The following is a 72,089-nucleotide window of genomic DNA, read 5'->3' on the forward strand; positions in this document are numbered from 1 at the left end:
CATCTTAAACAAACAACCATATGTTCCCTCCACTACTCCTATAAATACCCTTGCACCCATTCAATTCATATCTCATATTTCCATTCACAACACTTCACACAACACAAATACCATTCCATTGCCGTGAGTCCCATTTCATTTTCTGCATATTTTCTCTTCATTCTTCCATCTCCAACCACTCCCTACTCCATTCCACATACACCTAAAGCCCTTAAGCTCACCTTAGACCTTGTGCTACAACAACGAGGAAGAAAAGAGTGCTTAAACGTTCATACAATTCAAGTTTGAGTTGTTGGAATGTTTAGGTGTTTCTTTGATTTCAAAGTTTAAATTTAATTCTCTTTGTTTTGTACGTATGAGAAGGGAAGAGAAGAGTGCCTAAACGTTCATACAATTCACGTTTGAGTTGTTGGAATGTTTAAGTGTTTCTTTGATTTCAAAGTTATGAGGAACTAAACCCCCCTTTAGCTAGGGGGTGATTCGAAACTATGTTTATATTTGCATTTTGAATTGATTACGTTTGGTTGGAATTTCATAAGTTGTGGATTCAATTCGTTTAACTGTTTGATTGATAACTTATTTATGTATGTTCATTGAGATTGCAAGCTTAATTTTCATGCATAAATATGATGCTAGAATATAAGTGAATTTCACCTAATCGTTATGAACTTATATTCACAAGTAGTAGAGGTTGCTTATAAACAATCTCGTTAAACGAATTCTTGGCATAAGTTTCATGTGTATTCCATAGTAACGAATGCCTCGTCGATGTTTATGATTTCCGTTGAACTTAACGATCTTGGTTAAATGTCTCTATCATGCGTATTCCATAGTTAGGGACTTTGATTAAGAATAATTTGGTTGTAATGCGTATTCCATTCAATCCAACGAATTTAGGGAAATCTGAAAGTTAATCTAAGCGGATCTAATTAACTTGGAGCATTGAGTTTCACAACTTATCGAAAGACCAACTGAGAGTCAATTTTGTTTGCAAGTGTAACATGTGTGGAGAAGAACCCCTTGGCTATTCCATCATCCATATTTTCATCACATTCATATTTACATTTTGCCTTTAATTATATTCTGTCTTTTTAATTTAATATCGTCCAAACACAATTCCCCCCCCCCTCTATTTTTGTTAAGTTTTAATCATTCGTATTTGTTTTATTTTTGTAACTTTAAGCTTTTGGAGTCATAAACATTTGCAAATTCGTCTAAATCAAGTTCTAGCTTCTATTTGAGTCAATTTGATTGTTTTAGAAAATTTGAGTTTTTCAAAGCCATTCTGAGTCATAGTAGTCTTGTTAAGAGTATTTTAATTTAGTTTTTATGTTTTTAAGTCAATTTAGAAGGTTTTAGCAAGCCCTCCTAATCCCCGGTCTAGAACGATCCCTCACTTATCCATTCTACTACAATTGTCAAATGAGGGTTTAATTTGAGTGTCAAGTAAATCTCGCATCAAATTTTGGCGCCGTTGCCGGGGATTAGGAGGGATTGTTAACCACTTGGATTTGACTCAAAAACGTAAAATAACAATATGAAACACTATACTAGACTCAAAGAATGCAAAGCTAAACTTTAAAACACTAAGACAAACCAAAAGACTCAAAACAACACAAACACACTCAAATCTGCCTAAAACCCACTTTCTGGGCAGATTTGAGCACAAACACAAATTTGGACGAAATTAAGTAATAACTTGACTCAAGAACGTAAAAACACAATATAAAACACTAAACTAACTCAAAGAATGTAAAACTAAACACTTAAAACATTAAAACAAACCAAAAGACTCAAACATCACCCAAAACACTCAAAACTGCCTTAAAATCACTTTCTGGGCAGTTTTGAGCACTTTGGTGAATCTGGACGAAATTGGGAAATAAAATGAATCAAAACACTTAAAAGCACAAACTAAATTGATTTCTAACTAAATTGGACATTAAAGTAAAGGGGGATTTAGATTTATACGAAAATTGAAATAACAAAACAAGTTAATAAACTAAACAGATTGTAAAACGAATTTGATGGAATGGAATGAATGGATGATAGAATGGCTAACGGGTTCATCTCCATACATGTTATACTTGCATAATAAAATGATTTCCAATTGCATTTCAATAAACTATGATACTCAACACCCCAAGTTAACCGTGATGCACTAATTAACCTTCAAATCTTCCTAACGTTATTGAATTGGATGATGCATGCGACAATTCAAAACATTTGTCTTATTATGAGCGCTTCAAGGGCCTTGTAGCTTCATGTCCTCAACATCAAATGAAGGAGGAACTTCTCCTTCAATATTTCTATGAGGGCCTCCTTCCTATCGAACGTCAAATGGTTGATGCGTCAGCGGGAGGAGCATTGGTGGACAAAACACCAAGGGATGCCAAGATTCTCATAGCCAACCGAGCGCTCAACGCTCAACAATATGAAGGAGTGGGCCAAAGGGAAGCCCCACGGCAACAAAGTGTAAATGAGGTGAGTGCTATTTCTGAAATTCAATCACAACTTGCTAATCTTACTTCTCTTGTTTCTCAGGTTGTGATTGGTCCAAAAGCACAAGAACACCAAGTTTGTGGCGTGTGCTCAATTCAAGGGCATCCATCCGACAAGTGCCCTCAACTAATCGAGAATGGTGGGTGAGAATCTGCCAATGCAATTGGTTTCCAAGGACAAAATCAAAACAACCCATACTCGAACACTTACAATGCCGGATGGAGGGACCATCCAAACTTCAAATGGAGGGAGCCACAACAAGCTGCCCAACAAGGAGGATTTAGGCCAAACCCCCCTGGTTTTTATTCCAAGCCGTATGCACCCCAACAATCCCAACAACCTTCGGCATCATCTCATTCAGGTACGTCTTTGGAAAGTAATCAAGCTATGCAATTACTAACCTCTATTTCGCAGGGGTTGCAAAATCAAAACAACCGAATAGAAAATAACGAGAAGGAGATGATGGATATGAAGAAACAAATAGGGCAGATTTCTGAGTTCCTTGGACAGATTAGAGAGCAAGGAAAGCTTCCTAGCTCAACCACAGTCAATCCAAAGGGAGGATTCGAATCCGCCAAGGCCATCACCCTAAGGGGTGGAAAAGAAGTTGGGACCGAGCCAAACAATCCCAAATCTGCCCAGAAAGTAGATGAAGAGACGACACAACCTGAGGCAGATCACCCTAACTCGGCCAAATCAGGTAATTTAAGTTCAAATTCATGTACTTCACGTCCTAATCTGCCCAATGTACCTTTTCCTCGCAGGTTCATGCAAGAAAAAAAGGAAGAAAGCGAGAAGGACATTCTTGAAACGTTCCGGAAGGTGCAAGTGAACATACCGCTTCTCGATGCAATCAAACAGGTTCCAAAGTATGCTAAATTCCTCAAGGACCTATGCAATACAAAGAGAAGAAGGGCAAACAAAGAGGTAGTGAAGGTAAGCGAGAATGTGTCCGCTGTTTTGCAACGTAAACTGCCTACCAAGTGCAAAGACCCCGGTAGTTTCACGATTCCTTGTGTAATTGGACATAATCGTTTTGAACATGCCATGCTTGATTTAGGTGCATCCATAAATGTCATGCCTTATTCTATTTATGCATCTATGAATTTGGGTGAATTAAAACAAGATGGTGTAATTATACAATTGGCTGATCGTTCTAACGCGTATCCAAAAGGAGTTTTGGAGGATGTGCTTGTGCAGGTGAACCATTTAATTTTTCCGGCTGATTTCTACGTCCTAAACATGGAGGATTCAGCCCATTCTACATCTTTGCCGATTCTCCTTGGTAGGCCATTCATGAAGACGGCCCGAACGAAGATTGATGTATACAAAGGCACCTTGACAATGGAATTCGATGGGGAAGTGATTGATTTTAATATTTCTGAAACTATGAGATATCCCGTTGATGACCATTCTTGTTTTTCCATTGATGTTATCGATTCTTTGGCGCAGGTATACCTTGAAGAATTGAACGAGGACGCCCTGGAAACAACCATCACTAAGGCCATAGAGCGCAAAAATGAAGGATTTGGGCCAATGCAAGGCCACGGCAAGGAGGAGGAATTCTTTGCAATGGGTTCTAGTGAAGAAATAATTGAGGTTGTGGCAGCCCTTGAGTCATTGCCACAACAATATGGTAAGGTTCCACTCTCACTTTCAAATTCAGTTTCCACTAAGATGCTACCTTCTGTTGTTCAGGCACCATCGCTTGAACTTAAGCCGTTGCCGGACCATTTGAAGTATGTGTTTTTGGGAGAAGGCGAAACATTGCCCGTCATCATTTCATCAAGTCTCACAGCAATGGAGGAGGAGAAGCTTGTGAGGGTGCTGCGAGAGCACAAAATGGCCATAGGGTGGACTTTGGCCGACATTAAAGGAATAAGCCCTACCACATGCATGCACCGTATACTTCTTGAGGAGGGGGCTAAACCAACTCGAGAGGCTCAACGCCGTCTCAACCCTCCAATGATGGAAGTGGTGAAGAAGGAAATAATCAAGCTTTTGGATTGCGGAGTGATCTACCCTATCTCCGATAGCCGTTGGGTCTCTCCAGTTCAAGTCGTTCCCAAGAAGTCCGGAGTAACTGTTATCAAGAATGATGAGAATGAGCTCGTGCCTACACGCATTCAGACTGGATGGCGAGTATGTATCGATTACCGGAAGCTAAATGCCATGACTAGGAAAGATCATTTTCCTTTGCCATTCATCGACCAGATGCTCGAAAGGTTAGCCGGTCATGCTTTTTACTGTTTTCTTGATGGATACTCTGGATATAACCAAATTGTGATAGCCCCGGATGATCAAGAGAAGACCACATTCACATGTCCCTTTGGAACATTTGCCTATCGTCGCATGCCATTTGGCTTATGCAACGCACCGGCCACTTTCCAAAGGTGTATGGTAAGTATATTTTCCGATTTTGTTGAAAAGATCATTGAGGTTTTCATGGATGATTTCAGTGTATTTGGGAGTTCATTTGATAATTGCTTGGATAATCTGACCTTAATTTTGAAACGATGTGTTGAAACTAACCTTGTCTTGAATTGGGAGAAATGTCACTTTATGGTGAAACAAGGTATAGTTTTAGGACATATTGTTTCAGAAAAAGGAATTAAAGTAGATAAATCGAAAATAGACCTTGTACGTCACTTACCCTCTCCTACTTCGGTTAGAGAGGTACGTTCGTTTCTTGGCCATGCAGGGTTCTATAGGCGTTTTATCAAGGACTTCTCCAAGATGTCCAACCCTCTTTGCCGATTGCTTCAAAAAGATGTGCCATTCAAGTTTGATGAAGAGTGTAATTCGGCATTTAACCAACTCAAGGAGAAGCTAGTCTCGGCCCCCATTATTGTACCTCCAGATTGGAGCCTCCCGTTCGAGCTCATGTGCGATGCATCCGACTATGCATTAGGAGCTGTTCTAGGACAAAGAAGAGACAAGCGGCCGCATGTCATATACTATGCCTCTCGGACTCTCAATGATGCCCAATTGAACTACTCCACGACGGAAAAAGAACTTCTAGCTGTGGTTTTTGCTTTAGATAAATTCCGTTCATATTTAATTGGTACTAAAGTAATCGTTTATTCTGATCATGCAGCTTTGAGGTACTTGCTCACGAAAAAGGAAGCAAAGCCGAGGCTTATCCGTTGGATTCTTCTTCTTCAAGAATTTGATATTGAAATCCGGGATAAGAAAGGAAGCGAGAATGTAGTGGCTGACCATTTAAGCCGAATGATCCACGAGGAGCATGAACATGCCGTACCTATCCCTGAAACTTTTCCCGATGAGCAGCTGCTATCCATTGAGGTAAGTGAACCATGGTATGCAGATTTAGTGAATTACTTGGTGACTAAACAAATTCCAAATGAACTAAACAGGCACCAACGTGATAAGCTTAAAAATGATGCACGTTTCTATGTTTGGGATGACCCTTATTTGTGGAAGTATTGCTCGGATCAAATTGTACGTAGATGTGTGCATGATTCTGAATTTCACTCAATTCTAAGCTTTTGTCACACATATGCATGTGGTGGTCATTTTGGCACACAACGCACTGCCCTCAAGGTTCTAGAGTGTGGTTTTTATTGGCCGACTATATTTAGGGATGCTAGAACCTTTTGTATGTCTTGTGATCGTTGCCAACGAATGGGTAACATAGGTACCAAGGACCAAATGCCGCAAACCCCTGTCTTTAATGTTGAAATTTTTGATGTTTGGGGCATTGATTTGATGGGCCCTTTTCCTCCATCTTATGGTTTCACTTATATCTTGCTAGCCGTTGATTATGTTTCTAAATGGGTGGAAGCAAAAGCCACCCGTACTAACGATTCTAAGGTGGTTGCAGATTTCGTGAAAACTAACATTTTTGCTAGGTTTGGAATGCCGAGAGTAATCATAAGTGATGGAGGGTCTCACTTTTGCAATCGGACCATTGAGGCGTTGCTAAGAAAGTACCATGTCAACCATAAGGTCTCCACACCTTACCATCCTCAAACAAATGGCCAAGCCGAGGTGTCTAACCGAGAAATCAAACAAATTTTGGAGAAGACCGTTGGACCAACAAGGAGGGATTGGAGCTTACGTTTAGATGATGCACTGTGGGCATATCGTACGGCATACAAAACACCCATTGGGATGTCACCTTTTCGGCTCGTCTATGGTAAGCCATGTCATTTGCCCGTAGAGTTAGAGCACAAGGCACATTGGGCCGTGAAGATTTTCAACATGGACATAGATGCAGCGGGAGTTCATAGGAAGCTCCAATTGAATGAACTTGAGGAGATTCGGAATGAAGCCTATGAGAATGCCCAGATGTACAAAGCCAAGACCAAAGCATTCCATGATAAAATGATTCGAACCAAGACCTTCACAGTTGGGCAGAAAGTGTTACTTTTCAACTCTCGCCTACGTTTGTTTCTTGGTAAGTTGCGTTCTAAATGGATTGGCCCGTTTGTTGTTACTAATGTTTTCCCTCATGGTGCAGTGCAAATCAAAAGTTTAAGGACGCAGCAAGAATTCAAAGTGAATGGGCATCGATTGAAGCCCTATTACGAGATGTTTGAGGAGCATGTCGTGGAGGAGGTACCCCTCCATGCCATGGAACCTAGTCAAGCTTAAACGGAGGTACCGTCCGGCTGCAAGACGTAAAAGAAAGCGCTTCGTGGGAGGCAACCCATGCATCCGAATAGAGAAGAACTTGGAAACCCCTTTAAGAGACTTATTTTTATTCCTTTCTTTTTCTTTACTGCCTTTACTTTGCTTTCTTTCTCGTATTTGTTTATTTGCTTGCTCTGTTGTGACTTTCTGCTTAAAACATTGAGGACAAAGTTTGATTTAAGTGTGGGGGGGTAAACAATTTGTATTTGCATGAATTTCGTGGGATTTATTCACCTATCACTTAGAATGTTGTTTCTTGCTGTTTTAAGCGTTTTTAGAGTGTTTTATAGTGTCTTGGTATAAAACTTCGAAAATTTGATTAAAATTAAAAAAAAAAAAAAAAAAAAAAAAAAAAAACTCTTCTCTTTGTTGCTATTTCGTTTCTGCCTTGTTAGGTTGTTTAGTTGTTATTGTTTGTTTGTTTATTAATTGTGTGAGTCTATGATTGTAACATTGAGAAAATGTTTGATTTATTGATAGGCACTGCTAAACAAAGAAAGATGGTGCTTCACAAAGGTTGTTTGCTTGAGGCCCCACTACGTGGCTTTACTCTTGAAGCGGAAGGCGTAGGAACAGAAGGCATCGGAGCGGAAGGCGTAGGAGCAGAAGGCATCGGAGCAGGAGGCATTGAAGATAGAGCATTCCAGGCCTCAATACTTGGCCAAGCGCTGGATGAGCCAGGAAAAAGGTGCCTCTGGAGGAAAGACGAAAACCTTTGACGGTCACTGTGAATCCGACCTTCAGACTCTTGCAGCTCATCAAGCTTCCTCTTCATGCCCGACGAATAGTTATTTGCAAGCACATGCAAACTTCTATTCTCATACTTCAGCTGCTGGATCTCCTGCTTGAGACTTTCCACCTCTGCCATCAATGATTCCACCTGACGGGAGCGGGCAAGCAGGCGTTGGCCCATGTTGGACACAGAACTCGCACACTGAACACTAAGTGCGAGGGACTCTTGAACGGCCAACTGATAGGAGCATATTCATGCGACTTAAATGGCTTGTTCTCGTGCATTTACGTTATGTTTCTCTCGTTATTTTAGTCCTTTATGCTTCTTTTGTGTGTTTTCAGGTTCTAAGGGCCTAGGGAGCAAGAAAGTGCATTTTGAGGCCATTTGGAGCATTTTTGGGCATGGATTGGATAGCTTATCCATGGAGCCAAGAGGATGGACGAATTTGAAGGCCTTGTATGCACTTGAAGACACAAAACAATGGCTCTAGCCCAATCAAACACATTATGCCATACAAACCAACCTATTTTAGGCCCATTCTATGTACTTAAACCCTAGCCCTTTAAACTAATTCATTTATCACTTATCAAACCATTCACTTATCACTCACCACATATCATTCACTTATCACTTAACATATCATTCATTTATTTCACTTCCATACTCCTCTTAATTCCACATGCATTCTCACACATGCACATCATTCACTCACATTTCCACCATTCATTCTTTATTCCTTTCCAAACATCTCACATGCATTCATCATAATTCACAACACAAAACAACTTCATTGCCGTAGGTTCCCCATTTCCTTTCTAAACATCTCACATGCATTTCTTCATTATTTCCTAACCCTACATGCATTATTTATTGCATCTTCACATGCATTCACACACACTTTACACATTCAAACCGTGAGCTCCCATTCCTATATGCCATTTTCAGATTTCCACCCACTAACCTAGTCATCAACACATGCACTTCCACCTTTCATCCACAATGATTCATGATTCATTCACTTTGCATCCTTTAAATCACATACTTTTCCATCATTAATTAGCCACTTGCATCTTAAACAAACAACCATATGTTCCCTCCACTACTCCTATAAATACCCTTGCATTCATTCATTCAATTCATATCTCATTTCATACACAACACACCACAAACACTTCCATCTTCTCCCTAGCCGTGAGTCACTTCATTTTCTGCATATTTTCTCTTCACTCTTCCATCTCCAACCACTCCCTACTCCATTCCACATACACCTAAAGCCCTTAAGCTCACCTTAGACCTTGTGCTACAACAACGAGGAAGAAAAGAGTGCTTAAACGTTCATACAATTCAAGTTTGAGTTGTTGGAATGTTTAGGTGTTTCTTTGATTTCAAAGTTTAAATTTAATTCTCTTTGTTTTGTACGTATGAGAAGGGAAGAGAAGAGTGCCTAAACGTTCATACAATTCACATTTGAGTTGTTGGAATGTTTAGGTGTTTCTTTGATTTCAAAGTTATGAGGAACTAAACCCGCCCTTTAGCTAGGGGGTGATTCGAAACTATGTTTATATTTGCATTTTGAATTGATTACGTTTGGTTGGAATTTCATAAGTTGTGGATTCAATTCGTTTAACTGTTTGATTGATAACTTATTTATGTATGTTCATTGAGATTGCAAGCTTAATTTTCATGCATAAATATGACGCTAGAATATAAGTGAATTTCACCTAATCGTTATGAACTTATATTCACAAGTAGTAGAGGTTGCTTATAAACAATCGCGTTAAACGAATTCTTGGCATAAGTTTCATGCGTATTCCATAGTAACGAATGCCTCGTCGATGTTTATGATTTCCGTTGAACTTAATGATCTTGGTTAAATGTCTCTATCATGCGTATTCCATAGTTAGGGACTTTGATTAAGAATGATTTGGTTGTAATGCGTATTCCATTCAATCCAACGAATTTAGGGAAATCTGAAAGTTAATCTAAGCGGATCTAATTAACTTGGAGCATTGAGTTTCACAACTTATCGAAAGACCAACTGAGAGTCAATTTTGTTTGCAAGTGTAACATGTGTGGAGAAAAACCCCTTGGCTATTCCATCATCCATATTTTTATCACATTCATATTTACATTTTGCCTTTAATTATATTCTGTCTTTTTAATTTAATATCGTCCAACCACAATTCCCCCCCCCCTATTTTGTTAAGTCTTAATCATTCGTATTTGTTTTATTTTTGTATCTTTAAGCTTTTGGAGTCATAAACAATTGCAAATTCGTTTAAATCAAGTTCTAGCTTCTATTTGAGTCAATTTGATTGTTTTAGACAATTTGAGTTTTTCAAAGCCATTCTGAGTCATAGTAGTCTTGTTAAGAGTATTTTAATTTAGTTTTTATGTTTTTAAGTCAATTTAGAAGGTTTTAGCAAGCCCTCCTAATCCCCGGTCTAGAACGATCCCTCACTTATCCATTCTACTACAATTGTCAAACGAGGGTTTAATTTGAGTGTCAAGTAAATCTTGCATCACCAACTCATCGGACCGTCCTGACAGCAGCCTACTATCTTTTGGTGTGAGGAGGTTCCTAGCTACTATTGTAGCTGTTGTGGCGTCCTGCATCACAGAGTCTTCACCTGAAAGAGGACCGTTAGAAGAAAAGAAAGAAGGACGCCATACGTTACCTTGACGCGGCGCGCCAGTATCACTGCTAAGGCTCAATTCCAAGCTAAGGTTCGATGAGTTTGCCATTTTTCAAAAGTGTTCAAAGAGAAGGGATGGAGTTAAATTTCAAAGGGCCGGAGTCGATTTTCTTCAGAGTGTGTTTGTTGTGGTGATCGATAGCTCAATAAAAAAGCCAAGGCGACGCGTCCACCAATTCAAAAAGCCGGAATTTCCGGCGTAAGTTTGGCGACGCTTTCTCGGCTTTTCAGAAGGCGCGTTCAACTTTGTCAAAAGATTTCTTCTTTTCAGACAACACGTGGAGGCCATCACCGCAACTACACATCTTTAGCCGACAAGCGCAAAGTTCGGCGACGCTTTCTCTGCTTTTCAGAAGACGCGTGCAGCTTTGTCAAAAGGAGCCGCATCTGCACTACCACGTGTCGTTCAGAAAGCGAAGGGGCGCCTGCTCAGAAATCGAAGAGGTGTGTTCAGAAATCGAAGAGGCGTGTTCAGAGATCGAAGAGGCGCCACTATTTCAAAAAGCCAGATTTGCGGGATCAAAACGTTTGTTGACAAAGGTAAAAAGTACCACCACTTGATATTATCTCTATATATGTCGACCTTCGTCTTTTATGGCAGGGCAAACCTGAAGAAAAATGCCCAACTCTCCCTCACCTCTGAGGGCGTACTCCCAGCAAAGCCTTTCGAAAGACTCAATTCTTTCTTCTTCCCCAAAGATGATACCAGATGCCTGGAGTACATATGACCCAGGAGGAAACAGCACAACAAATACATGTGCTGATTCATTCACCGCTTCTTCAAAAGCAAAGGTATCTCATATCATCAAGGTCAAAAGCAAAAGTATCTCATATCATGCTCTTTCCCTGTCTTTTTCTTTGTCTTTGTTCTTACTCGCATGGCAAAGTAAAACAAGCAATCAGCCGGCACTTGGAGTCAGTCTTCCGATCTGGAGCCAACTGCCTGGAATCTATTCCTGATTGCTTACCTAGCGTTGCTCTCGAGTAGTCATCTTCAACGGTTGATACACTTCCGGAGAAGGGACCACTTCTGCAAAGGGGAGCGAGTAAGGCAAGTGAAAATGATACATTGAAGCATGTGGAGACAAACATAGGCTGAGTTATCCTCCAACCCTTTTCAATACGAATTGGAAAGATTGAACAAAGAAACAGACCAAAGGGGTAAGCTCAGACCTTCGGGGGAGACCAAATGAACCATCATGCTGCCCAGTTCAAGAAGTAGCACAAAGGAAAATCAACGATGGGCGGAAACCAGTTCGAGAGTAAGCCTGTGGAATCATCAAGATCAAGCCTCAATGCAATCAACAAAGAGAAGATGGAATTTACACTCTATAACCAGATTTGCGTCTCTAAACTCTTCTCTTTGTTAATTACATTATGCCATGTTTAGTATGTTTAAGTGCTTTTTGTGTATTTACTTATGCTTTGTGTGAATCTATGCTTAAAACATTGAGGACAATGTTTGATTTAAGTGTGGGGGGGTAACTAAGTATATTTGATGCAAATTCGTTGGATTTTATCACCTATCACTTCACATGTTGTTTCTCACTGTTTTAAAACTGTTTTAGTGTGTTTTGTCTTAAAAATTCGAAAATCCCATAAAAATTTGAAAAATTGTTTTGAAAAACCCAAAAAGAGTTGTTTTAAAGTTGTTTTTGTGTGTGTGTTTGTGTCTTAGGATACCTTCCAACACAATGATAAGGATTTGGTTTGTAATTGCATGACTGTTAAAAAGAGTTATTAACATAGAGAAAAGTTTGATTTACTCTTGGTATATGCTTGGTTATGGTTATAATGTATAACTTCACATGCAATCATAAAAGAAAATTTAGTTTTTGTAACATGCCTGAAGGAAGGAACTCAAACAAATGCTACAACCCTGAGAGACTTGAGCCTATAACGTTCTTTGGAGAGTATAATCTGTGATTTCTTGTTTTCTAAAATCGTTGCATGATCTCATTATTCTTTGCTTGGTTACTACTTAGAAGGCGTTTCATCATATAGTTCCAAATGCTAGAACTCATGCCCATTTCATTCAAAGCATGTTATTGATTTGCATAACATATATCAAGATGAAGTTGTGTAGTTGCCACCATAGCCAAATAGCCTCGCTTCCCATATTTCGTATATGTTGTAAGTTTTACCCCCGTTGAGCCATGTTAACCCATGTTCTTTGTTTACCCACTTTATCTTCACCTAACCTAGAATATGACCGTCCTTACCCTTGTTCTTAAAAGATAGTGAGCATGACTTAATTGAATTCCTTTTGAGTTACATTATGAAAGAAAATAAGTGTGGGGGAGAGAATGTTTAAGTGTTTTTGTTTTGAGATTCAAAAGAAAAAAAAAAAAAAAAAAAAAAAAAAAAAAAAAAAAGAGAAAAGAATAAGTGATTGAAGAAAGGTTCCAAAACACCAATTCTGGGCGTAAATTGTCTAAATTCTCCCTTTTTGTTCAAAAGTTGAGTTTTCATTCAAAAGTGAATTCTAAGTTGATTAAAATGCTTTGCTCACTATTTCTTTAAGAACCTTTGTTTTCCATATCCCTTCTTTATCCACATACCCCAAGCCCCGTTACAACCCTTGACTTCTATCTTGAGTGTTGTGTATTTCAATTTGTGGAGTTTGAACTTGGTATGAGCTTATGGTGTCACTGGTTCTCGCGTCTAAGTAGTAGCATTCCATTCATGAGATCATATCTAAACTTGATTATTAACTCCAGAATTTGCGTTCTTTGTGATACATATATGTGAGTGTCGTTTTCATGTTTACATCAATCTTCTCACATATGACTAGATTAGGGTGTGTAGTTAGAAAATCTGAGTAAAAATTGAGTGCATATCTTGAACGGAATTGAGCAAATTCTCTAAGGCATGTTACTACATTCAAAACATGGTTTTAAATGCTTAATTGTGAACTAGTATATGGTGACTATGATTAAGAATGTACTTAAATGTGAAGATGACTAAAATCTGTGAGAATGATGATTTTTAACTTGTCATGTGCATTGGAAATCCCTAAGACGGTTGTTGGAAGGTTTAGGTTGTGTTTTACGTGTTTAGTGTCGTTTTGTTTATTTGTTTTTATTCTGTTTTGCTCGAGGACTAGCAAAAGCTAAGTGTGGGGGTATTTGATAGGAGCATATTCATGCGACTTAAATGGCTTGTTCTCGTGCATTTACGTTATGTTTCTCTCGTTATTTTAGTCCTTTATGCTTCTTTTGTGTGTTTTCAGGTTCTAAGGGCCTAGGGAGCAAGAAAGTGCATTTTGAGGCCATTTGGAGCATTTTTGGGCATGGATTGGATAGCTTATCCATGGAGCCAAGAGGATGGACGAATTTGAAGGCCTTGTATGCACTTGAAGACACAAAACAATGGCTCTAGCCCAATCAAACACATTATGCCATACAAACCAACCTATTTTAGGCCCATTCTATGTACTTAAACCCTAGCCCTTTTAAACTAATTCATTGATCACTTATCAAACCATTCACTTATCACTCACCACATATCATTCACTTATCACTTAACATATCATTCATTTATTTCACTTCCATACTCCTCTTAATTCCACATGCATTCTCACACATGCACATCATTCACTCACATTTCCACCATTCATTCTTTATTCCTTTCCAAACATCTCACATGCATTTCCACCTTCCTACTTCATCATTTCACCACATTCTCCATCTTTAACTCACATGCATTCATCATAATTCACAACACAAAACAACTTCATTGCCGTGGGTTCCCATTTCCTTTCCAAACATCTCACATGCATTTCTTCATTATTTCCTAACCCTACATGCATTATTTATTGCATCTTCACATGCATTCACACACACTTTACACATTCAAACCGTGAGCTCCCATTCCTATATGCCATTTTCATATTTCCACCCACTAACCTAGTCATCAACACATGCACTTCCACCTTTCATCCACAATGATTCATGATTCATTCACTTTGCATCCTTTAAATCACATACTTTTCCATCATTAATTAGCCACTTGCATCTTAAACAAACAACCATATGTTCCCTCCACTACTCCTATAAATACCCTTGCACCCATTCAATTCATATCTCATATTTCCATTCACAACACTTCACACAACACAAATACCATTCCATTGCCGTGAGTCCCATTTCATTTTCTGCATATTTTCTCTTCATTCTTCCATCTCCAACCACTCCCTACTCCATTCCACATACACCTAAAGCCCTTAAGCTCACCTTAGACCTTGTGCTACAACAACGAGGAAGAAAAGAGTGCTTAAACGTTCATACAATTCAAGTTTGAGTTGTTGGAATGTTTAGGTGTTTCTTTGATTTCAAAGTTTAAATTTAATTCTCTTTGTTTTGTACGTATGAGAAGGGAAGAGAAGAGTGCCTAAACGTTCATACAATTCACGTTTGAGTTGTTGGAATGTTTAAGTGTTTCTTTGATTTCAAAGTTATGAGGAACTAAACCCCCCTTTAGCTAGGGGGTGATTCGAAACTATGTTTATATTTGCATTTTGAATTGATTACGTTTGGTTGGAATTTCATAAGTTGTGGATTCAATTCGTTTAACTGTTTGATTGATAACTTATTTATGTATGTTCATTGAGATTGCAAGCTTAATTTTCATGCATAAATATGACGCTAGAATATAAGTGAATTTCACCTAATCGTTATGAACTTATATTCACAAGTAGTAGATGTTGCTTATAAACAATCTCGTTAAACGAATTCTTGGCATAAGTTTCATGCGTATTCCATAGTAACGAATGCCTCGTCGATGTTTATGATTTCCGTTGAACTTAATGATCTTGGTTAAATGTCTCTATCATGCGTATTCCATAGTTAGGGACTTTGATTAAGAATAATTTGGTTGTAATGCGTATTCCATTCAATCCAACGAATTTAGGGAAATCTGAAAGTTAATCTAAGCGGATCTAATTAACTTGGAGCATTGAGTTTCACAACTTATCGAAAGACCAACTGAGAGTCAATTTTGTTTGCAAGTGTAACATGTGTGGAGAAGAACCCCTTGGCTATTCCATCATCCATATTTTCATCACATTCATATTTACATTTTGCCTTTAATTATATTCTGTCTTTTTAATTTAATATCGTCCAAACACAATTCCCCCCCCCCCTCTATTTTTGTTAAGTTTTAATCATTCGTATTTGTTTTATTTTTGTAACTTTAAGCTTTTGGAGTCATAAACATTTGCAAATTCGTCTAAATCAAGTTCTAGCTTCTATTTGAGTCAATTTGATTGTTTTAGAAAATTTGAGTTTTTCAAAGCCATTCTGAGTCATAGTAGTCTTGTTAAGAGTATTTTAATTTAGTTTTTATGTTTTTAAGTCAATTTAGAAGGTTTTAGCAAGCCCTCCTAATCCCCGGTCTAGAACGATCCCTCACTTATCCATTCTAGTACAATTGTCAAACGAGGGTTTAATTTGAGTGTCAAGTAAATCTCGCATCAGAGTCCATTAGAGGTTAAATGAGGCAAAATGATGCTAAAAGTGGAGAATTGAATAAGAATTCTGATGTAGAGAAAGAGTCAAAGTGTACAATTGAATATGGTGATGAATATTGGCCCTTTAAGTGACCAATAATAGCAAAAAACGTCTGAAATAAGTGCTCCATTACTGGGATGTCTTTGCATTCTATAAGAGCCTTTTTAACATTATAAAACCTAGTTTTCAGCCAGTTTTACGCAAGCTCCCTCTTAGGGAAGCCCAGAGATCTTCATTCTTTCTTTCTATTGCTTTTACATCAGAAACAAAACCTTATTTCCCTTCACCATCTGCTGCCACCAAAGAAACTACACAACCACACTATTCTTGAAAGAGTTCCACATCAGAATTACTTCAGGGGGTTTCTTCTATGTTATTAAATTAAAGTATTTAATTTACCAATCTGTTTTCTTGTTTCATTCACTTTATTTATTGCTTAGTTTGTTTGTTTATCTTAATGTTTGATCACCATTAGGTTGAAGGTTATAGTACACATTATGCTTAATCTTGGTGGACATGTCAATGAATGAAGAAACTGTTGTGTAAACATCCTGCCATGTGATTTCTTAGGTTCATTGAAGTTTTCTTGTTCTTAATGAATTATTATTTGGTAATCTAAGTTGAACATCACAACTAGATGGCAGATTAGGAGGACTTGATCACAACCACAAATCAAATGGAAGATCATAAATAAGTAAAATGAACCTTAGTTGTAGATTGGAGAGTTGAATACGTTTTGACTTAATTTTGGTACCCAATATGCTTTTGATCTTTTCAGTACTCATTCATATGGTCCTAGTAGTTCATTATAGGTGTTTATTTGCTTAACTTCCAATGGACGTTAAACACACGCTCATTTGTTTTTATTAAAGCCGAAAGCAGTTCCAATGCACACCAAATAGAAAAACTGTGCAATTTTGACACCCAATAAGCTTTTGATCTTTTGAGTACTCATCCTTATAGTCCTAGTAGCACATTATACATGTTTATTTGCTTAAGTTCTAATGGGTGTCATGGACAGCTCGTTTGGTTTTATTAATGCCGAAAGCAGTGGAAACGTACTCCAAATAGAAAAACTGTGTAATTTTGAAACCCAATATGCTTTTCATCTCTTGAGTACTCATCCTTATGATCCTAGTACCGCATTGTTTGTGTTTATTTTCTTAAGTTCTAATGGGTGTCAAACGCATGCTCGTTTGTTTATTTAATGTTAAAAATATAGAAAAACTGTGTAATTTTGATGCCTAATATGCTTTTGATCTTTTGAGTACTTATCCTTATGATCCAAGTAGCACATTGTACGTGTTTACTTGCTTAAGTTCTATTGGGTGACAAGTAAACGCTCGTTTGTTTTATTAATGCCGAAGCAATAGAAATGCACTTCGAATAGAAAAACTGTGTAATTTTGATACACAATATGCTTTTGATCTTATGATTACTCGTTCTTGTGGTCTTAGTAGCGCACTCTACTAGTTTATTTGCTTTGGTTCTAATAGGTGTCAAACGCACTCTCGTTTTTTTTATTAATGCCAAAAGCAGTCCAAATTCGCTCCAAATAGAAAAAACTATGTAAGTTTGGCACCCAATATGGTTTTGATCTTTTGAGTACTCATCCTTGTGGTCCTAGTAGTGCATTATATGTATTTATTTGCTTAAGACCAAATGCACTCCAAATGGAAAAACTGTGTAATTTTGACGCCTAATATGCTTTTGATCTTTTCAGTACTCATTCATATTGTCCTAGTAATGAATCATACGTGTTTATTTGCTTAAGTCCCAATGGATGTGAAATGCACGCTCGTTTTGTTTTTATTAATGCCAAAAGCAGTTCAAATGCACTTCAAATTGAAAAAATGGGCAATTTTGAAACCAAATATGGTTTTGATCTTATGAGTACTCATCCTTATGGTCCCAGTAGCGCAGCTTAAGTCCAAATGCGCTCCAAATAGAAAAACTGTGTAATTTTTACACCCAATATTCTTTTGATCGTCTCAATACTCATTCATTTGTCCTAGGAGCACATTATATGCGTTTATTCGCTTAAGTTCCAATGGATGGAAAAAGCACACTCGTTTGTTTTTATTAATGCCAAAAGCAGTCCAAATGCACTCTAAATAGAAAAATTGTGTAATTCTGACACAAAATATGTTTTTGATCTTTTGAGTACTCATCTTACAGTCCCAGCAGCACATTATATGTCTTTATTTGCTTATGTTCTAATAGGTGCTAAGCGTACGCTCATTTTCTTTTATTAATGCCGAAAGCAATCGAAATGCACTCCAAATAGAAAAACTGTGTAATTTTGACACCCAATATGGTTTTGATCTTTTGTGTACTCATCCTTATGGTCCTAGTAGCGCATTACACATTTATTTGCTTAAGGTCTAATGGATGTCAAGCACACTTTCATTTGTTTTTATTAATGCTGAAAGCAGTCCAAATGCACTCAAAATAGAAAAACTTTATTATTTAGACACCCAATATGCTTTTGATCTTTTAAGTACTCATCCTTATGGTCCTAGTAGCATGTTATATGTATTTATTTGCTTAAGTTCTAATGAGTGTCAAACGCATGCTCGTTTGATTTTATTAATGCCGAAAATATGTCCAAATGCACTCCAAATAGAAAAACAGTGTCATTTTGACGTGCAATATGCTACTAATGTTTTTAGTACTCATCTTTATGGTTCTAGTAGTGCATTATATGTGTTTATTTGCTTAAATTCCATGGATGTCAAACGCACGCTCGTTTGTTTTTATTAATGCCGAAATTAGTCCAAATGCACTCCAAACAGAAAAACTATCTAATTTTGACACGCAATGTGCTTTTCATCTTTTGAGTACTCATTCATAAGGTCTTTCTAGCGCATTAGATGTGTTTATTTGTTTAAGTTCCAATGGATGTCAAGTGCACGCACTTTTGTTTTTATTAATGTCGAAAGCTGTCCAAATGCACTCTAAATAGGGAAACTGCATAATTTTGACTCAAAATATGCTTTTGACCTTTGAGTACTCCTCCTTATGGTCCTAAAGGCGCATTATACGTGTTTATTTGTTTATGTTCTAATGGTAGCCAAGAGCACCTTCGTTTGTTTTTATTTATGCTGAAATATGTCCAAATGTAGTCCAATTAGAAAAACTGTGTAATTTTGACACCCAATATGCTTTTGATCTATTGAGTGCTTATCCTTATGGTCCTTGTGGAGCATTACACCTGTTTGTTTTTATTAATGCTAAAAACAGTCAGACTACACTCCAAATAGAAAAACAATGTAATTTTGACACCCAATATGCTTTTGATCTTATAAGTACTCATTCATATGGTCCTATAGCGTGTTATATGAGTTTATTTGTTTAAGTTCCAATGGATGTCAAACGCACACTCGTTTGTTTTTATTAATGCCGTAAGCCATCCAAAAGATCTCCAAATAGAAAAACTATGTAATTTTGACACCTAATATGCTTTTGATCTTTTGAGTACTCATCCTTATGGTCCTAGTAGCACATAATATGTGTTTGTTTGATAAAGTTCTGAATGATGTGAAACGCATACTCGTTTGTTTTTATTAACGCCAAAAATATGTCCAAATGCAGTCCAAATAGAAAAACTACGTAATTTTAACTCCCAATATGCCTTTGATCTACTGAGTACTCATCCTTATGGTCATAGTAGCGCATTATACGTGTTTATTTGCTTAATTTCTAATATGTGTCAAGCACATGCACATTCGTCTTTATTAATGCCCAAAATATGTCCAAATGCAGTCCAAACAGAAAAACTGCGTAATTTTGACTGCCAATATGCTTTGATATATTGAGTAATCATCCTTATGATCCTAGTTGAGCATTGTACTAGTTTATTTGCTTAAGTTCATACGGGTGCGAAACACTCGCTCGTTTGTTTTTATCAATGCTAAAACGATCCAAATGCACTCCAAATAGAAAAATTGTGTAATTTTGACACCCAATATGCATTTAATCATTTGGGTACTCATCGTTGTGCTCCTAATACTGCGTTATATGTATTTATTTGCTTAAGTTCCAATGGCTGTCAAACGCATGCTCGTTTGTTTTTACTAATGCCAAAAGCAGTCCAAATCGAAAAACTATGTAATTTTGACACCCAATATGCTTTTGATTCTTTCAGTCTCGTCCTCACTGTAGTGCATTATATGTGTTTATTTTCTGCAGTTCCAATGGATGTCAAACGCACATCCTTTTGTTTTTATTAATGTTGAAAGTAGTCCAAATGCATTCCAAATTGAAAAACTGTGTTATTTTGACACCCAACATGCTTTTGATCTTTGATTACTCATCGTTATGGTCCTAGTACTGCATTATATGTGTTTATTTGCTTAAGATCCAATGCATATCAAACGCACGATTTTTCTTTATTAATGTCGAAAGCAGTCCAAATGCACTCCAAACAGAAAATCTATGTAATTTTGAAACCAAATATGCATTTGATCTTTTGATTACTCATTCTTCTGGTACTAGTACTGCATAATATGTGGTTATTTGCTTAAGTTCCAATGGATGTCAAACGCATGCTCGTTTATTTTTATTATTGTCGAAAGCAGTCCAAATGCACTCTAAACAGAAAAATTGTGTAATTTTGACACCCAATAAGCTTTTGATTCTTTGAGTCCTCATCCTTACGGCCCAACTAGTGCATTACATGTGTTTATTTGGTTAAGTTCCAATAGAAAAGCATGCTTGTTTGTTTTTATTAATGCTGAAAGCAGTCCAAATGCATTCCAAATAGAAAACCTATGTAATGTGGCACAAAATATTCTTTTGATCTATTTGAGTAGTCATCCTTGTAGTCCTAGTAGTGCATTATACGTGGTTATTTTCTTAAGTTCTAGTGGATGTCAAGCGCATGCTTGTATGTTCTTATTAATGCCAAAAAGATGTCCAAATGCAGTCCAACTCCAAAAACTAGGCAACTTTGACACAAAATATGCTTTTGAACTTTTCTGTACTCACCCATATGATCCTAGTAGTGCATTATATGTTGTTATTTTCTTAAGTTCCAATGGATGTCAAATGCACGCACATTTGTTTGCTTTATACCTAATAAGCTTTTAATTTTAGGAGTACTCATTCTTATGGTCCTAGTACCACATTATACATGTTTAATTGCTTATGTTCCAATGGGTATCAAACACATACTCGTTTGCTTTTATTAATGCCGAAAATATGTCCATATGCACTCCAAATAGGAAAACTTTATAATTTTAACACCCAATTTGCTTTTGATCTTTTGAGTACTCATCTTTATGGTCCTAGACTACTAGTAGAGCCCATTATATGTGTTTATTTGCTTAAGTTCCATTGGCTGTCAAACGCATGCACATTTGTTTTTATTGATGTCGAAAGTAGTCCAAATGCACTCCGGATAGAAAAACTGTGTAATTTTGACACCCAATATGCATTTGATCTTTTGAGTGCTACTGCATTATATGTGTTTATTTGCTTTAGTTCCAATGCATTTGATCTTTTGAGTGCACTCCAAATAGAAAAACTATGCAATACTAACACCCAATATGGTTTTGATATTTTGATTACTCATCCTTACGGTCCCTATATACATGTTTATTTGCTTGAGTTCTAATCGGTGTCAAGCACGCTCATTTGGTTTTATTAATGCCAAAAACAATCCAAATGCACTCCAAATAGAAAAATTGCATAATTTTGGCATCCTAAATTCTTTTGATCTTTTGAGTACTCATCCTTATTGTCATAATAGCGCATTATATGTGTTTATTTACTTCAGTTCCAATGGATGTCAAACGCACACAAGTTTGTTTTTATTAATGCCAAAAGCAGTCCACATGCAATCCAAACAGAAAAATTGTGTAATTTTGATACCCAATATGCTTTTTATCTTTTGATTACTCATCCTTAGGGTCTTAGTAGCACATTATACGTGTTTATTTGCTTATGTTCTAATCGGTGTCAAGCGCGCGCTCATTTGTTTTTATTAATGCCCAAAACAGTCCAAATGCACTCCAAATAGAAAATTTGATCAATTTTGGCACCCAATATGCTTTTGATCTTCTGAGTACTCATCCTTATTGTCATAGTAGTGCATTATACATGTTTATTTGCTTAAGTTCTAATTGGTGTCAAGCGCACGCTCGTTTGTTTTTATTAATGCCGAAAGCACTCCACATGCACTCCAAATAGAAAAATTGTGTAATTTTGATACGCAATATGCTTTTTATTGATTACTCATCCTCAGGGTCTTAGTAGCACATTATACATGTTTATTTGCTTAAGTTCTAATTGGTGTCAAGCGCACGCTCGTTTGTTTTTATTAATGCCAAAAAATAGTCCAAATGTACTCCAAATAGAAAAATTGCGTAATTTTGGCACCCAATATGCTTTTGATCTTTTGAGTACTCATCCTTATTGTCATAGTAGCGCATTATACATGTTCATATGCTTAAGTTCCGATGGATGTCAAACGCATGCCCGTTTACTTTTATTAATGCCAAAAGCAGTCCACATGCACTCCAAATAGAAAAATAGTGTAATTTTGATACCCAATATGCTTTTTATCGTTTAATTACTCATCCTTAGGGTCTTAGTAGCACATTATACATGTTTATTTTCTTAAGTTCTAATTGGTGCCAAGCGCACGCTCATTTGGTTTTATTAATGCCAAAAAAAGTCCAAATGCACTCCAAATAGAGAAAATGCGTAATTTTGGCATCCAATATGCTTTTGATCTTTTGAGTACTCATCCTTATTGTCATAGTAGTGCATTATATGTATCATTTGCTTAAGTTCCAATGGATGTCAAACGCACGCCCGTTTGTTTTTATTAATGCCGAAAGCAGTCCACATGCCCTCCAAATAGAAAAATTATGTAATTTTGATACCCAATATGCTTTTTATCTTTTGATTACTCATCCTTAGGGTCTTAGTAGCACATTATACATGTTTATTTGCTTAACTTCTAATCAGTGTCAAGCGCACGCTCGTTTGTTTTTATTAATGCCAAAAACACTCCAAATAGAAAAACTGTGTAATTTAGGCACCAATAGCTTTTGACATGTTGAGTACTCTTCATTATGGTCCTTGTAGAGCATTATATGTGTTTATTAGTTTACGTTCCAATGGATGTCGAACGCACGAACATTTGTTTTTATTAGTGCAAAAAAGAATCCAAAGGCACTCCGAATAGAAAAAATGTGTACTTTTGACACCGAATAAGCTTTTATTCATTCGAGTACTCATTCCTATGGTCCTAGTAGTGCATTATACGCTTTATTTGCTTAAGATCCAATGGGTGTCAAACGCACCCTCGTTTGTTTTTATTCATGCCAAAACTGTCCAAATGCACTTCAAATAGTAATTGTGTACTTTTGACACCCAATAAGCTTTTAATCTTTTGAGTATTAATTCTTCTGGTCCAAGTATCATGTTATTGTGTTTATTTACATAATTGCCAATGGGCGTCAAACATTCGCTCATTTGTTTTTATTAATGCCAAAAGTAGTTCAAATGCACTCAAATTGGTGTCAAACCCTCGCTCATTGGTTTATTTGCAGTATACCATTTATTTGCTTAAGTTCCAATATTTTTCAAATGCATACTCGTTTGTTTTTATTAATGCCAAAAACAAACCAAACACTGACAATAGAAAAACTTTATACTTTTGACACTCAATAAGCTTCTGATATTTTGAGTACTCTTTATGATCCTAGTAGCGCATTATAGATGTTTATTTGCTTAAGTTCTAGTTGTTATCAAACGCACACTCGTTTGTTTTTATTAATGTCGGAAACAATCTAAATGCACTCAGAATAGAAAAATTGTTAATATTGACACCCCATATGCTTTTGATCTTTTAAGTACTCATTCTTATGGTCCTAGTAGCGCATTATATGTGTTTATTTGCTTAAGTTCCAATGGGTGTCAAGCGCACACTCGTTTGTTATACCAATGCTGAAAAAATACAAATGCACTCCAAATAGAAAAGATGTGTACTTTTGACACCCAATAAGCTTTTGATTTTTTAGGTACTCATTCTTATGGTCCTCTTACCACATTATACGTGTTTATTTTCTTAGGTGCCAATGGGTGTCAAACGCACACTTGTTTGTTTTTATTAATGCCGAAAAAATTCCAAATGCTCTCTAAATAGAAAAACAATTTAAATTTTTTGATCTTTTTAGTACTCATTCTTGTGGTCCTAGTAGCGCATTATATGTGTTTAATTTCTTAAGTTCCAATGGGTGTCAAACACACTTGTTTGTTTTTATTAATGCCGAAAAAATTCCAAATGCACTCCAAATAGAAAAACTGTGTTCTTTTAACACCTTGTAACATTTTGACATTTTGAGTACACATTCTTATGGTCTTAATAGGACATTATATTTGTTTATTTTCATAATTGCCAATGGGTGTCTAATGCTCGCTCATTTGTATTTATTAATGCCGAAGGTAGTCTAATTGCACTCAATATAGAAAAACTGTGTAATTTTGACAACCAATAAATTTTTGAGTACTCATTCTTATGGTCCTAGTAGAAAACAGTACAAATGCACTCCAAATAGAAAAACTGCATACTTTTGACAATTAGCTTTTGATCATTCAAATACTCATTCTTATGTTCCTAGTAGTGCATTATACGTTATTATTTGCTTAATTGCCAATGGGTGTCAAACGCACGCTCGTTTATTTTTATTAATGCCAAAAAATAGTCTAAAGGCACTAAAAATTGAAAAACTATGTACTGTTGACACCCTAAGTAATTATTCTTACGGTCCTAGTAGCGTATCATGTGTTTTTATTTGCTTAAGTTCCAATGGGTTCAAACACTCGCTAGTTTGTTTTTATTAATGCCAAAAATTGTTCAAATGCACTCCAAATAGAAAAACTGTGTAGTTTGAACACCCGATAAGTTTTTGATCTTCTGAGTGCTCGTTCTTATGGTCCTAGTAGCATATTATGTGTATAGTGCTCGCTAGTTTGTTTTTATTAATGCGGAAAACATTCCAAATGCACTCCAAATAGAAAAACTATGAACTTTTTACAACCAATAAGCTTTTGTTCTTTTAAGTACACATTCTTATGATCCTAATAGGGCATTATATTTGTTTATTTACATAATTTTCAATGGGTGTCTAACGCTCGCTCGCTTGTTTTTATTGATCATGAAAGTAGTCCAAATTATATTATATATATGGAAAACTAACCAAAAACCCAAGAAAACTTTACATTTAATCATCAGGATAAAAAATTGCAAAAATGCCAATCCTGCCCTTCACACATATAGACAAGATTGCTCAAGTAATGCTCACAGCAAAGTTCACATGACTTCACCAAAGAATACATCCAAAAGAAGAGAAAAGAAGGCTGACACTTTTAGATTACATTGGAATACAAAAACCAAGGTGGCAAATATTGTAGTAACCAAGACAACATGGATTCACATGACCTTCATTAAAGCAAAGACAAGTCAGCTAGATTCCAAAAACAGTGCTGACAGCTTTCAGAAACAGTGTGCTGTCACTATTCAAATGTTGTAAATAGATGAAAAATTATTTTGTTGTTTTAGGAATTAGGTTTTGTATATAAGGGAGCTTTTTCTCCCATACAGAACACATCGCAAGCTCAACATTTGAAATACCTCTCAACTCTCAACATAAAACAACACCCTACTCTCACCATATACACACCTCATCTTCAAGCATCCATAGCCTTCATAGCATCCTTGTAAACACCTCCTTATAAACACTTTCTTGTAAACAGTTATCTTTGTAAACATTCTATATATCAATAAAAGTTCAAGTGTACATATTCAAACAATCTCCAAGTCTTCAGTAAACTTTCTTTTCTTTCTTTACTGTGTTTGTTTATTTAGACTTCTAGTCCAAAACAGGGAAACACTATTGTAGTTATATTATTAACCTGCTAAACTGACGATCAAACTTTGTTCGAGCACTCTGTTATAGTTGAATGCTTGTCATACAAATAATTGGACATTAACCAGGGTACCTCTGAGTTCTTCGTACCTCTAAATTCAGCCGTTAAGGCCTTATACTTGTACTGTGAGTGGCCGTCATGCTGAAACATGTTGAGTTCCATGTGCAAGGTTTTATGTCTAGTTGTTATAATGGCCATCCGACTATTTAACCGGGCCTGCTTTGCTAATCTGGTATCAGAGCCAAGTTTAGCATTTTAATAGTATAATTATAATAGTAAAGTACCTTAAGGACAGAATTCATTCATACAACTGATATCACACTTGTTTATTTTGTATGAATAACAGATATTATTGTCCTTTTAGACCTTGTCAACCACAATCACCAGGTATTTATTGTCCCAGACATCCAACTATAACTAGCATAAAGAGAAGATTAGCATACATATCCAAAAGAATTAGCAGGACTTTAAATAAGCAAAAGTTTTATCTTAGTTATCTTGAACATCCTTCATTTATTCATAAATATAATAACACAGAAGTGCAGCATAAAGTTTTAGAAGCAAAATGAGCAACAAATCAAACTTTAGAGACCTTGAGAGCAGAAAGAGAGTTCCTAAAAAACCAGTTAGCAGTAACTTTAGAGAAAGGTAGACTATAGTTTATGATAGATTAGCTTAGTTTAGAAATTAGTGAACTTCAAAAAAGAAAACTAACCTTTGACCAAAATAGTTTAGTTTGTTATTTTCCATCGAGAAAGCATAATCATATTTTGCATAGTGAAGAACGTCCACAAGCCAATAGTATTGTAGATCTTATTATTAGTCAAGTAGAAATATAAAATTAGAAAATAATAAGCATAATCATTTGTTAAACCAGTTGTTAGAGTATTTTCAGAAAAATTCCATAAAAACCATTAGACAAAATTTAGACTATATTACGGCCTGGTTTGGTACTAAGGTGATTCTGAAAAAAAAGCTAGTATAAAAAAAAGTTGGGAGCTGTTTTTGTGTTTGGTAAACATTCAGCTTCAGCTTTTTTTCACAGTTTTGAGTGAAAAAAAGCCAAAAACAAGAAGCTGCAAAACCCAGCTTTGAAAAACTGGCTTTTTTTCACATTTGTTTTACATAAAAGTTTACCAAATGATAGGAGCATATTTAGGCGACTTACTTAGCTTGTTTTCGTGCATTCATATTGTTAATTCATAGTTGTTTTAGTAGTTTAAGCCATTTTCGTGTGTTTTTAGGTTCATATGGCTAAGGAAGCAAAAAGATGTATTTTGGAGCATTTTGGAGCAAAATTGGACTTGGAATGGATAGCTTATGTTTGGAGCAAAAGGAATGGACGAAATTGAAGGATTCCTAATCCATTGCAGCCACATGCACCCATAATCATTCACACCTTGCAGCCACATGCATTCACTCTTCATAAATCAGCCACATGCACATTCAATCATTCACACCAAAACCAAATCACATGCACTCCCACCCTTTAAATCACATGCATTCCCTTCATAAATCAGCCACATGCACTCATAATCATTCAACCAACCTAGCTGTCATGTTTCCCCTTTCATCATTCCCTCACATTCTTTAATTCAGCCAACACATGCTTACACATGCATTTCCAACCCACATGCATCCTTTAATCATTCAAACATGCAGCCACATTCCCTCCTAGCTGTCATGTTCCCCCCATTTCACCTATAAATAAGCATGCATTACACCTCAATTCAAAAAATTGGTCCATATTCAGAAAATCATCCAAAACACCACCAGAAATCATCCCCTTGTGCCGTGAGTATCCCTACTAATCCAAACACCACTCCAACCACTCCCCATCCCTCCAAAACACTTCACACTATCCCAAAACACACCTTAGACCTTGTGATACAACAACGAGGAAGAGAAGAGTGCCTAAACGTTCATACAATTCAAGTTTGAGTTGTTGGAATGTTTAGGTGTTTCTTTGATCTCAATGTTTAAATTCAATTATCTTTGTTTTGTACGTATGAGGAATGGAAGAGAAGAGTGCCTAAACGTTCATACAATTCAAGTTTGAGTTGTTGGAATGTTTAGGTGTTTCTTTGATTCCAAAGTTATGAGGAACCAAACCCCCCCTTGGCTAGGGGGGATTCGAAATATATGTTTATGCTTGCATTTTGATTTGATTACTTCTAATTGCGTTTCATAAGTTGTGGATTCAATTTGTTTAACCGTTTGATTGATAACTTATTTATGTATGTTTATTGAGAATGCGCGCTTAATTTTCATGCATGAATATGACGCTAGAATATAAGTGAGTTTCACCTAATAGTTACGAACTTATATTCACAAGTAGTGGAGGTTGCTTATAAACAATCGCGTTAAATGAATTCTTGGCATAAGTTTCATGCGTATTCCATAGTAACGAATGCCTCGTCGATGTTTATGATTTCCGTTGAACTTAATGATCTTTGTTGAATGTCTCTATCATGCGTATTCCATAGTTAGGGACTTTGATTAGGAATAATTTGGTTGTAATGCGTATTCCATTCAATCCAATGAATCTAGGGAAATCTGAAAGTTAATTTAAGCGGACCTAATTAACTTGGAGCGTTGAGAAGTCATGGTTTATTGAAATGCAATTGGAAATCATTTTATTATGCAAGTGTAACATGTATGGAGATGAACCCCTTAGCTATTATATCATCCATTCATTCCATTTCATCAATTTCATATTTACAATCTGTTTTAATTAGAATCTGTGCATTTAGTTTAAATTCGTCCAAAACTCAATCCCCCTTTACTTTATTGTCCAATTTAGTTAGAAAGTGTCTTAGTTTACGTTTCTAAGTGTTTTCATTCAATTTATTACACAAATTCGTCCAAATTCACCAAAGTGCTCAAAACTGCCCAGAAAGTGTTTTTAAGGCAGTTTTGAGTGTTTTGGGGTGATGTTTGAGTCTTTTGGTTTGTTTTAGTGTTTTAAAGTTTAGTTTTGCATTCTTTGAGTCTAGTATAGTGTTTTATATTGTGTTCTTACGTTTTTGAGTCAAATCCAAGTGATTAACAATCCCTCCTAATCCCCGGTCCATAACGATCCCTACTTATACTTATACTACAATTGTCAAAAAGAGGGTTTAATTTGTGTGCGTATAAATCACGCATCACCAAACACTATAATACTGCTTCTTTTTTTCAAAAGCACTTTTACAAAAAAGTTTACCAAACACTCTGCTGCTTTATTTCACAACTGCTTATTCTCACAGCACAGCAGAAGCAGCTTTTTTTCAAAGCACAGCAATATCAAACCAGCCCTACATCTCAGTTAGAAGATAATAATAAAAATATTCAAAGGTTTCCTAGCAAAAGAGAGATAAAAGAGCTTGTTGACCTCATAAACAGTAAGCCTAAGCAAGTAGAACTCAAATCATTAGAAATAGTTGAGCAGTTGAAATTAGAAATTCAAAAAATTCAATTAGTGCAAAAAGAGTTGAGTGAACAAGTAGATAAGTTGCATAATAAAATAGAAAAATTATTATTTTAATGACCAATTCTAGAACTAGCAAAAAATATATCCAAGCTTTGAAAGAAATTAGTAAGCTAGACAAAGAACCGGTAGGTTTAACAGATTTTTCAACACAAGTAGCCAGTAGTAATATTCCCATTAGGCAAAATACTATAGTTATTCAATAAGTTTCAAGTTTGGCTGAAAAATTAGATCAAGTTGAAGAACAAATAGCAGAAATAAGCCAAGTTTTACATAATGCATCTCCATCATTTCCACCATCTTTGCTAGATAAATTAGAAAATTTAACTTTAAGTGCAAATAATAATAGAAGGCCTAAGCTAAATCCTTTTGATAAATGAAAATGGAACTCTTTAGGAAAAAAGGAAAAGAAGTAGTTAGAGCCGAAGATATTTATCCAAATGAAGACGAAGCACAAGAATTTATTAGAAGAGGTTTTGAAAGAACACAAAAAAATAAATATAATTTGTACCAATTAGGTTTATTTGAAAATAGAAGCAGAATTGTAAGTAGCATCAGTCAACATGAAGTTAGCTGTATTTATAAAGATGTTACACTTAATTTAATTAGTAAGGAACCAGTCACTCATTTGAGAAAATCACAATTTAGTCACAAAAACTTTAGTATACATATATGACGATACATGGGATAATCACCAACAAGCAGCAAAAACAACAACTGAAGTAGACTTAAGTTCAAATTTAGTAGTCATAGGTTGTATTCCAAATTATGTTACGACAATTAATGAATTTAGTAAATATATTAAAGTGAGCATAAGAACAAAAAATTATAATATGAAAGGTGAATATACAAAATTGTGTATTAGCTTAATGTATATTGGTAAAGTGTCTGATAGATATAATCATAAGTTTAATTTAGAATTTCAAAATTTAGTTCAAACATTTTGTAGTAAACATGTAAATATGATAGAAGCAAAACCCGTAGATAATAGCTTTTTAGAAGGAACTTAGTGGGCATTACCTAATTTACAAGTAACAAAAAATAGACAACCAAATAAAGTACAAATATATGAAACTAGTGTAGGTCAAGCAACAATTAGGTTTAGTAATTACAAGCAACTAGAAAAAATTGAATAGGATGAAAGCGAGATCGAAAATGAGAGTATTCATATGACTTTTGATAATTTAGATATTAATTTAGTTGAGAAATTTTTTGATCATATTGTAGATAAGCTCTTAGAAGATATTGATCATTTAGATGAAGAACAATACTTAGAAAAATATAAGACATATGATTTAGGACTACATAGAATTTTAGATGAAGAGATGAAAACTTTAATTTTAGAAATAGAAGTAGAACATATTTTAGAATTAAGAGCATAATTCAAAGTAGAATGTAATCCAGTAGAAGAAAGTAGTACATTAGGAGTAGAAAATCCAAATCCAGGACATGCAAGTAGAACTAATCAACAATTTTTTAGACCAATAAATGAACACTATAATGAAGGAGCACGAGTAGACCACATAGAAGAAAGCATGATAAAACCTAGAAAAAATAGGATTTCATATTTGAGAGGTTTAGAACAAATTAATATAGCAGGTAATATGTGACATCCCACATTGCCCAGGGGAGTGATCCTTATATGTATATTCTCATCCCTACCTAGCATGAGGCCTTTTGGGAGCTCACTAGCTTCGGGTTCTGTAGGAACTCCGAGTTAAGCGAGAAGTGGGCTAGAGCAATCCCATGATGGGTGACCCACTGGGAAGTTGCTCGTGAGTTCCCAAAAACAAAACTGTGAGAGAATGGTAAGCCCAAAGCGGACAATATTATGGTACGATGGTGGAGCAGGCCCGAGAAGTGATCCACCCCGGGCAGGGATGTGACAATTTGGTATCAGAGCCTAACCCTGGCCGTTTGTGTGCCGACGAGGACGTCGGGCCCCTAAGGGGGGTGGATTGTGACATCCTACATCGCCCAGGGGAGTGATCCTTATATGTATATTCCCATCCCTACCTAGCACAAGGCCTTTCGGGAGCTCACTGGCTTCGGGTTCCATCAAAACTTCGAAGTTAAGCGAGTAGCGCGCGAGAGCATAAATGTCACATCCCGGCTCGGGCAGGACCACTTCCCGGCCCCACTCCACCACCGTAGCACGATATTGTACCATTCCTTCACGGTTTTTTTATTTTTTGGGAACTCATGAGCAACTTCCTATTGGGTCACCCATCATGGGAGTGCTCTCGCGCGATACTTGCTAAACTTCGGAGTTCCAACGGAACCCGAAACTAGTGAGCTCCTAAAAAGCCTCATGCTAGGTAGAGATGGGAATATACATATAAGGATCACTCCCTTGGGCGATGTGGGATGTCATAATCCATCCCCCTTAGGGGCCCGACTTCCTCGTCGGCACACATGCGGTCAGGGTTAGGCTCTGATACCAAATGTCACATCCCGGCCCTGGCAAGACCACTTCCCGAGCCCGCTCCACCACCGTAGCACGATATTGTCCGCTTTGGGCTTACCATTCCCCGCTTTGGGCCCCGACCACACTTTCAGGGTTTTGTTTCTGGGAACTCACACGAGAATTTCCCGATGAGTCACCCGTCCTAGGAAAGCTCTCACATGCTACTCGCTTAACTTCAAAGTTTCCATAGAACCCGAAGCCAGTAAGCTCCCAAAATGCTTCGTGCTAGGTAGAGATGGGAATAGAAAATAATCTTGAATTTTCAACTAGAATAGGATAGAACAAGTTGAAAATGATCAAGGATAGCTAGTCGAAGAGAGTAGTGGATTTAAGCTCTAGATTCAGCCGTACAGGTCACGTTAGGTGACTCCGGCTGACAGATTACATGGCATTGATTATCACCCTGATTGTGCAAATGTGGTTGTTGATGCACTTAGCAAGAAGTCTCAGGGTCGTATCAATGCGTTGTACGCTAGTCGTGTTCCTCTTCTGGCAGACTTAAGATCCACCAAACATGGCTCTGATACCAAACTGACACACCCCGACCTGGAAAGTCCACTAGGATTCCGAATCGAGTTGTGCTGGCTTCGTCACCTTCAGGTGACTCAGTTGTGGAGTAGGCCCGGGAAGTGGTCCCCCTCGGGCGGGGATGTCACAATTTGGTATCATAACCAATCCCTGGCCGGAAGTGTGCCGACGAGGACTTCGGGCCCCTAATGGGGGTGGATTATGAGATCCCACATCGCCCAAGGGAGTGGATCCTGTAAGCCTTGTATGTATATTCCCATCTTTACCTAGCACGAGGCCCTTTGGGTGCTTACTGGCTTCGGGTTCCATGAGAACTCCGAAGTTAAGCGAGTAGCGCACGAGAGCACTTCCATGATGGGTGACCCACTAGGAAGTTCTCGTGTGAGTTCCCAGAAACAAAACCATGAGGGCGTGGTCAGGGCCCAAAGCGAACAATATCGTGCTACGGTGGAGTTGAGCCCGGGATGTGGTGGGGGCCCGGGCTGGGATATGACAATTATTGTGAGATCCCACATCGCCCAGGGATATGATGCCACCTCGTCGAATATGGAAAAATATGCTAATTTTTCTTAAATTTTGGACAGTTATGTTGTCTTCATGACATTTTGGATGATCATTTTGGCAATGCCCTTAGAATTAAAACGAAGATTTCTCTTGAGGGGGAAATGTGTAGATTTGAGGCAAGTTGATAGCCTAAGTTAATGTATTGATAATCGTGTATCACCAGAGATTTTACCAAATAATTCCATCATCATTATTCCATTGTTAGAATTGATCCTTTTGAGATTGGAAATCTCAGCTAGTTTTGATTTCTTGGTAGTATTGTTAGAATATCACTTAATAGAAATCTTGCGAAGTCCTCTTTTTGTTAGGACTCTGGAAATGTCTCATGTGGCAATGTGGTGCTACAGTGGTATCACTCGACGGAAGAACATGTTGGGAAATTTCTTTTGGTTCTTGGTAGTTTAATATTTTGTGACATTACTTTTCGATCATCAAGAAATCTTGTTAGATTATTCTTAAATTTTACCTCTCTATTTTTTGGCTTGGGATAACGTTGGAATTGTTCAGTTTTTTTTTTTTAACATAACTCATCACTTTTGGAATCGTTTGACTTTTTAATATTAATCTACATCAGCTTTGTTCGTACGCTTAACTTCACCTCCTGGTATTAAAGGCAATTGGGTTGATTTAGAGTCACCGACCTATTTCCCATATTAGTTGGATAGGGACAAACTGTTCAGGAGGACCACTTAGACATTGAAATTGTATATTTAATCCGGATATCTTGTACTTAATTGTCATATCCTGGCCTAGGCCCCCACCACATCCCGAGCTTTACTCCACCGTAGCACGATATTGTCCGCTTTGGGCTCTGACCACGCCCTCACAGTTTTGTTTCTGGGAACTCACATGAGAACTTCCCAGTGGGTCACCTATCATGGAAGTGCTCTCGTGCGCTACTCGCTTAACTTCGGAGTTTCCATGGAATCTGAAGCCAGTGAGCTCCCAAAAGGCCTCGTGCTAGGTAAATATGGGAATATACATATAAGGCTTATAGGATCCACTCCCCTGGGCGATGTGGGATCTCACAATCCACCTCTTTAGGGGCCCGATGTCCTTGTCGGCACACTTCTGGCCAGGGATTGGATCTGATACCAAATTGTGACATCCCGGCCCGGGGAAGACCACTTCCCGAGCCCGCTCCACCACCGTAGCACGATATTGTCCACTTTGGGCCCCAACTGCGCCCTCACGGTTTTGCTTCTGGGAACTCACACGAGAACTTCCTGATGGGTCACCCATCCTGGGAATGCTCTTGTGCGCTACTCGCATAACTTCGGAGTTCCGATGGAACCCGAAGCCAGTGAGCTCCCAAAAGGCCTCATGCTAGGTAGGGATGAGAATATACATTTAAGGATCACTCCCTTGGGCGATGTGGGATGTTACAATCCACCCCCTTCAAGGGCCCGACGTCCTCGTTGGCACACCATGACCAGGGTTAGGCTCCGATACCAAATTGACACACCCATTTTAAGTAAATAACTATTGCCAATACTTTAATTTTTTTAGGGCAAGAAGAATATTGTTTTCTACTTAAGTAAAACGTGACATCCGACATCGCCCAGAGGAGTGATCCTTGTATGTATATTCCCATCCCTACCTAGCACGAGGCCTTTTAGGAGCTCACTGGCTTCGGGTTCCGTAGGAACTTTGAAGTTAAGCAAGAAGGGGGCTAGAGCAATCCCATGATGGGTGACCCACTGGGAAGTTGCTTGTGAGTTCCCAAAAACAAAACCGTGAGGGAATGGTAAGCCCAAAGCGGACAATATCGTGCTACGGTGGTGGAGCGGGCCCGGGAAGTGATCCACCCTGGGCCACGATTGAGAGATGGGAAAAAGGTTGCGTATACGTAGCATTATTGTTAGATTTTAGTAATTCACAAAATATGTTAGATTATTTTGAGCATACTTTAGATGGTTTAGTTTTTGACTATTTCTAGTCATGGAAAGTCCAAAATCCATAACAGCATCAGGCAACCAAAAACACATTTTAATATTGATGGTTTTGTTACTTTGATTAAACAAGAATTTTTAGATCATAAAGGTTAGATGGCAGAAGTGAACAAGAACAAGAAAGAGCAATTAGAAATTTAGAACAATTACAAATTTGTGATTTACAATATATAGTTGAATATACCACAGATTTCTTTAAATATTTAGGAAGAATAGGTAGAATTAGTGATATTAATTTATTAGATACTTATATGACAAAAAGAAAAGGACCAATAGGTGAAAAGATTTGGAATGAATAGTAAAAGCATCCAAAGAAAATGAAATAGGACCTAGAATTCAACATGTATATGATATACTTAGACAAGAGGGTAGTCAAATAAAAGCTAAGAGACAAATTAGGAAATAATTTTACATGAGTTACAAAAATATAGATTTACCACAATAGTATGGTTGTCATAAGAAGAATAAGCATAAGAAAACATACAAAAAGAAATATAAATCATACAAACCATACAAACAACATAAGAATTTCAGCATAAGACCTTCAAGAACATATAGGAAGAGAAAATATATTCCAAAACAATTTAGGAAAAGGAGTGGTAGACCTTGGATTAGAAAATATAAAGCACCAAAGGATATGAGTAGCTGTAAATGTTATTCATGTAGAGAAGCTGGACACATTGGACCTAAATGTCCAAAATTAGGTAAACAACCGAGAGAAAAAATACATTTAATGAACTTGTTTAAGTTAGAAGAAGATCAAGACATACAATCAATATACAGTTTAGATGATTTAAGTGACAATGAAAGTATTTATAGTGTTGAGAGTATTAACATGATAGATTCAGATTCTGAAGATTCAAGTAGCACAAATAGTGATTTAGAAGAGTATATGTGTGCATTTATAGAAAAACAATATGAAGAAGAATATACATTAATTTAGGTTGACCAGAAAAATGTCATAAGTGTAGTAAATTGGTTGCAAATAAAAACCACAATACATATTCAATATTGTGCGAAAAATGTTATAAAAATAAATTATTAGAAATTAATTCAGCAGAATCACAAGAAAATACTGAAATATTAGGAAACATTGTTTATAGTATAGAAAAGCCAAGAAATAGTTCCTTAATTACCATAAATTGTGAAATAGAATTAGCAAAAGAACATAAGATATAAACGACAGATATGATAGATACAGGGAGTACAAAGAGTATCATAATAGAAGAATTAGTACCAGAAGAATATAGACAAAAATTAGCAAAACTAGTGAGAATAACACAATTTGATGAGAGACCAGTTTACTTAATACATTGCATTAATAATGAGTCTGTTAAAGTTGAAAAAACAACAATTTAATTTACCATTAACATTTGTTTCACTAGTAGGATCATACCCATTCATTTTATGTTTAAATTTTTTGAAAAGTTTACAAGGTTTTTTATTTATGAATCCTAGCATAACATTTTTCAAAAGAGGTATTACAATAACTGACCAAAATAATACTGTAGAAGCATATAAAAGCATAAGTATAGAAAAATCAAGTAGTCAATATGGTTATTATTTAGAAAACTCAAAAGAAGATGATGAGCATAATAATATAGAAGAGTTTGATGAAGAAATATTTGAACATGAATATCTGATTTTAGAAGAAAAAACCTATATAGAAATATTATAGTTAGATAGACCAAAGAGTTTAGAAGAATTATTACAATTAGCAGAACAAATTAGAATTATAGGAGAAAACCCCCAGTTACATTGGAATAAAAATAAAATATTAGCAAAATTAGATATAATCAATCCAGATTTAACCATTAAGACAACTGATATGCCTTGTAGCTTATTAGATAAACAAGAGTTTGACCAGCAAATAAAAGAGTTGTTAAATTTAAAAGTAATTAGAACTTCCAAGTCTAGACATAGATCAGCAGCTTTGATTGTGAGAAAACATTCAGAATTAAAGAGAGGTAAGGTTAGAATAGTTTATAATTACAAGAGATTAAATGATAATACATATGAAGCTAGCTATAAGTTACCGAACAAGGATGAGCTCATAAATAAAATTCAAGAGAGTAAATATTTTAGTAAATTTAATTGTAAATTAGGATTTTGGCAAATACGATTAGCAGAAAAATCAATTGAGTGGACAACTTTTACTTGTCCAGAAGGACATTTTGAGTGGCTTGTTATGCCATTTGGACTTTAAAATGCTCCATCAGTCTTTCAAAGAAAGATTGACCGAATTTTCAAGAAATATGATAAATTTTGTAGTGTTTATGTAGATGATATTTTACTACATAGTAAAAATAGAAATGAACATAGGAAGCACTTAGAGATAGTTTTACAAGAATTTATCGAAAATGGAATTGTAATTAGCAAAAATAAAATAGCATTAGAAAAGCAAGATATAGAGTTTTTAGGAATGTATATCAAGTCAGGTACAATATAATTACAAGACCATATAGCTAAAAAGGTCTTAGAATTTCCAGATAACTTTGAGGACAAAAAACAGTTACAAGCATTTTTAGGACTGTGAAATTATGTAAGAAATTTTAGCCCTGATTTAGGAAGAAAAATAGTAGTATTACACAGTAAAACTAACAAAACGGGACAAAAGTATTTTAATAGTGAAGATATTAAATTAGTTAAAAATATAAAGGAATAAATTACTAAACTTAAGCCATTAACATTACTATTAGAAGATAGTTACAAAATAGTTGAAACAAATGCTTCATCATTAGGATGAGCAGGTATACTATACCAGAAAAAGTATGAGGATTCATCAAAGTCTGACGAACAAGTTTGTAGATATTCATCAGGAAAATTTAGTGATATACAGTCAAGACTACCATCAACAGACTTAGAAATTTTAGAAATAATTAACTCACTTGAAACATTCTCTTTATTTTTACATAATGAAGTATTTATGATTAGAACAGATTGTCAAAATATAATTTCTCGTTATAACAAAATACATGCTAATAAATAAGCAGCCCGAAGATGGGTTAATTTTGTTGATTCAATTACAGGAAATGGTTGTAAACCAATTTTTGAACATATAAAAGGAAATGGCAATACATTAGTTGATATCTTATCAAGATTAATTTGTTGAACATGAATGGAATATTGTTGACCATCATCTTCAAATGGCACAAGACCACAAGGCAGAAGAGCACATTTCAATAGCATAATAATGCATCATGGACCTCCATCATACATTGGATTCCAAAATAACATAAGCATGCCAACATCACCACCAGTATCCACTTTCAATTTTAATGGCAATATTGTTGAAGGAATTAGAAATCCAACTCTGAGGTATAGGACAAGGGTACCAAAACTTTTTGATAAGCAACAAGTTCTCTTAGGTAATTTTTGTAACATCCAAATCAAACAGCCAAGTATGAGGTTAGGTCATGAAAAACTAATTAGAGCCTTAGAACAGGAGTTTGATAGTTTTAATTTCAATTTCCATCATAGCCAGCATCATATTCATTCCCTTGAGCACAACCTTCAAGTCATTTTTAGAGACCATGAGTCATTACTTAGTATGTTTACCAAAATGAACCAAGAACTCCAATCTCTTAGAATGCAGCAAAAGGCAAGTAACACCCTGAAAAGAGAATTGAAAATAGGTTTGGAAACAACTGATCAACATAAGAATAAAGAAAAAGAGGTTATTGAACCCATAAGACAAGAGGCTAATGAGACCATGGAAGAAATTAAGATTGAACTCTTAGAAGAAGACATTGAAATGGAGTAGCATCAAAATCTGAGTGACAAAGAAAAACAAGAAAAATATGAAAGTTTTCTTAAGAATTTACCTTCAGACTTAATATTAGATGATATTTTATTAGAAGAAATTTCAAAAGCAAAATTAAGAATAATGCCATTAGACATGCAAAATGAAATCTTGAGCAGAACATCACAGTCCATGAAAGAATTACAATTACAATTACAATGTGCTTTGTATTAGTGAATCCTTAATCCAAAACCAGGGATGAATATTATTACAAAGATGTATCCACCATGTCTTTGTGATAGTACAGAGAATTGTATTTGTAAACCATAGGTTAACATAGTTGTGGCTAGGATTAACATGAGAGATTTTAGACCATGACATTTTAGTTATGAGCATCAGAAAAGGCATAATGTGGTAGAAGTTACCCCAACCTTACTATTAGAGTTTGGCTATCTTGATAAAATATTCATTAACCATATTTCCCAACTAAAATCATTTCATGAAAAACTTATGAAAGTAGCAGAAGATTATCTGGAAAAGTGGAAAGAAATTTGCATAAGTTTTATTAGTAGCCCTCCAGATTGGTATGTACATATGCATAAGGAGAAAGCTAGGCATATAACTATGATTAATGAAGAGTCCTTTAGACAATACTCTATCACTCCACACATGTGGACTTCTTCATACAACAATATTCTAAAATTTCAAGGGATCCAAATGTTTGCCTTAGATGAGTTTGAAGATTTTAGATATTATATGATATTAGTAGCAGAAGAAGAAGAAATGCATATTTACAGCAAGTCAAAAGCCCACCATCAGTCATACTGGAAGCCTCAAAATTTCAAAGGAGAAACAGAAGATATGTATTACAAGGTGAAAGAGGATAGAGAAAGAGACGCAGAGCTAGTAGAAGGTGATGAACAGTACTGGAACAATTTGATAGAAGAAGAGTTGCATAACATCGACAACATGATAGAAGCATGAAAAGTTGGCATCAAATTAGCATAAGTTGAATAATATCATGTAAAATAATGTATTTCCAGACAGAAATGTCAACATCATTGTGGACTGCTTTTAATGACATAAGAGTAAAAAAAGAAAAGAGCTTGACCCATTATAGACTTTTCATACACAAAATGTCCTTTTGATTAAGAGTGAATAGTGCCAAGCCATTTTCATTAAAACTCCCTTATATATATACTAAAAGAGAAGGAGGCAGATTCTCTGCCCTTCGACTTCCCGTGCCTTCCCGTACCCTCCTGTTTTGTGTGCTCACGGTTAAGTCACGTTAACATTTTATATTGTTTTTTTTATAGAGATAATAAGACAAAAAGGAATAGTAATATAAAATGTTGACGTGGTTTAACCGTGACCACACAAATAGAAGGGTAGAGGAGGGCACGGAAAGTCGGAGAGCAGAGAATCAACCTTCAAAAAAGAAAATGTGGTACTGTTCATTCGACAGTGTTATTCCTTTTTTGCCTTTTAGTTGCTCTATAAGTTTAGCTTTTTGTGTGTATTATACAGTAAAATGTCACTTTTGTCCCTGTTGTGCAATAGAAATCTCTCGATTTCTTTAGGAACCCGAGAACAGCACTCAAGTTTGCCATCTCTCTTCCATCTTTGCTCTCTTCGATCTGTACTTTGCACTCTTCGATCTCTGCTTCCTCCATGATTTCTTCTTTTCTGGTCAACTTCTCTTCCCCAAATTTCACCAGCAACTTTGCTCCAGATCTTTCCAATTGAAAAAGCCCACATCATCATCATATATTCCTCATCACCACAGCCACCTTCTACACCTTTTTCATGTCAAAATCTGCTCCAAATTTGTGATTTGATATAATTGGCCTTTAGAAAAAACTTGATGATTTTGAGGGATCCAATTTAACGATTAGAAAATTTTTCACTAATTTTCTGGGTTTGTGGGTTGGGGGGAAGATTAGAAATTTTTTCATTATTTTTCTGGATTTGTGGTTGTTTATGTTATTTAGGGGGGTCTCAGGGAAGCAGATTACACTACAGTAGCAGCGCAGGACCCCGTGGGCCCGGATTTGGTATTGTTCTTACCTCTGTTTCTTCAAATTTTTAATTTCTTTTATATGTAATTTCTATGCTTGCTGTTGAAATGAATATTTTGGTGGAAACTGTTGTTTTATATGAATTGGGGTTTTCACTAAATTAATAAAGATCAAATCTTTGTGGTTCTTTGTTGTTTATCTCAACCTTCCTTCGCCCGCAGCCGGTTGAAGATGACGTGATCCTGATCGTCGGTCATTTCCGCGACAGTTCCGAACGACAGATTTGGTTCCCAAGCTCCAACGATTCTGTCTATGGCAAAGAGAATTCAGGAAGAGTGGAAGATCCTGGAGAAGGATTTGCCAGGCAAGTTCTTTCGTTTTTTATTTTGAATTTCCTTTCAAATAATTGTTTTGAATTAATTGTAGTGAAGTTTTCCCATACTTAGCCTATTCATTTTTATCAAATATTTTGCACTGACTATTCATGATGCTGACTGCTGTAATTAATTTGGTTTTGTACTGAAATTTGGAGTTGAGAATATATGGAATATAGTTGTTGGATTGGTGTTTGTACTATAGAAACTTAGATGTGCTTAAATGATTTCCTTCGTATATTGGCTTCTACAGGGTTGGAAAGGTTGCCTGATAGAGATTTTGGCATAGGTGTGTGCAAGAGGACGGAGTAGTTCATCCCCGAGGCAAGTCTTTTTACACAAATTCGTGTGGAATATATAGTTGTATACTAAGTTTTTTGTAAAAGCTAAAAGTACAAATTTCTTTGTGTACTATCATTTTGAAATGGAATTTTTTGACAATTTTTGGCTTTTGATTTTAAATTGGAATTTGGTTTTCATTGACAAATTCGGTTGCTAGCTTTTGGAAATGAGTCAAATTGCTGTAGAAATACTAATTTAATAACCTGATATTAGCCATTTCCTATCTTTGTGGTGGCTTTGGCATGTCTTTACAAGTGACAAAAAAATGGAAAGAAAAATAACTGACTTATTCAAAACCAAATATAATGGTCCTATGGTTTAGCACCTGCAAGGAAAAGATACCAAAGAGCTCAGATTCTTGCTCCCTCATTTCAGAAATATGACATTGAAGTGATATTTTTTAGGGGATCACTAGGTGGGATTGAAAGAGAGGAGCTTACATACATCCCCATTTTCGTGTTCTTTCTACTATTGTCATTTAGTTAGTTAAAACAATGTTTCTTGCCAGTTGTTTTTTGTTTTATTTTGTATTTCTTTATTGTTGTTTTTTAGTTGGGAAATTGATTAATATGGTCAGCTGAAGCCGTTTATTAAAAATCATTGTGAACATTTAGTTAAATTCAACACTAAAAACATTACCGTGTTGATTTATATATCCAAAGTTTATGTAAGGGTGGATATTTTCTGTTCCATTATCAGGTTTGAGTGCCATTTTAGGAAAACTGAAAAAATGACCTTCAGTTGCTATTTTTGGACCTTGCGCCGTTGGCCTTACTGTAAGTTTGAAAAAACTTTAATTTCGCTACATGCATGTACACTTTTATATGCTAACAGTATGTATATTTTACTTTCATATTTATAACACAATGAGTGTATATGCGATCCACAATTTGGAATTTTTCACTGGAACAAGAATTTTAGAGTCTTGAGTGCGAAAAATTTTGACACCCAAAGTTATTGGATTTCACGATTGATTGGGTGGTTTTCAGTGCATATTACTTACTAAAATGGTGAGGAAGTCCCTTCATTATACTATCTATATTCAATTATAGCACTTTCATTTGCTTACAATTGATTCCAACCCAAATAGAGTATTAGTTGACTTAGAAACAATTCCAATGATTCAACGCGCAAATACCTATCAATCCTACTTGTAATAATTATTGGATTTTTTTTTTGTTTTGCAGAAATATATAGTACAAGGTATAGGCGATAATTCTTCTTCATTGTGAACATTCAGGTAATTTCAACACTTAAAAACATTACAGTCTTCACTTATGTATCCGAAGTTGACATGATGCTGAATATTTTCTTTCCAAAATCAGGTTTGGGTGGCACTTTAAATGCAACAAAAATGAAAAAGGGATTTTCAATTGTTCTTTTTGGACTTGGCTCTGTTTCAATTGAAAAAGGGATTTTCAAGTGTGGACAAACTTTGTTGATACGAAATCCTTTATTATTTATACTTATGCATGCTTTGTTTGGGCTGCTGAAGATGTAAGTAGTTTAGTGGAAAAAAGTAGAATTTTTTTTTTTTGCTTACAACATTATTTCTCTGGTTTTAGCTAAGAAATTTGGAGTGAATGAGTTTGTCAATTTGAAGGACAATGACAAACATGTGCACAAGATGAAAAATCATGGTATTCTTGGTTAATGTTGCAGTTTACATCAACATAGATAGTCAACTTTTATACAACCTTCTAATTTATCAATTTGATCTTTGAAATCAACACATTATTACTGAGATGACCAATGGCAGAGTTGGCAAGACGATAGCAAATCTCAAATTTGTGTACATGTAATCCTCTAAATCAGGTTCAGTTGTGCCTCAAAAAACAAAATCCTCTTAAGAGTTACTATAGTACTTATAGACTGTATTGTATACATAGGCTCTTAATGTAATTCTATAGAAAATAGATGCAAATTTAAAGAATTATTTTATCATGTGGTTAAGGTTTCAAAACCTGTAGCGGAGCTAGTGCACTCAAAATAGAAAAACTGTGTAATTTTGACAACCAATATGCTTTTGATCTTTTGAGTACTCATTCTTATGGTCATAGAGTGGCGTGGTATATGCATTTATTTGCTTAAGTTCATATGGGTGTCAAATGCACACTCATTTGTTTTCATCAAAGACAAACTGTCCAATGCACTGAAAATATAAAAACTCTGTATTTTTGACACCCAGTAACCTTTGATCTTATAAGTACTTTTTCTTGTGGTCCTAGTAGCGTGTTGTATGTGATTATTTGCTTAAGTTCCAGTTGGTATCAAACACTCGCTAGTTTGTTTGTATTATGCTGAAAACAATCCAAAAGTACTCTAAATTGAAAAACTGTGTACTTTTGACACCCAATAAGCTTTTAATCTTTTGTGCACTCATTCTTATGGTACTAGAAGTGCATTATACGTGTCTATTTGCTTAAGTGCCAATGGGTGTCAATAGAATGCTTGTTTGTTTTTATTATTGCAAAAAACAATTCAAATGCTCTCCAAATAGGAAAACTGTTTAATTTTGACACACAAATATCCTTTTAATCTTTTGATTACTCATTCTTATGGCCTAGTAGTGCATTATACATGTTTATTTGCTTAAGTTTCAGTGGGTGTCAAACGTACACTTATTTGTTTTTACTAATGTTGAAAACAATCCAAATGAACTAAAAATAGAAAAACTGTGTAATTTATACACCCAATAAGCTTTCGATCTTTTGAGTACTCATTCTTATGGTCCTAGTATTGCATTATATGTGTTTAGTTTTCTAAATCGCCCATGGGTGTGAAATCGTCACTCCTTTGATTTTATTAATGCCGGAAACAATCTAAATGAACTCCAAATAGAAAGATAGTTGAAAATAAAGGGTTTAAGGTAAATTTAGAATTCTCTACGATCTCACAATTCTCGAATAACAACTTCCAATTCTTTATTCTTCTCCATGATGAGGTATTTATAAGATTACATAGAAGCAATGGTAGGAATAAATCAAAACAATCCCTTGTCAACAAGACAAGGAAACCTAGACTAATCAAATCATATCAAACCTAATTAAATCATATCCCTAAAATACTTTTCTTTTTATTTTCCAACACCCCTCCTCAAACTCTTGATGTGAAACCATGAGTTTGCCAAGAAGGATGTCTTCATTGATACGTTGAAACTAACGCCAATCTTTTCGAAAGCTCAGCAAATCACAATCCCTAAGCACTAACGCCTCTTTTTGAATGCCCAATTGGAATTAGCACCAATCTTTTCGAAAGCCCAAGTTGAACAAACAACTCTTCTCGAAAGCCCGATGAACAAATCATAATCCTCAAAACAAACGCCCCTTTTCGAAAGCCCCATCGGAACTAACCTCTTTTTTCGAAAGCCCGATAAATAAATCTTTTGATATGTTGGAACCAACACCTTTTTGAAAGTTCAGTTGAAACAAACGCTAATCTTTTCAAAAGTTCAAATGAAACTAATTCCTCTTCTCAAAAGCCCCAACCACCAAATGTCTTTTTTCATTCTTCTTGTCTTTTTTTTTTTTCTCTTCTTTTCTTTATTTTCTTCCTCAAACTCATAAATAAACTAACCTAAGAAGAAAGATAAATAAAGTACATAAGGCTCCATGATAAGAAACGGATCTTATCATGCCAAATTTTCATTTTTTTTTCTCTTTTTTCCCCAAGGCAGCAACAGCACAATTTTTTCTTCCTTTTTTTTCTTCCTCGTGGTAGCGAAAATTTATCTTCTTCTAACAACTGTAGATAATCTTCACCCTCAAGTTCATGGATTGTGGGTGCACAAAGAAAATTAGCTTCGTGCACCCATAGGGAACCATTCACAGCAAAGTTCACCAAGAATTGAACTCTGCTCTGATATCAAGTTGAAAATAAAGGATGTAAGGTAAATGTAGAATTCTCTACACTCTCACAATTCTCGAATAACAACTTCCAATTCTTTATTCTTCTCCATAAAGAGGTATTTATAAGATTACATAGGAGCAATACTGGGAATAAATCAAAACAATCATTTGTCAACAAGGCATGGAAACCTAGACCAAATCAAATCATATCAAACCTAATTAAATCATATTTTAAATTGCTAATTAAATCAATATCCCTAAAATACTTCTTTTTATTTTCCAACAAAAACTGTGCACTTTTGACACCCAATAAGCTTCTAATCATTCGAGTACTCATTCTTATAGTTCTAGTACCGCATTATATGTGTTTATTTGCTTAATTTCCAATGAGTGTCAAACGCACACTTGTTTATTTTTATTAATGCCGAAAACAATCTAAATGCACTCCAAATAGAAAAAAGCCATTCATTTTTTACTCCCAATATGCTTTTGAACTTTTGAGTACTCATTCTTATGGTCCTAGCAGTGGATTATACATGTTTATTTGCTTAAGTTCCAATGGGTGTCAAACGCACGCTCATTTGTTTTTATTAATGCAGAAAACTATCCAAATGCACTCCAAATAGAAAAAATGTGTACTTTTGCCACCCAATAAGTGTCCAACTTTGAAGTACTCATTCTTAGGGTCCTCGTAGCGCATTATATGTTTATTTGCTTAATTTCCAATGGGCGTCAAATGCACACTAGTTAGTTTTTATTAATGCTGAAAGTAGTCCAAATGTACTAAAAATAGAAAACATGTGTAAATTTGATACCCACTATATTTTTGATCTTTTGAATACTCATTCTTATGGTCTGATATATCATTATATATGTTTATTTGCTTACATTCCAATGGATGTCATGTGCACCCTCATTTGTTTTATTAATGCCTAAAATAGTCCAAATGCACTCCAAATAGAAAAACTGTATACTTTTGACATCCAATAAGCTTTTGATCTTTTGAGTACTCATCTTCATGGTTCTACTAGCAAAACAAAAGTGTTCACTAACTAAAGTTAGAATGCGTGTCAAACGCACACTCATCTGCTTTTATTAATCCCGGAAATAAGTCCAAATGCACTCCAAATAGAAAAACTGTGTACTTTTGACACCCAATATGCTTTTGATCTTTTGAGTTCTCGTTCTTATGGTCATGGCAACACATTATATGTGCTTATTTGCTTAAGTTTCAATGGATGTCAAACACACGCTAGTTTGTTTTAAATAATGCAGAAAACAGTCCAAATGCACTCCAAATAAAAAAACTAGGTTCTAGACTCAAGGATTCCGTAGCTGTTCTGATTTATCAAAACAAAAGGTTTTCAGATATTCGTTAAAGCTCGTTTGTTTTAATTAATGCCTAAAAGAGTCCAAATGCACACCAAATAGACAAATTGTGCACTTTGGCACCCAATAAGCTTTTTAACTTTTGCGTACTCATTCTTATGGTCCTAGTAGCACATTATACATGTTTATTTACTTAAGTTCCAATTGGTGTCAAATGCACGCTCATTTGTTTTTACAAATGCCGAAAACAATCCAAATGCGCTCCAAATTGAAAAACTGTGTACTTTTGACACCTAATAAGCTTGTGAACTTTTGAGTCCTCATTTTTATAGTCATAATAGTTTATTATATGTGTTTAGTTGCTTAAGTTCCAATGTGTGACAACTGCACACTCGTTTTTTTTATTAATGTCAAAAACTGTCTAAATGCATTCTGAAATTGGTACCAGGTGGAATAACTTGTATATAAAAATTGTAATTCGTGGGATTGACTAGTTATGCTCGCTAGTCGACTAAGATAGATTTGTTAGTCCATAATTCTAATATTCAAATAGCAGCTTCAGTTTCCAGAAACTATCGTAATCAGCAAGGTTATTGTTCATTGCAAGTTATCAATGTGTTAAGTAAGCATAACAATGAACACATACCATTTAGATGTGCAACAGATATATGTAATGTATGTGTGTGTCGGATGTGTGACACAATAAACATAACTTGAACTCAATAAACGTAACTTGAGCACACGATATTTTTGGTCGGAAAAACTCACCTCTAGGTTAAAAAATTGGGGACTATCCACTCAGTCCAATCCACTAGTGTAAACAAAGGTTCATACAAAATCACACAACTTCATCCCTAGATCCCTACCTACGGAGCAGCTTTATCTTTGTGCAACCTTGTCTTACACGAGATGGACTCCTTCGATCTTCACGAAGTGGCAGCTCCTCCTGAATTCATCACCTTATGGCACTGAGATCAACACAATCAATGATATGAAATGAATTTATCATGTGCGCATGAAATCTGGATTCAAATGACCAGTCAAACTATTGAAGGAAGAATCTAACTTGAATCCAAAAGCTTGGTCTAAAAACGAATTTAAAGCTTAAAATCTGACTAAGACATAAATGCAAGACCTTAAAAGCAATGCAACCCTAATAGACAATGATTGGGTGTTTAATGCATGAGAAAGGTTTGGCATTTAAGGTTCATAAATAGAGAAAATGCAAGCTTTAAGCCTTTAAGCAACTCTCTCTCAAACAAATAAAATCTGAACCCTAAAGAACAACCTGAAATCGTAGAAGTAAACATACCCAAGGAAATTAGATTTTCCACCAGCCAACTTGTCCCAAGGACACTTGTCCGCTGCAAAAGAGATCTAGGCAATCAATGGCTAAAAATTGACTACCATCATAAAGGTGTCAGTCAGCCCATGTTGGCTGTCTTAATCTATGTGCCTAGATAGCTAAAAGTCAACGTGCAAAACTTACTAGACAATCAAACTAGACAGAATGCAACACAAATAGGAAAATGAAATACACATGCATGAACAAACCTTTGAGATGAAATGTGTCACTTCTTGAACATTTACTCCAGCAAGAATGGTCCATAAATTGAGTATACTCTAAAGCTAGATTGAGCATGTCTGATGGTTTAATTACAATATTTGACAAGGAAAGGCAAACGCTTAAAGGTAGAATTTACACATTCTTAATAGGAAAACTATGTACTTTTAACACCAAATAAGCTTTTGATCTTTTGAGTACTCATTCTTAATGCGTATTATATGTGTCTATTTTCTTAAGTGCCAAAGCATGACAAATACATGCTCATTTTATCCTATGAATGCTTAAAATAGTGCAAATGCACTACAAATAGAAAAAATGTCTACTTTTGACACAAACTAAGAATTTGATCCTTTGAGTACTCATTCTTAATTTCTTAGTAGTGTATTATATGTGTTTATTTGCTTAAGTTCAAAAGGATGTCAAACACACACTCATTTTATCCCATGAATGCTTAAAACGGTGCAAATACACTCCAAATAAAAAAACTATGGAATTGACTCAAAATAAGCTTTTGAACGTCTGGCTACACATTCTTAATATCTTAGTAGCATATTATATGTGTTTATTTTCTTAAGTTTGAAATGGTGTCAAACACACGCTCATTTTATCCCACGAATGCTTACAGTGCAAATGCATTCAAAATTGAAAAACTGTGTGCTTTTGACACCAAATAAGATTTTGATCATTTGAGTACTCATTCTCAATGTCTTAGTACATATTATATGATTTAATTGCTTAATTTCAAAAGGGTGTCAAACGCGCACTCGTTTTATCCCATGAATACTTAAAACAGTGCAAATACACTCCAAAATGAAAAACTATGTACTATTGACCCCGAATAAGTTTTTGAACTTTTGAGTACTTTTTCTTGATCTCTTAGTAGCGTATTATATGTGTGTATTTTCTTATGTTTCAAAGGGTGTCAAACGAACGCTCGTTTTCTTCCGTGAATGATAAAACCAGTACAAATACACGTCAAATAGAAAAACTGCATACTTGTGACACAAATTAACCTTTTGATTTTTGAGTGTTAAATGTCTACCATATTATATGTGCTTATTTGCTTAATTTCCAAAGGGTGTCAAACGCACACTCGTTTTGTCTCACGAATGCCGAAAACAGTGCAAAAACACTCAAAATTGAAAATTTGTGTACTTTGGACACCAAATCAGCTTTTGATGTTTTGAGTACTCATTCTTAATGGCGTAGTAGCATGTTATATATATTTATTTGTTTAAGTTTGAAAGGGTGTCAAACGCACGCTCGTTTTATCCCACGAATGCTTAAAACAGTGCAAATACACTCCAAAAAGAAAAATTGTGTACTTTTGACCCCAAATAAGCTTTTGAATTTTTGAGTACTTTTTCTTATTGTCTTAGTAGCATATTATATGTATTTAGTTTCCTAAGTTCCAAAGGGTGTCAAACACACACTCGTTTTATCCCTTGAATACTTAAAACAGTACAAAGGCACTCCAAATAGAAAAAATGCGCAGTTTTGACACCAAATATGTCACGCCCCAGCCCCGAAATATTTATTTTCAGGAAATAGTTCCAATGATAGGCCCAACTCAATTCTCCTATTTGATTGATTAAATGTTCACAGAATTTATAACTAGAATTTATATATACAAAACATAAGATTTCCTTTTATAATAAAATTACCAAAATATCCCTAACTTTAAACGTTAATAACTTCTTCGTTATAACTCCGTTTCACGAATGGTTTGTGCCTACGCGTTCGTGAGTTCAAGCCCTTTTCAAAATATAAATTGTGACCTAAAAAGTTCTACGGATTTTAAATAGTTAATTTCCAAACTTTAAACCTCGTAAGCTGTTTAATTTAAAACTGAACTCAAGTAAATTAATATAATTTCCCGAAAAATAATATAAACTCTCAATACCACGAATACGTTGATAGGAGCATATTTATGCTACTTAGTTATGTTGTTTCATTACATTTAGTTAGTTAATTACTACTTATTATAGTCTTTTAAGCTATTTTCATATGTTTGTAGGTTCTAATGGCAAAAGGAGCAAGAAAGTGCATTTTGGAGCCATTTGGAGTAGTTTTGGGCATGGATTGGATAGCTTAACTATGGAGCAAAATGGATGGATGAAATTGAAGTCAAGAGAGGCTAGGAAATGCTACAAATTTGGAGAAACAAGTTCAAATACAAAGAAGATAAGGAAAGAGCAAGAAATAAGGAACATATCCAACTTTATCTTATCCTATCCTAACCAACCTTATCCTTTCCTAAATCTAGCATTATCCTATCTTATCTTATCCAAATCAGTTTGTGCCTTAATTCTAGCTATTTAGAAGGGATTAGTTATACATTTAAACACATAAATCAGATTCTAGAAGCCTAATCCCTTTGTGTGCCGCATATAGGCCATTCCTTGAGGTTTAGGAGTTGTAATCCTTTTTCTACACCTATGCCGTGAGTACTTGTCCATTTAGGTCCAAAAATCTGCCCTAAATACTCTTTCTAGAATGATAGGAGCATATTCATGCGACTTAAATGGCTTGTTCTCGTGCATTTACGTTATGTTTCTCTAGTTATTTTAGTCCTTTATGCTTCTTTTGTGTGTTTTCAGGATCTAAGGGCTTAGGGTGCAAGAAAGTGCATTTTGAGGCTATTTGGGGCACTTTTGGGCATGGATTGGATAGCTTAATCATGGAGCAAAGAGGATGGACGAAATTGAAGCCTTGTATGCTCTTTGGGGACATAAAACAAAGGGCCTAGCCCAATCAAACAAATCCTTTGAGCCATGGAAAACCTCTAGCCCAAATCAAACACTCTATGCCATGCAAACCAACCTATTTTAGGCCCATTCTATGTACTTAAACCCTAGCCCTTTAAACTAGCCATATTATGATTTATTCACTTCCATACTCTTCTTTATTCCACATGCATTCACATGCATTTCAGGCACCAAACATTCACCTTTGCCGTGCATTACTCCTTCACATTCCAACATTACACATGCATTTCAAACCTTTCAACACCCTTTAATCATCCCCCTTTTAGTTATGATTTTATTTCCTAACCCTACATGCATTATTTATTAGCATCTTCACATGCATTCACACACACTTTACACATTCAAACACTAGCCTATGCCGTGCTTCCCCCCTAACATTTCCAGCTTTTCTTCATCATTGCAGCCACCATTTCCTTCATCATTTCCACCCCCACATGTCCCTTTAATCATTCAAACATGCACCCTTGATTCTTTCATCAATTAAACCATTCATCCATAATCATTCAACAACAACACCTTGCCGTGCATAACCCACCTTTGTTCCAGCTTTCTCCCTTGCAATTCCACATGTATACCCTCACTCTTTAATCATTAATTCACATGCATTCATCATCATTCAAACATATCAACCCTACATGCATTCACTCTTCATAATTCATCATCAATCTCCCTTCATTGCCGTGGCTTTCCCATCCCATTTTCAGCACACTCCACATGCAATTCCAGCTTTCCAACCTAGCCACATTCACATGCATTCACTCATAATCATTCACCAAAATTGCAGCCACATTTCCACCTATTCCTAGCTGTCATGTTCCCTCTCATTTACCTATAAATAAGCATGCATTGCAGCCACAATGGGATTCATGGAATTCACAACACAACACATAACACAAATACACATCCATTGCCGTGCATATCCTTCCAATCTGTGCAATTTTTATCCTCCATTGCAGCCACTATCCAACCACTTCCCATCCCTCCAAAACACTTCACATAATCCCCAAAGCTCACCTTAGACCTTGTGCTACAACAACGAGGAAGAGAAGAGTGCCTAAACGTTCATACAATTCAAGTTTGAGTTGTTGGAATGTTTAGGTGTTTCTTTGATTTCAATGTTTAAATTCAATTTTCTTTGTTTTGTAATGGAAGAGAAGAGTGCCTAAACGTTCATACAATTCAAGTTTGAGTTGTTGGAATGTTTAGGTGTTTCTTTGATTTCAAAGTTATGAGGAACTAAACCCCCCTTTAGCTAGGGGGTGATTCGAAACTATGTTTATATTTGCAATATGAATTGATTAACTTTCGTTGGAATTTCATAAGTTGTGGATTCAATTTGTTTAACCGTTTGATTGATAACTTATTTATGAATGTTTATTAAGAATGCGCGCTTAATTTTCATGAATAAATATGACGCTAGAATATAAGTGAATTTCACCTAATCGTTATGAACTTATATTCACAAGTAGTGGAGGTTGCTTATAAACAATCGCGTTAAATGAATTCTTGGCACTAGTTTCATGCGTATTCCATAGTAACGAATGCCTTGTCAACACTTATAGTTTTCACAATGCTTAATGATCTTTGATTGTATCTTTATTGTGCTTTTCACGTAAAGGACTTTTGGAGAATGTGGTGAATTGCGTTGCGCTAACCCATCCAATTCATTAACTTAAGGAGAACTTGACGGTTAATTTAAGCGGACCTAATTAACCCGGGGTGTTGAGTTTCACAACTTATCGAAAGACCAACTGAGAATCAATATTGTATGCAAGTGTAACATGAGTGGAGAAGAACCCCTTGGCTATTCCATCATCCATATTTTCATCACATTCATATTTACGTTTTGCCTTTAATTACAATTTGTCCATTTAATTTAATCTCGTCCAAACACAATCCCCCCCCCCCCATCTTTTGTTAAGTCTTGATCATTCGTATTTGTTTTATTTTTGTGTTTTCAAGTATTTGAAGTCTTGTGTACTTGTTTTGAGTTCTTGTTAAGTAAGTTAAGTGTTTTTAAAAAAATTAGTTTTATTTATTTGAATCAAGTGTTTAGCACCCCTAGTTAATCCCCGGTTAGAACGATCCCTACTTACATCATTACTACAATTGTCACAAATAGGGTTTAATTTGTGTGCGTATAAGTCTCGCATCATAGAACACCTTATCTTCCTCCTAAAAAGGTGCCGCACGTATCCCTCTAGAAACCCCAAATCCTTGCCGTGTATTCCCTATCCCTTTCCCCCTTGGTTTCTACCAAACCTTAATCCTTTTCCCATTAGATTGTGCAATCCTTTTCCTTCAGAAATTGTGCAAAACCTAGCCTATAAATACAAGTGTTTGCCGCAACATTCAATCATCCATTCACTCATTCATTTATTCATACATTCAACCATCAAACACCATCATTCACACCACATCACCCTAGTGCCACAAGCAAGGAAGGAAGGAGAAGAGGACTTGTGCAATCTACCATCCAAGGGAGTGCCGTGCATGCCATTAGAGTGTGGAGCGTTTCTTGGTTCTTTCTATCCTTAGTTTTAGTTGAATGTTTATGTTAATTTGGATTTCAATTATGATGAACATGTGGAACTAATTTCTTTTTAGTTAGAGGTGAATTCGAAGCCATGATTATATGTTTTATATGAATTGATTACATCTAGTTATTGTTTCTTAAGCCTTGTGATAACTCTCATTTTGCACGCATTTATATATTCCTTATTTGGCGTCTTTGTGATGTTTTTAGATTGAACTAGTTGCATTTTACATTATTTGGTGTTAGTGTGCAGTCAAGTGTGTATTTGGATCAAAGGGAAGTAAAAACCATTCCTTTTGGTAGCTGAGCATTATTCCAAACATGGAGAGGATTCTAGGGATTTAAATTGAAGTCCAAATGAAGAACCTAGGAGACGTTTGAATGCTGGAATTTCAGGAAATGATGTGGAAGTGTTAAGTGGTGCAATTCGGCCATATTGAGTGATTCTAAAACATGCATTTTCAACACCAAAACATGCATTCACATGCATGTTCAAACACCTTGCCGAGCACTCTCATGCATTTCCAACTCCCTTATGCATTTCCACATCCGAAACAAATCACCTTTGCATTCCCAACTCCTTCATGTCCATCCCGTGCATTTCCATACCCAATTCCAGATTATTCTAACCAGTTTCAGATTGTCCACTCACTTGTGGCAGACATTGCACATGTATCTTGGATTAAATAAACCACATACCTGCAGATCATGTCCATGCTTTGCAGGTATCACGCCAGAAATCCACTCAAACAACCATTTCATGCGATTCCAGCTCCCTGATGCCCATACCGTGCACATTCATCCCCTTTTCAGCATTCCTTTCACATGGATCTTGTCAGCTTTCACATGCATTCTGATTGTTTCTCCATCATTAGACTCATTCAGAAATTCACCAAGACTGATTCATTGCTCTCTCGGATTCATTGAATCACACACACTCTATTTGCTCCATTTTCTGTCCCTCATCCTCACTCATTCTCCCTCTCCATTCCATTGCATTCGGCATTCTTTTCCTTTCACAGAAACTGTCCATTTTCTCTACCATTCACAGTTCTTATTCATTTATCAGTCCATTACACACTCAAAAACCTCTCCCATTTCACTTCATTTTCTCTCCATTTCTGTCCCAAGGGCAGAAACCATTCAACCATAACCAATATACCTTCATCTGCACCACATTTGGAACACCAACACCGAAGGCACTCTTCAAGGAATTCAACCTCAGTTTTTGCTTCAAGGGTTTCTTCTTATTAATTCTATGTTCATTCATGTTTTATATTTTTATGTTAAATCTTTTGTAAACATGAATTGTAACTAATCCTCCTCTAGGGATTCGATGTAACCTTGCAAAGTTTGCCATGTAATTAAGTTAGAATGCTCAGTTTGTCCATCTATTTCTTGTTTCATTCTCTGATTTAATGGTGATTTAGTGTGTTGATTTTAATGTTTGATATGTGAATGAATGAAGGGAATGTTTAGCAAACATCTATTTCTTGTTTCATGCATAATCTTGGTAGATATGTGAATGAATGAAGGGAATGTTTATCAAACATCCTGCCGAGTTATTGATAGGAGCATATTCATGCGACTTAAATGGCTTGTTCTCGTGCATTTACGTTATGTTTCTTTAGTTATTTTAGTCCTTTATGCTTCTTTTGTGTGTTTTCAGGTTCTAAGGGCAAAGTATGCAAAAGGATGCCTTTTGGAGCCTTTTGGAGCAAATTAGAGATTGGAATGGATATCATATGCTTGGAGCCAAGAGGATGGACGAAATTGAAGGATTCCTAATCCATTGCAGCCACATGCACATTCAATCATTCACACCAAAACCTTGCACATGCTTTCCCATTTCATTATTCATTCACTTTGCAGCCACCATTCACTCTTTAATCCACATGCATTCATAATCATTCACACCTTGCAGCCACTCCACATGCATTCCCCCTTTAATCCACATGCTCTCCCATTTCAGATTGCATTCCCACTCTTCATAAATCAGCCACATGCATTCAATCATTCACTCCACACTCATTGCACATGCATTCCCTTTCATTCCTGTCAAAGCACATGCATCCCCACCCTTTAATCACATGCATAAATCAGCCACATGCATCTCCCATCACCATTTCAGATTTCCACCAAGTTCCTAGCTGTCATGTTCCCCCCATTTCACCTATAAATAAACCTTCATTGCAGCCACAAAGGGGGGGATCCATTCACCACAGAAATAAGGCCTTTGTGCCAGAAATTCACCCATTCCATACACTTCTTCCATTTTCAGAATGTAGACATTCAAACCACCCTTGCCGTGCTCTCCCTTACAATCCAAACACCATCCTTCCATTCCTCCACCACTACCCAAACCATTCACACCATCAAACTATCCTTAGACCTTGTGCTACAACGAAGAGGAAGAGAAGAGTGCCTAAACGTTCATACAATTCAAGTTTGAGTTGTTGGAATGTTTAGGTGTTTCTTTGATTTCAATGTTTAATTTCAATACTCTTTGTTTTGTACGTATGAGGAATGGAAGAGAAGAGTGCCTAAACGTTCATACAATTCAAGTTTGAGTTGTTGGAATGTTTAGGTGTTTCTTTGATTTCAAAGTTATGAGGAAATTCGAAATATATGTTTATGCTTACATTTTGATTTGATTACTTCTACTTGCGTTTCATAAGTTGTGATTCAATTTGTTTAACCGTTTGATTGATAACTTATTTATGTATGTTTATTGAGAGTGCACGCTTAATTTTCATGCATGAATATGACGCTAGAATATAAGTGAGTTTCACCTAATAGTTACGAACTTATATTCACAAGTAGTGGAGGTTGCTTATAAACAATCGCGTTAAACGAATTCTTGGCATCAGTTTCATGCAATCATAGTAACGAATGCCTCGTCAACACTTATAATTTTCATAGAGCGTAATGATTCTTGCTTGTACCTCTTCTATGCATTCATGTTGAGGACTTGTGGGGAATGTTTTGAATTGTCGCATGCATCATCCAATTCAATAACGTTAGGAACATTTGAAGGTTAATTAGTGCATCACGGTTAACTTGGGGTGTTGAGAATTAATGGTTTATTGAAATGCAATTGGAAATCATTTTATTATGCAAGTGTAACATGTGTGGAGAAGAACCTTCTAGCTAGCATTCATCCATTCATTTTCTATCACATTCATCTTTACTATCTGTTTTTACTTACAATCTGTTCTTTTAGTTTAAATTCTTCAAAACCAATCCCCCATTTATTTTAAAGTGTTAGATTAGTTAGAAATCAATTTAGTTTGTGCTTTTAAGTGTTTTGATTCATTTTATTTCCCAATTTCGTCCAGATTCACCAAAATGCTCAAAACTGCCCAGAAAGTGATTTTAAGGCAGTTTTGAGTGTTTTGGGTGATGTTTGAGGCTTTTGGTTTGTTTTAATGTTTTAAGTGTTTAGTTTTACATTCTTTAAGTTAGTTTAGTGTTTTATATTGTGTTTTTACGTTCTTGAGTCAAGTTATTACTTAATTTCGTCTAAATTTGTGTTTGTGCTCAAATCTGCCCAGAAAGTGGTTTTTAGGCAGATTTGAGTGTGTTTGTGTTGTTTTGAGTCTTTTGGTTTGTTTGAGTGTTTTAAAGTTTAGTTTTGCATTCTTTGAGTCTAGTATAGTGTTTTATATTGTTATTTTACGTTTGAATCAAGCCATAATCTTAAATTCGTCCAACATTAGGTTTAAGGTCAGAAACTGCCTAGTTAGTGTTTTTAGGCAGTTTTGAGTCTTTTGAACTTGTTTTGAGTCCTTTGAGTCTTTGTGAACATTTTTAACTTTGTTTTTACGTTTTTGAGTCAAATCCAAGTGATTAACAATCCCTCCTAATCCCCGGTCCAGAACGATCCCTACTTACATACTTACTACAATTGATAAAAAGAGGGTTTAATTTGTGTGCGTATAAATCTCGCATCAAATTTTGGCGCCGTTGCCGGGGATTAGAAAATTTGCTAATCCCTTGGATTGTTTTATTTTTGTTTGTTTTTATTCCAGATTCTTAATCTTGTTTTGTTTCTTGTTTTAGGTACTAGTTCATGACTCGGAGTTCTCATCCGATTCGTGAACATATCCTGGAGTGTTTGGGTTCTTCGTCCGGCTGCAAGACGTAAAAGAAAGCGCTACTTGGGAGGCAACCCAATGCACTGAAAAAAAAAAAAAATTTATATATTAAATAAAATACTAAACATGGAGAAAGATGGTGCTTCACAAAGGTTGTTTGCTTGAGGCCCCACTACGTGGCTTTACTCTTGAAGCGGAAGGCATAGGAACAGAAGGCATCGGAGCAGAAGACATCGGAGCGGAAGGCATCGAAGCGGAAGGCATCGGAGCGGGAGGCATCGGAGCTAGTGCATTCCAGGCCTCAATACTTGGCCAAACGCTGGATGACCCAGGAAAAAGGTGCCTCTGGAGACAAGCCGCAAGCCTTTGACGGTCACTGTGAATTCGACCCTCAGATTCTTGCAGCTCATCAAGCTTCCTCTTCATGCCCGACGAATAGTTATTTGCAAGCACATGCAAACTTCTATTCTCGTACTTAAGCTGCTGGATCTCCTGCTTGAGACTTTCCACCTCTGCCATCAATGATTCCACCTGACGGGAGCGGGCAAGCAGGCGTTGGCCCATGTTGGACACAGAACTCGCACACTGAACACTAAGTGCGAGGGACTCTTGAACGGCCAACTCATCGGACCGTCCTGACAGCAGCCTACTATCTTTTGGAGTGAGGAGGTTCCTAGCTACTATTGTAGCTGTTGTGGCGTCCTGCATCACAGAGTCTTCACCTGAAAGAGGACCGTTAGAAGATAAGAAAGAAGGGCGCCATACGTTACCTTGACGCGGCGCGCCCGTATCACTGCTAAGGCTCAATTCCAAGCTAAGGTTCGATGGGTTTGCCATTTTTCAAAAGTGTTCAAAGAGAAGGGGTGGATGGAGTTAAATTTCAAAGGGCCGGAGACGATGTTCAAGAATGGGATTTCTTCAGAGTGTGTTTGTTGTGGTGATCGATAGCTCTATAAAAAAAAAAGCCAAGGCGACGCATCCACCGATTCAAAAGGTCGGAATTTCCGGCGTAATTTAGGTGACGCTTTCTCGGCTTTTCAGAAGACGCGTTTAACTTTGTCAAAAGTTCACGTGGAGGTCATCATCGCAGCTACACTTTTGCCGACAAGCGTAAATTTCGGCGACGCTTTCTCTGCTTTTCAGAAAACGCGTGCGACTTTGTCAAAAGAGCTCTGACAGAGCCGCATCCGCACTACCACGTGTCGTTCAGAAAGCGAAGGGGCGCTTGTGCAGAAATCGAAGGGGCGTCCGTTCAGAAATCGAAGAGCCGTTTGCTCAGAAATTGAAGAGACGTTTGTCGACAAGGGTAAAAGAACAGTACCACCACTTGATATTATCTCTATATATGTCGACCTTCGTCTTTTATGGCAAGGCAAACCTGAAGAAAATGTCCAACTCTTCCGCACCTCTGAGGGCGCTCTCCCAGCAACGCCTTTTGAAATACTCAATTTTTTCTCCCCCAAAGAAGATACCAAAAACCTGGAGTACAAATAAGGCAGAAGGAAACGGTCGATCGAAGCATGTGGAGACAACCACAACAAATACATGTGCTGCTTCATTCGCCGTTTCTTCAAAAGCAAAGGTATCTCATATCATCAAGGTCTAAAGCAAAAGTATCTCATATCATGCTCTTTCCCTGTCCTTTCCTTTGTCCTTGTTATTACTCGCATGGCAAAGTAAAATGAAAGCAATCAAAGGCACTTGGAGTCAGTCTTCTGTTCTGGAACCGACTGCCTGGAATCCATTCCTGATTGCTTACCTAGCGTTGCTCTCTGATGCGAGATTTATACGCGCATAAATTAAACCCTCTTTTCGTCAAATTGTAGTATATGTATAAGTAGGGATCGTTCTGGACCGGGGATTAGGAGGGATTGTTAATCACTTGGATTTGACTCAAAAACGTAAAAACAAAGTTAAAAACGTTCACAAAGACTCAAAGGACTCAAAACAAGTTCAAAAGACTCAAAACAAGTTCAAAAGACTCAAAACTGCCTAAAAACACTAACTAGGCAGTTTCTGACCTTAAACCCAATGTTGGACGAATTTAAGATGATGGTTTGATTCAAACGTAAAAACACAATATAAAACACTATACTAGACTCAAAGAATGTAAAACTAAACACTTAAAACATTAAAACAAACCAAAAGACTCAAACATCACCCAAAACACTCAAAACTGCCTTAAAATCACTTTCTGGGCAGTTTTGAGCACTTTGGTGAATTTGGACGAAATTGGGAAATAAAATGAATCAAAACACTCATAAACACAAACTAAATGTATTTCTAACTAAATTGGACATTAAAGTAAAGGGGGATTGGTTTTGGATGAAATTAAACTAAAATGTACAGATTCGAATTAAAACAGATAGTATATATGAATGTGATGAAATGAATGGATGAATGCTAGCTAGAAGGTTCTTCTCCACACATGTTACACTTGCATAATAAAATGATTTCCAATTGCATTTCAATAAACCATTAATTCTCAACACCCCAAGTTAACCGTGATGCACTAATTAACCTTCAAATCTTCCTAACGTTATTGAATTGGATGATGCATGCGACAATTCAAAATATTCCCCACAAGTCCTCAACATGAATGCATAGAAGAGGTACAAGCAAGAATCATTACGCTCTATGAAAATTATAAGTGTTGACGAGGCATTCGTTACTATGATTGCATGAAACTTATGCCAAGAATTCGTTTAACGCGATTGTTTATAAGCAACCTCCACTACTTGTGAATATAAGTTCGTAACTATTAGGTGAAACTCACTTATATTCTAGCGTCATATTCATGCATGAAAATTAAGCGTGCACTCTCAATAAACATACATAAATAAGTTATCAATCAAACGGTTAAACAAATTGAATCACAACTTATGAAACGCAATTAGAAGTAATCAAATAAAAATGTAAGCATAAACATATATTTCGAATTTCCTCATAACTTTGAAATCAAAGAAACACCTAAACATTCCAACAACTCAAACTTGAATTGTATGAACGTTTAGGCACTCTTCTCTTCCATTCCTCATACGTACAAAACAAAGAGAATTGAATTTAAACATTGAAATCAAAGAAACACCTAAACATTCCAACAACTCAAACTTGAATTGTATGAACGTTTAGGCACTCTTCTCTTCCTCGTTGTTGTAGCACAAGGTCTAAGGATAGTTTGATGGTGTGAATGGTTTGGGGAGTGGTGTTTGGATTAATAGGGAAGGCACGGCACAAGGGTGGTTTGATGTCTACATTTCTGCAATGGATGAGTTTATGGAAGAGTGTTTGGAATGGATGAATTTCTGGCACAAAGGCCTTATTTCTGTGGTGAATGGATTGTGTATGAATGAGTGTGAATGAATGAGTATTTATAGGTGAAATGGGGGGAACATGACAGCTAGGTTGCATGTGCACATGTTGGTTGAATGATTATGAGTGCATGTGGCTGAAATAGCATGTGGAATGGCTGGAAATGCAAGGAGAAGGCATGTGCACGGTTTTGGGAGAGAATGGGAGTGCAAGTGGCTGAAATGTTAGAGGAACAAGTGCATGTGGCTGCATTGTGGTGCAATGATGGAGGAACAATCTGAAAATGCAAGGTATGGGGCAATGATGATTTCTGGTGGTGTTTTGGGTGCATGTGGAATGAATGATTTCTTGGTGAGTGGATGCATGTGTTGATTAAAGGGGGAATGCAAAGGAAAAGCTAGAAATGCATGTGGAGTGGCTGCAAGGTGAATGAATAATGAAATGGGAAAGCATGTGCAAGGTTTTGGTGTGAATGATTGAATGTGCATGTGGCTGCAATGGAGGAGGAATCCTTCAATTTCGTCCATCCTCTTGGCTCCAAGCATATGATATCCATTCCAATCTCTAATTTGCTCCAAAAGGCTCCAAAAGGCATCCTTTTGCATACTTTGCCCTTAGAACCTGAAAACACACAAAAGAAGCATAAAGGACTAAAATAACTAAAGAAACATAACGAAAATGCACGAGAACAAGCCATTTAAGTCGCATGAATATGCTCCTATCAAATACCCCCACACTTATCTTTTGCTAGTCCTCGAGCAAAACAAAACAACAAAAGAACACGAAACTAGACAAAACGAACAAAACACAACCTACACCTTCCAACAATCGTCTCACGGATTTCCAATGCACATGACAAGTTAAAAATCATTAGTCCCATAGATTTTTGTCATCTTCACACTTAAGTGCATTCTTACTCATAGTCACCACATATTATTTCACAATTAAGCATTTAAAACTATGTTTTGAATGTAGTAACATGCCTTAGAGAATTTGCTCAAATCCTTACAAGATATGCACTCGTTTTTCACACAGATTTTCTGACTACACACCCTACACTAGGTATATGTGATAAGATTGATGTAAACATGTAGACGAACACTCACATATGTTATAACAAGGAAAGCATTTTCTGGAATTATTAACATGTATATATATGATCTCATGAATGGAATGCTACTACTTAGAACGAGAACCAGTGATTCCATAAGCTCATATCAATTCCAAACTCCACATTATTGAACACATAACGATCAAGATAGAAGCATAAGGGTTGAAACGGGGCTAAAGGTGTTTGGCTAACAAAGAAAGGATAGGGAAAACAAATGTTCTTTAAGCAATAGTGAGCAAAGTATTGAATTAGGCACTTAGAATTCCCTTTAGAACGCAGAAGTCAACTTTGAACACCCAAGGGGAAGTCACACAAAACTTAGGGCCATATTCAAACTTTTTGGGCCCTTTCTTCAACAATCACACTTGTGAGTCCATTCTCACTTATTTTCACTCTTTTTCTTTCTTTTCTTCTTCTTTTTCTCACATTTTTTTTTTCTTTTTCCCGTGCCTCCTTTAAGACTTAGGCACATACATACACACAAAAATCCCTTCCCCCACACTTATTTTCTGCAACATATTAATCAAAAGGAATTCTTTTAAGTCATGCTCACTATACTTCAAGAACAAGGGGTATAGGAAAGTCCTACTCTAGGTTAGGTAAGGGGTGATTTGGTTAGCAAAGAAAATAGGCTAAACGAGGCTCAACGGGGTTAAAACTAATATATACGAAATATGGGAAGTAAGGCTATTTGGCTATGGTGGCAACAACTTTATCTTGATATATATTATGCAATTCAATGTCATGCTTTGAATGAAACGGATATAAGTTCTAGCATTTAGTTCTATCATGATACAATTGCATTCTAAGTAGCAACCAAGCAAGGAATAATGAGATCATGCAACAACTTTAGAAAACAAAGAATCACAGAAAATAACTCTCCAAAGAAAGTAATGGCTCGAGTCTCACACGGATGTAGCGTTTGTTTGAGTTCCTTCCTTCAAGCATGTTACAAAAACGAATTTTTCTTTTATGAGTGCATGTGAAGTCATACATTATAACCATAACCAAGTATATACCAAGAGTAAATCAAACTTTTCTCTATGTTTATAACTCTTTTTAACCGTCATGCAATTACAAACCAAATCCTTATCATTGTGTTGGAAGGTACCCTAAGACACAAACACACAAAAACGACTCAAAACACTCTTTTTAGGCTTTTTAAAACATGTTTTTCAAATTTTTATGTGATTTTTGGAGTTATAAAAACAAAACATACTAAAACACTCTAAAACAACTTAAAAACACCTTAAAAAAGTAAGGAACAACATTTGAAGTTATGGGTGATAAAATCCAACGAGTTTGCATCAACATACTTAGTTACCCCCCCACACTTAAATCAAACATTGTCCTCAATGTTTTAAGCATAGATTCACACAAAACATAAGTAAACACACAAAAAGCACTTAAACATAGTAAACATGGCAGAATGTAATTAACAAAGAGAAGAGTTTAGGGACGCAAATCTGGTTATGGAGTGTAAATTCCCTCTTCTCCTTGGTGATTGCACTGAGGCTTGATTTTGTTGATTCCACAGGGGTTCCTCCCATCGTTGATTTTCCTTTGTGCTACTCTTGAAATGGGCAGCAGGATTCTTTTGGTCTCCCCCGAAGGTCTGAGCTTACTCCTTTGGTCTGTTTCTTTGTTCAATCTTTCCAATTCGTATTGAAAAGGGTTGGAGGATAACTCAGCCTATGTTTGTCTCCACATGCTTCAATGTATCATTTTCCTTTGCCTTGCTTGCTCCCCTTGCAGAAGTGGTCCCTTCTCTGGAAGTGTGTCAACCGTTGAAGATGACTACTCGAGAGCAACGCTAGGTAAGCAATCAGGAATCGATTCCAGGCAGTCGGTTCCAGAACAGAAGACTGACTCCAAGTGCCTCTGATTGCTTTCGTTTTACTTAGCCATGCGAGTAATAACAAGGACAAAGGAAAGGACAGGGAAAGAGCATGATATGAGATACTTTTGCTTTAGACCTTGATGATATGAGATACCTTTGCTTTTGAAGAAACGGCGAATGAATCAGCACATGTATTTGTTGTGGCTGTCTCCACATGCTTCGATCGACCGTTTCCTTCTGCCTTATTTGTAATCCAGGTTTCTGGTATCTTCTTTGGGGGAGAAAAAATTGAGTATTTCAAAAGGCGTTGCTGGGAGAGCGCCCTCAGAGGTGCGGAAGAGTCGGACATTTTCTTCAGGTTTGCCTTGGTATAAAAGACGAAGGTCGACATATATAGAGATAATATCAAGTGGTGGTACTGTTCTTTTACCCTTGTCGACAAACGTCTCTTCAATTTCTGAGCAAACGGCTCTTCGATTTCTGAACGGACGCCCCTTCGCTTTCTGAACGACACGTGGTAGTGCGGATGCGGCTCTGTTAGAGCTCTTTTGACAAAGTCGCACGCGTTTTCTGAAAAGCAGAGAAAGCGTCGCCGAAATTTACGCTTGTCGGCAAAAGTATAGCTGCGATGATGACCTCCACGTGAACTTTTGACAAAGTTGAACGCGTCTTCTGAAAAGCCGAGAAAGCGTCGCCTAAATTACGCCGGAAATTCCGGCCTTTTGAATCGGTGGACGCGTCGCCTTGGCTTCTTATAGAGCTATCGATCAAAACAAACAAACACACTCTGAAGATTTCCCATTCTTGAAAATCGACTCCGGCCCTTTGAAATTTAACTCCATCTCTTCTCTTTGAACACTTTTGAAAAATGGCAAACTCATCGAACCTTAGCTTGGAATTGAGCCTTAGCAGTGATACGGGCGCGCCGCGTCAAGGTAACGTATGGCGCCCTTCTTTCTTATCTTCTAACGGTCCTCTTTCAGGTGAAGACTCCGTGATGCAGGACGCCACAACAGCTACAATAGTAGCTAGGAACCTCCTCACTCCAAAAGATAGTAGGCTGCTGTCAGGATGGTCCGATGAGTTGGCCGTTCAAGAGTCCCTCGCTCTCAGCGTTCAGTGTGCAGGCTCTGTGTCCAACATGGGCCAACGCCTGCTTGCCCGCTCCCGTCAGGTGGAATCATTGATGGCAGAGGTAGAAAGTCTTAAGCAAGAGATCCAGCAGCTTAAGTATGAGAATAGAAGTTTGCACGTGCTTGCAAACAACTATTCGACGGGCATGAAGAGGAAGCTTGATGAACTGCAAGAGTCTGAAGGTCGGATTCAAAGCGACCGTCAAAGGTTTTCTGCTTATCTCCAGAGGCACCTTTTTCCTGGCTCATCCAGCGCTTGGCCAAGTATTGAGGCCTGGAATGCTCTATCTTCGATGCCTCCCGCTCCGATGCCTTCCGCTCCGATGCCTTCCGCTCCGATGCCTTCCGCTTCTATGCCTCCTGCTTCTATGCCTTCCGCTCCGACGCCTCGTAGTGGGGCTTCACGTAAACAACCTTTGTGAAGCTCCAACTTTCTCCATGTTTAGTATCTTTATTTAATATATAAATTTTTTTTTTTATTATTTTTTTTTTATTTTTTTTTATTTTTTAAACATGCTTTGTTTATTCAGTGCATTGGGTTGCCTCCCAAGTAGCGCTTTCTTTTACGTCTTGCAGCCGGACGAAGAACCCAATCACTCCAGGATATGTTCACGAATCGGATGAGAACTCCGAGTCATAAACTAGTACCTAAAACAAGAAACAAAACAAGATTAAGAATCTGGAATAAAAACAAACAAAAATAAAACAATCCAAGGGATTAGCAAATTTTCTAATCCCCGGCAACGGCGCCAAAATTTGATGCGAGATTTATACGCGCATAAATTAAACCCTCTTTTCGTCAAATTGTAGTATATGTATAAGTAGGGATCGTTCTGGACCGGGGATTAGGAGGGATTGTTAATCACTTGGATTTGACTCAAAAACGTAAAAACAAAGTTAAAAACGTTCACAAAGACTCAAAGGACTCAAAACAAGTTCAAAAGACTCAAAACAAGTTCAAAAGACTCAAAACTGCCTAAAAACACTAACTAGGCAGTTTCTGACCTTAAACCCAATGTTGGACGAATTTAAGATGATGGTTTGATTCAAACGTAAAAACACAATATAAAACACTATACTAGACTCAAAGAATGTAAAACTAAACACTTAAAACATTAAAACAAACCAAAAGACTCAAACATCACCCAAAACACTCAAAACTGCCTTAAAATCACTTTCTGGGCAGTTTTGAGCACTTTGGTGAATTTGGACGAAATTGGGAAATAAAATGAATCAAAACACTCATAAACACAAACTAAATGTATTTCTAACTAAATTGGACATTAAAGTAAAGGGGGATTGGTTTTGGATGAAATTAAACTAAAATGTACAGATTCGAATTAAAACAGATAGTATATATGAATGTGATGAAATGAATGGATGAATGCTAGCTAGAAGGTTCTTCTCCACACATGTTACACTTGCATAATAAAATGATTTCCAATTGCATTTCAATAAACCATTAATTCTCAACACCCCAAGTTAACCGTGATGCACTAATTAACCTTCAAATCTTCCTAACGTTATTGAATTGGATGATGCATGCGACAATTCAAAATATTCCCCACAAGTCCTCAACATGAATGCATAGAAGAGGTACAAGCAAGAATCATTACGCTCTATGAAAATTATAAGTGTTGACGAGGCATTCGTTACTATGATTGCATGAAACTTATGCCAAGAATTCGTTTAACGCGATTGTTTATAAGCAACCTCCACTACTTGTGAATATAAGTTCGTAACTATTAGGTGAAACTCACTTATATTCTAGCGTCATATTCATGCATGAAAATTAAGCGTGCACTCTCAATAAACATACATAAATAAGTTATCAATCAAACGGTTAAACAAATTGAATCACAACTTATGAAACGCAATTAGAAGTAATCAAATAAAAATGTAAGCATAAACATATATTTCGAATTTCCTCATAACTTTGAAATCAAAGAAACACCTAAACATTCCAACAACTCAAACTTGAATTGTATGAACGTTTAGGCACTCTTCTCTTCCATTCCTCATACGTACAAAACAAAGAGAATTGAATTTAAACATTGAAATCAAAGAAACACCTAAACATTCCAACAACTCAAACTTGAATTGTATGAACGTTTAGGCACTCTTCTCTTCCTCGTTGTTGTAGCACAAGGTCTAAGGATAGTTTGATGGTGTGAATGGTTTGGGGAGTGGTGTTTGGATTAATAGGGAAGGCACGGCACAAGGGTGGTTTGATGTCTACATTTCTGCAATGGATGAGTTTATGGAAGAGTGTTTGGAATGGATGAATTTCTGGCACAAAGGCCTTATTTCTGTGGTGAATGGATTGTGTATGAATGAGTGTGAATGAATGAGTATTTATAGGTGAAATGGGGGGAACATGACAGCTAGGTTGCATGTGCACATGTTGGTTGAATGATTATGAGTGCATGTGGCTGAAATAGCATGTGGAATGGCTGGAAATGCAAGGAGAAGGCATGTGCACGGTTTTGGGAGAGAATGGGAGTGCAAGTGGCTGAAATGTTAGAGGAACAAGTGCATGTGGCTGCATTGTGGTGCAATGATGGAGGAACAATCTGAAAATGCAAGGTATGGGGCAATGATGATTTCTGGTGGTGTTTTGGGTGCATGTGGAATGAATGATTTCTTGGTGAGTGGATGCATGTGTTGATTAAAGGGGGAATGCAAAGGAAAAGCTAGAAATGCATGTGGAGTGGCTGCAAGGTGAATGAATAATGAAATGGGAAAGCATGTGCAAGGTTTTGGTGTGAATGATTGAATGTGCATGTGGCTGCAATGGAGGAGGAATCCTTCAATTTCGTCCATCCTCTTGGCTCCAAGCATATGATATCCATTCCAATCTCTAATTTGCTCCAAAAGGCTCCAAAAGGCATCCTTTTGCATACTTTGCCCTTAGAACCTGAAAACACACAAAAGAAGCATAAAGGACTAAAATAACTAAAGAAACATAACGTAAATGCACGAGAACAAGCCATTTAAGTCGCATGAATATGCTCCTATCACTCTCGAGTAGTCATCTTCAACGGTTGACACACTTCCAGAGAAGGGACCACTTCTGCAAGGGGAGCAAGCAAGGCAAGGAAAATGATACATTGAAGCATGTGGAGACAAACATAGGCTGAGTTATCCTCCAACCCTTTTCAATAGGAATTGGAAAGATTGAACAAAGAAACAGACCAAAGGAGTAAGCTCAGACCTTCGGGGGAGACCAAAAGAATCCTGCTGCCCATTTCAAGAGTAGCACAAAGGAAAATCAACGATGAGAGGAACCCCTGTGGAATCAACAAAATCAAGCCTCAGTGCAATCACCAAGGAGAAGAGGGAATTTACACTCCATAACCAGATTTGCGTCCCTAAACTCTTCTCTTTGTTAATTACATTCTGCCATGTTTAGTATGTTTAAGTGCTTTTTGTGTGTTTACTTATGTTTTGTGTGAATCTATGCTTAAAACATTGAGGACAATGTTTGATTTAAGTATGGGGGGGTAACTAAGTATATTTGATGCAAATTCGTGGGATTTGATCACCCATAACTTCAAATGTTGTTCCTTGCTGTTTTAAGGTGTTTTTAAGATGTTTTAGAGTGTTTTAGTATGTTTTGTTTTTATAACTCCGAAAATCACATAAAAATTTGAAAAACGTGTTTTAAAAAGCCTAAAAAGAGTGTTTTGAGTCGTTTTTGTGTGTTTGTGTCTTAGGGTACCTTCCAACACAATGATAAGGATTTGGTTTGTAATTGCATGACGGTTAAAAAGAGTTATTAACATAGAGAAAAGTTTGATTTACTCTTGGTATATGCTTGGTTATGGTTATAATGTATGACTTCACATGCAATCATAAAAGAAAAATTCGTTTTTGTAACATGCTTGAAGGAAGGAACTCAAACAAACGCTACATCCCTGTGAGACTCGAGCCATTACTTTCTTTGGAGAGTTATTTTCTGTGATTCTTTGTTTTCTAAAGTTGTTGCATGATCTCATTATTCCTTGCTTGGTTGCTACTTAGAATGCAATTGTATCATGATAGAACTAAATGCTAGAACTTATATCCGTGTCATTCAAAGCATGACATTGAATTGCATAATATATATCAAGATGAAGTTGTTGCCACCATAGCCAAATAGCCTTACTTCCCATATTTCGTATATATTAGTTTTAACCCCGTTGAGCCTCGTTTAGCCTATTTTCTTTGCTAACCACATCACCCCTTACCTAACCTAGAGTAGGACTTTCCTATACCCTTGTTCTTGAAGTATAGTGAGCATGACTTAAATGAATTCCTTTTGATTAATATGTTGCAGAAAATAAGTGTGGGGGAAGGGATTTTTGTGTGTATGTATGTGCCTAAGTCTTAAAGGAGGCACGGGAAAAAGAAAAAAAAAATGTGAGAAAAAGAAGAAGAAAAGAAAGAAAAAGAGTGAAAATAAGTGAGAATGGACTCACAAGTGTGATTGTTGAAGAAAGGGCCCAAAAAGTTTGAATATGGCCCTAAGTTTTGTTTGACTTCCCCTTGGGTGTTCAAAGTTGACTTATGCGTTCTAAAGGGAATTCTAAGTGCCTAATTCAATACTTTGCTCACTATTGCTTAAAGAACGTTTGTTTTCCCTATCCTTTCATTGTTAGCCAACTCCCCAAGCCCCGTTACAACCTTTGACTTCTATCTTGATCGTTATGTGTTCAATAATGTGGAGTTTGGAATTGATTTGAGCTTATGGTGTCACTGGTTCTCGCATCTAAGTAGGAGCATTCCATTCTTGAGATCATATCTAAACATGCTTATTAACTCCAGAAAATGCTTTCTTTGTTATAACATATGTGAGATACTAGTCTTTTATGTTTACATCAATCTCTCACATATAACTAGTGTAGGGTGTGTAGTCAGAAAATCTGTGTGAAAAACGAGTGCATATCTTGTAAGGATTTGAGCAAATTCTCTAAGGCATGTTACTACATTCAAACCATGGTTTTAAATGCTTATTTGTGAAATAATATGTGGTGACTATGAGTAAGAATGTACTTAAGTGTGAAGATGACAAAAATCTATGGGACTAATGATTTTTAACTTGTCATGTGCATTGGAAATCCATGAGACGATTGTTGGAAGGTGTAGGTTGTGTTTTGTTCGTTTTGTCTAGTTTCGTGTTCTTTTGTTGTTTTGTTTTGCTCGAGGACTAGCAAAAGATAAGTGTGGGGGTATTTGATAGGAGCATATTCATGCGACTTAAATGGCTTGTTCTCGTGCATTTACGTTATGTTTCTTTAGTTATTTTAGTCCTTTATGCTTCTTTTGTGTGTTTTCAGGTTCTAAGGGCAAAGTATGCAAAAGGATGCCTTTTGGAGCCTTTTGGAGCAAATTAGAGATTGGAATGGATATCATATGCTTGGAGCCAAGAGGATGGACGAAATTGAAGGATTCCTAATCCATTGCAGCCACATGCACATTCAATCATTCACACCAAAACCTTGCACATGCTTTCCCATTTCATTATTCATTCACTTTGCAGCCACCATTCACTCTTTAATCCACATGCATTCATAATCATTCACACCTTGCAGCCACTCCACATGCATTCCCCCTTTAATCCACATGCTCTCCCATTTCAGATTGCATTCCCACTCTTCATAAATCAGCCACATGCATTCAATCATTCACTCCACACTCATTGCACATGCATTCCCTTTCATTCCTGTCAAAGCACATGCATCCCCACCCTTTAATCACATGCATAAATCAGCCACATGCATCTCCCATCACCATTTCAGATTTCCACCAAGTTCCTAGCTGTCATGTTCCCCCCATTTCACCTATAAATAAACCTTCATTGCAGCCACAAAGGGGGGGATCCATTCACCACAGAAATAAGGCCTTTGTGCCAGAAATTCACCCATTCCATACACTTCTTCCATTTTCAGAATGTAGACATTCAAACCACCCTTGCCGTGCTCTCCCTTACAATCCAAACACCATCCTTCCATTCCTCCACCACTACCCAAACCATTCACACCATCAAACTATCCTTAGACCTTGTGCTACAACGAAGAGGAAGAGAAGAGTGCCTAAACGTTCATACAATTCAAGTTTGAGTTGTTGGAATGTTTAGGTGTTTCTTTGATTTCAATGTTTAATTTCAATACTCTTTGTTTTGTACGTATGAGGAATGGAAGAGAAGAGTGCCTAAACGTTCATACAATTCAAGTTTGAGTTGTTGGAATGTTTAGGTGTTTCTTTGATTTCAAAGTTATGAGGAAATTCGAAATATATGTTTATGCTTACATTTTGATTTGATTACTTCTAATTGCGTTTCATAAGTTGTGATTCAATTTGTTTAACCGTTTGATTGATAACTTATTTATGTATGTTTATTGAGAGTGCACGCTTAATTTTCATGCATGAATATGACGCTAGAATATAAGTGAGTTTCACCTAATAGTTACGAACTTATATTCACAAGTAGTGGAGGTTGCTTATAAACAATCGCGTTAAACGAATTCTTGGCATCAGTTTCATGCAATCATAGTAACGAATGCCTCGTCAACACTTATAATTTTCATAGAGCGTAATGATTCTTGCTTGTACCTCTTCTATGCATTCATGTTGAGGACTTGTGGGGAATGTTTTGAATTGTCGCATGCATCATCCAATTCAATAACGTTAGGAACATTTGAAGGTTAATTAGTGCATCACGGTTAACTTGGGGTGTTGAGAATTAATGGTTTATTGAAATGCAATTGGAAATCATTTTATTATGCAAGTGTAACATGTGTGGAGAAGAACCTTCTAGCTAGCATTCATCCATTCATTTTCTATCACATTCATCTTTACTATCTGTTTTTACTTACAATCTGTTCTTTTAGTTTAAATTCTTCAAAACCAATCCCCCATTTATTTTAAAGTGTTAGATTAGGTAGAAATCAATTTAGTTTGTGCTTTTAAGTGTTTTGATTCATTTTATTTCCCAATTTCGTCCAGATTCACCAAAATGCTCAAAACTGCCCAGAAAGTGATTTTAAGGCAGTTTTGAGTGTTTTGGGTGAT

The 72,089-nt window shown here is 36.4% G+C and overlaps 1 long non-coding RNA gene across 1 annotated transcript; it reads left to right on the forward strand.

Moving 5' to 3' along the window:
- Positions 1-40,687: 40,687 nt before the first annotated feature.
- LOC137735411 (uncharacterized) lies at positions 40,688-42,948 on the forward strand. The gene is made up of 5 exons (XR_011068648.1): positions 40,688-40,815; positions 41,001-41,143; positions 41,407-41,477; positions 42,683-42,735; positions 42,821-42,948. It is a non-coding gene; the product is annotated as an uncharacterized lncRNA (long non-coding RNA).
- Positions 42,949-72,089: the final 29,141 nt, after the last annotated feature.

The sequence above is a fragment of the Pyrus communis genome, chromosome 5 (assembly GCF_963583255.1).
Source record: "Pyrus communis chromosome 5, drPyrComm1.1, whole genome shotgun sequence".
Taxonomy (NCBI): Eukaryota; Viridiplantae; Streptophyta; class Magnoliopsida; order Rosales; family Rosaceae; genus Pyrus; species Pyrus communis.